The sequence below is a fragment of the Astatotilapia calliptera genome, chromosome 15 (genome assembly GCF_964374335.1).
Source record: "Astatotilapia calliptera chromosome 15, fAstCal68.1, whole genome shotgun sequence".
In the NCBI taxonomy this organism is placed as follows: domain Eukaryota; kingdom Metazoa; phylum Chordata; class Actinopteri; order Cichliformes; family Cichlidae; genus Astatotilapia; species Astatotilapia calliptera.
In genome coordinates, this window is record NC_137436.1 from 9,239,732 (window position 1) to 9,310,915 (window position 71,184).

At 40.7% G+C, this 71,184-nt stretch overlaps 3 protein-coding genes, 1 long non-coding RNA gene and 1 pseudogene across 8 annotated transcripts; 4 read left to right on the forward strand and 1 right to left on the reverse strand.

The window, feature by feature from the left end:
• The first annotated feature begins 18,029 nt into the window (after positions 1-18,029).
• On the forward strand, positions 18,030-24,719 carry zc3h14 (zinc finger CCCH-type containing 14). 2 transcript variants are annotated; one of them, XM_026142984.2, is made up of 17 exons: positions 18,030-18,186; positions 18,519-18,561; positions 18,658-18,772; positions 18,919-18,959; positions 19,080-19,224; positions 19,696-19,999; positions 20,090-20,253; positions 20,497-20,597; positions 20,700-20,858; positions 21,219-21,287; positions 21,442-21,580; positions 22,411-22,613; positions 22,710-22,872; positions 22,975-23,117; positions 24,102-24,184; positions 24,287-24,393; positions 24,503-24,719. In XM_026142984.2, the coding sequence occupies exons 1-17, from the start codon at positions 18,151-18,153 to the stop codon at positions 24,504-24,506; spliced, it is 2,019 nt and encodes a 672-aa protein (XP_025998769.2). In that variant the 5' UTR covers positions 18,030-18,150; the 3' UTR covers positions 24,507-24,719. The 2 variants fall into 2 exon arrangements, with proteins under 2 accessions (XP_025998769.2, XP_025998770.1); XM_026142985.2 differs by having other exon boundaries at positions 18,031-18,186; positions 22,734-22,872.
• Positions 24,720-30,557: 5,838 nt separating this feature from the next.
• On the forward strand, positions 30,558-35,821 carry batf (basic leucine zipper transcription factor, ATF-like). Its single transcript, XM_026194755.2, has 3 exons — positions 30,558-30,840; positions 31,833-31,934; positions 34,885-35,821. The coding sequence occupies exons 1-3, from the start codon at positions 30,778-30,780 to the stop codon at positions 35,089-35,091; spliced, it is 372 nt and encodes a 123-aa protein (XP_026050540.1). The 5' UTR covers positions 30,558-30,777; the 3' UTR covers positions 35,092-35,821.
• A 505-nt stretch (positions 35,822-36,326) lies between these two features.
• On the forward strand, positions 36,327-58,473 carry flvcr2b (FLVCR choline and putative heme transporter 2b). 3 transcript variants are annotated; one of them, XR_003274635.2, is made up of 11 exons: positions 36,327-37,461; positions 40,858-40,999; positions 45,801-45,941; positions 47,250-47,317; positions 47,718-47,821; positions 49,739-49,849; positions 51,337-51,442; positions 52,001-52,112; positions 53,296-53,351; positions 54,319-54,480; positions 57,895-58,473. XR_003274635.2 is itself a non-coding variant. In XM_026194752.2 (10 exons), exons 1-10 carry the CDS (start codon positions 36,868-36,870, stop codon positions 57,958-57,960), a joined length of 1,500 nt encoding a protein of 499 aa, XP_026050537.1. In that variant the 5' UTR covers positions 36,327-36,867; the 3' UTR covers positions 57,961-58,473. The 3 variants fall into 3 exon arrangements, 2 of the variants coding, with proteins under 2 accessions (XP_026050537.1, XP_026050536.1); XM_026194752.2 differs by lacking the exon at positions 54,319-54,480; XM_026194751.2 differs by lacking the exon at positions 57,895-58,473 and having other exon boundaries at positions 54,319-54,626.
• Positions 38,295-40,318, forward strand: LOC145420294 (choline/ethanolamine transporter flvcr2b pseudogene; annotated as a pseudogene). The gene has a single exon (XR_013901588.1). The product of XR_013901588.1 is annotated as a choline/ethanolamine transporter flvcr2b pseudogene (transcript).
• A 6,526-nt stretch (positions 58,474-64,999) lies between the features above and the next one.
• LOC113006802 (uncharacterized) lies at positions 65,000-70,133 on the reverse strand. The gene is made up of 3 exons (XR_003269806.2): positions 69,987-70,133; positions 69,521-69,715; positions 65,000-65,137 (listed from the first exon to the last, which is right to left on the reverse strand). It is a non-coding gene; the product is annotated as an uncharacterized LOC113006802 (long non-coding RNA).
• Positions 70,134-71,184: the final 1,051 nt, after the last annotated feature.

Genomic DNA, 71,184 nt, shown 5'->3' on the forward strand with positions numbered 1-71,184 from the left:
CAAACTCAATTGCACACATTTAGTTGGACTGTCTTTACCTTTGATGATAGATAAATTTCCTGTGCCATCATTTACTTCTGCCTAAGATCTTGTATTGATGATGGGAATGTCTGACCACTGTGTAAAGTCTTCTTCAGGACAATGGAGTTAAGGCCTGATAGCCAGTCCCTGTGTGCAAATGTTGTGCCATGCTTTTATGAACCATTCTTTCACAAGTTGAGTCTGGTGAATCCTGGCTTTGTCATGCTGGAAGATTAGGATTAGGATTCAACTTTATTGTCATTACACATGTATAAATACAGGATAACAAAATACAGTTTGCATCTAATCAGAAGATCAAGAGCAATAAGTGCAATAGGAGCAGATTATATACAGATAAGGGTAGCAAAAAAGGTAGGGATAGTTATGAACAGATTATGTACAAATAAGTTAAGTATACAGATGTTTATATTGCTATACAGAGACCAAATATACAGATGAACTACAGACAAATGTGCAGATGCACTGTGGTATACATATGTACAGATATATAGATGAACTGTACAGCATACAGATGCTCTATATTGCTAGATGGGCAGATATACAGATGTGCTATGAATAAAAATACAGGTGTGCTACATATATACAGATGTTAAATGCTTAGTATTTAGGTATAAACAGAAAGCTGACAGCACAAAGCAAAGATGCAAACCAGCACAAAGAGACTTCAAAAGCGATCGCTGCAGTGATTCTACTTTAGAAACATGAACAGGTAGAAAAGAAGGCTTCAACCTGACTGCACATCCATTTGTTACTGTACTGTAGCTCAGGTGGCAGAGCAGGTCAGCCACTAATCAGAAGGTCGGTCAGGTTTGATCCCAGGCTGCCTCCTGGCTGCATGCCAAATATCCTTGGGCAAGATACTAACCCCATGTTTGCCTACTGGTGGTGGTCAGAGGGCCCGGTGGCGCCTGTGTCCGGAAGCCTCGCCTCTGTCAGTGCGCCCCAGGGCAGCTGTGGCTACAATGTAGCTTGCTATCGCCAGTGTGGGAATGTGTGTGGGAATGGGTGAATGACTGAATGTAGTGTAAAGCGCTTTGGGGTCCTATGGACTAGTAAAGCGCTATACAAATGCATTTACCATTTACCTGTTGAAGTCCAGAGTCTGGCTGCTGGGTTGGGGTCAGACAACACTTAGCTTTAACAATACTCTGGGTTCTTGGCAAGCTCAGCATTAACATGCTGTCTGTGCAGATGCTTGCAAAGACACGAATACTTCTTGTAACAGTATAATACGGTTGTTGCTGTTTCTGTCAATGCCAAGGACAGTGGAAGTGGTGGTTTAGTATATAGGAAGTGGTGGAATTATCATACAATCCTCACAAATGATGTATGTAAATCAAATAGCCAATGACCTCATAAGCTTAAAGACCTTTCTGACAATAGATAAACTTTGTTTATTGGCCTCAACCCTGAAGTTAATGAGTTTCAGACTGAAACTGTGCATCATGTAATATGTTCAGTGTGAAAAAACTGAACTGAGGGCAACAACAATCTTTAACACAGGATTTTACCACATTACAACTACCAGCCATAAAATAGTTTTTGCTGCACAGTGACAACAACTGGCCACCGGTCCAAGGTTACTCTGCTAAATTTAGCACTAAAAGGAATTTAAGATAGAGGCATGTTAACAGTATTGATATTAACCCACATTCACAATATCATTCAAATTTCAAATAAAAAAAAACCCTTCCAGCCCTAGTTCATAGCTGTCACATATTTGAGTATTATTAACTTTAATGAGACCTTGAATGGCATGTATGTATATTCTCGTGTAAATGTAAATACTTCTAAGAGTCAAGCCTGGTAAGAAAAAATAAGTCATGTCTTATAAAGGGTTTCTCTTTTTTGCCCTTTTGTTCCTCTGAATGTCTGGCTGGGAGATTTCCAACTTTATGACTCATAAACATTCATGGTACCACAGGCACCAAAAACAGTGATTGATGTTCCCTTTTTACAAAGAGCATCAATTGCAAATTATGACTTTAGTATATAAAAATATAATAATGTGCTTTTAATTGACTTTTCATCCAGGTACTCAGCGGTGATTTATTCTGGGAAAACTTGGAACGAGATAATGAAGGAATTCCCCTTTGAAGTCCCATGAAATCGATTAGGCAAAGACTTTGCTGGGGCTGTCCCTGGAGGCTTTTCTATCAGAGCGAAAGACCAGGATAAAGGCATGAGGACAATATTAGGGACCTATGGCCTTAGTTGTCAGCTCTTGCTGCTTAGACGAAACCCTCTGCAAAAAAAGGTTTGACATCAAAATTGGGTCAGCAAGAGCTCAAAAGTTGCATTTGCAAAGGATAATATTCACAGTTGGTTTTATGAGGACGTCCTGAGCAGCTAATAAAATATGTAATCAAAAGAGAAGGTCCAGAGCAAAGAGCAGTTACAGTAGGGCAAAAAAGTATTTAGTCAGCCACCGATTGTGCAAGTTCCCCCACTTAAAATGATGACAGAGGTCAGTAATTTGCACCAGAGGTACACTTCAACTGTGAGAGACAGAATGTGAAAAAAAATCCATGAATTCACATGGTAGGATTTGTAAAGAATTTATTCATAAATCAGGGTGGAAAATAAGTATTTGGTCACCTCAAACAAGGAAAATCTCTGGCTCTCACAGACCTGTAACGTCTTCTGTAGGAAGCTTTTCTGTCCCCCACTCGTTACCTGTATGAATGGCACCTGTTTGAACTCATCATCTGTATAAAAGACACCTGTCCACAGCCTCAAACAGTCAGACTCCAAACTCCGCCATGGCCAAGACCAAAGAGCTTTCGAAGGACACCAGGAAAAGTATTGTAGACCTGCACCAGACTGGGAAGAGTGAATCTACAATAGGCAAGCAGCTTGGTGTGAAAAAATCAACTGTGGGAGCAATCATCAGAAAATGGAAGACATACAAGACCACTGATAATCTCCCTCGATCTGGGGCTCCACGCAAGATCTCATCCCGTGGGGTCAAAATGATCATGAGAACGGTGAGCAAAGATCCCAGAACCACACGGGGGGACCTGGTGAATGACCTGCAGAGAGCTGGGACCAAAGTAACAAAGGTCACCATCAGTAACACGCTACAACGGCAGGGAATCAAATCCCGCAGTGCCAGACGTGTTCCGCTGCTGAAGCCAGTGCATGTCCAGGCCCGTCTGAAGTTTGCCAGAGAGCACATGGATGATACAGCAGAGGATTGGGAGAATGTCATGTGGTCAGATGAAACCAAAGTAGAACTTTTTGGTATAAACTCAACTCGTCGTGTTTGGAGGAAGAAGAATACTGAGTTGCATCCCAAGAACACCATACCTACTGTGAAGCATGGGGGTGGAAACATCATGCTATGGGGCTGTTTTTCTGCCAAGGGGACAGGACGACTGATCCGTGTTAAGGACAGAATGAATGGGGCCATGTATCGTGAGATTTTGAGCCAAAACCTCCTTCCATCAGTGAGAACTTTGAAGATGAAACGAGGCTGGGTCTTCCAACATGACAATGATCCAAAACACACCGCCCGGGCAACAAAGGAGTGGCTCCGTAAGAAGCATTTGAAAGTCCTGGAGTGGCCTAGCCAGTCTCCAGACCTCAACCCCATAGAAAATCTGTGGCGGGAGTTGAAAGTCCGTGTTGCTCGGCGACAGCCCCAAAACATCACTGCTCTCGAGAAGATCTGCATGGAGGAATGGGCCAAAATACCAGCTACTGTGTGTCCAAACCTGGTAAAGACCTATAGTAAACGTTTGACCTCTGTTATTGCCAACAAAGGTTATGTTACAAAGTATTGAGTTGTATTTTTGTTATTGACCAAATACTTATTTTCCACCCTAATTTACGAATAAATTCTTTACAAATCCTACCATGTGGATTCATGGAATTTTTTTTCACATTCTGTCTCTCACAGTTGAAGTGTACCTCTGGTGCAAATTACTGACCTCTGTCATCATTTTAGGTGGGGGAACTTGCACAATCGGTGGCTGACTAAATACTTTTTTGCCCCACTGTATTCTGTGATTAGAAGTTATTTAAAGCCCAGACGGATTTGATGTTGTGTCCATTAATTTGCCTGCATAAAAAATGACTTTCCTGTGAAATTAGATTTTGGGCTGTTCAAAACAAACTATTTAAATAATCACCCATTATCACTGCCATGTTTGAAGCCTGACGTTCATCAGGAAGCCAGGCTCAATTAGAATTATTAACTGAACTCTCCCTATTTTGTCTATTAGGCAATGTGGAAAAAGCACAGAGTTAAATTACTATTTAGCACTACCCACAAAGTCTAGTTTAAGTATCTAGCTTCTCATTGTAAGCCTCTCCATCAGGTGCCATGCTAGAGATCTTTATTCATGCAGTGAAATTTACACAAAGGTAATTAATCTCGAAACCTAAGGTTACTCCCCATTCACGACAGACTAGATACATAATTATTGCTACAGGCTTTTTAGGTCTACAAGGGCAATGAATGCACTGAAAGACAGGATTAAATAAAAGACTGAACATTTGTATTTAATCTTTTTGAACCCTCTAGGTTCATCTTCTCTTCTCAGCTGCTCTTGTGAGAAAAGCATTTAACAAAAAAGGCTTTCATCTGTATTTTGTTAGAACATTTAGTGAAAAATTGGATTTTTAGATCACAAATTTAAGCAATTGCTTTCATCTATATTTCTCATGACAAAGGTCAGGGTAGGAACTCAGGGGTGGGGCAGGTGTGGAGCAGTGCTGATGAGGGTGCTGATAGATGAGGCTGACAGCACCAGGGCGCAGTTCAAGCCTCGAGGCCATGACCACAGAAATGGCCATTTTAAAGAGATTTGTTGCTTGGACAGTCCTCGAGATCTGTGGGATTACTTTATCAGCTCAAATCCATCAGCCAGACATTAAGATACTGAAAAGCCCAGGTGTCTTGTAAGTGCTGTTTGGATAAAGATAACTGCTTAAAAGACAGCTGTTGTAACACAACGAGTGCACAGGCATGTGGTATTATTGTGAGCCAGCAACTGATCTTAAACAGCATCCTACCCTGTGGATCAGACTCTGTTTGCTCGTGAACAAGTCTGACATAAGGCAGCTGCTATTAAACCACTGCTGTGAGGCTTATTGGCTATGAATATGAATATTAAACTCAGGTTTCTCTTCAAACGCTTCCTTTCCCCAGTTCTTTGTCTGTGTGATGCACCCATACAGATCATGCATGAAGCTTAACTCCAGTCATTCAAATGTGACACCAAGACTTCATAGCAAGTTATTCAAAAACCAGTGAGTGACTTCACGGTGGCAAAGTACTTTTATTTTAACTTTTTCCATCCCACTGTTGCCAAGTGCTTACTCACAATGGGTCATCCTTGGTCATGTTGGGGCTTCTCCTTAGAGTCATAGACAAAAAGGAATGAAACCGTGAAACTTTTCTATGACACAAAACCAAAACCAACTAATTTCAGGGTCAATGTAGGAGCAGGAGTGTTATTCAGTGCCCTACTTTTAACTATGTTTATTCCCAGTGACTATTTACCATCCTTAATATGCTCTTATAAATGCTTGACAATATGCATTTTAAATATGACTCAGTGACTTATTAAAGACTCACTTTCATATTCCATTCATCCACTTTCTTTTGCTTATCCGGTTCAATCAAAGCTATGAACGCCTTGGAGAAACAGGCAACCATTTACTCTTGCGGTCATTCTACAATTGCCAGTTAATCTAACCGTGCAAACCAGAGTGACTACACCTATGCAAGCACAGGGAGAACATGCAAACTCCAAACAGACATGCTCCACCTGAATGGCAGATTTGAACCTACTTTATGCTTTGGCTCAGCAGTGCAAGCTTTTCTATAGTCTTTAAAGACACATACATAATTTCACTCTGTAGTTAATTAGGCTGTTAGGTCATCAGCCTGCATGCAAAGCAAACAGGTTTTTATAGGATAAACCTATGAAAAGCTTTTAAGGCTAATGCACTGAGAGCTGTTTGGGAAGTGTGAAGAAACTTTCTAATGCATTCAAAGTGAGTGACTCACAGAGAGAAACTTCCCACCAGCCGATCTGTCTAAATGAATGTTTCCCGTTGCAAGTCTTCCATGTGGATGTAGGTAAATATCCAAGTAATGAAGTATTCACTAATATTTATTTTAAGGAAAACAATAAACTTGTTAATCAATGCATCAGAGAGGAAAAACTGCATTCATAGTCGTTAGTCTTTTCCAAATCAGAGACAAAGGTCAAATTGAACGCGCAGCCAGCCAAGAGACCACATACCCGCAACCATAAATGAAAAATAATTATCTGTCCTGCAGCATAATAGCATCTCCAAATATAATCAAAGGCACTGTGTTAATTATTGTAATATTTGCAGTGAATAATATGTCTGAACTCTGCAGGGTGTCTCCTTGTGAAACTTCTCTTCCTCCTTTGGTCCACTGATGAAAAGCACAGCTCGGCTTCCTGCTATTGCTCTAATTAAAGTCAAACAGGAACACAGCGTGGTCCACCACATAATCAGTCACCCCGCCCTTCACTGAGATTCAATTTCACAATAACTTGTATTATCTCCCTTATTCTGTCTTTATAGGACGATTATAATTAGAATAGCCTGCACCAAATGTGCTTTATGATGCAGGAGAGGTGGGAGAAGATTTGTTTTAAAAAGCCAAAGGAAACCTTAGGCACAGTATTAGCTTTAAAAAAAATCCTTATAGCTACACTCAGTGGTGATTTTACTGGACTACATATTCTTAAGTGTCATTTTAGACCCCTATTTTGTGTGGTTCTTTAAAATATTAAGAACCTCAGCACCTAATGTCAGCCCTCTCGGGGATTTAGCGTCTTTGCAAACAAAGAGATTTCACATATGCCGTCTATTCAAACGGGAAAATGCACTCGTTGAAGCCAACCAGCTGCAAATCAAATGAGCTGAGGTTGTTACACGACTCGATGAGGCGTGCCAAGCTGTGAAGCTTTTTAACAGGCTTCACTGCAAACTGAACCTCTCACTACCACTGATCCAACACATTCTCAACAAATGCTCTTGTAATTACACGCATGTCATGCATGCAGTCTTGTGAAAAAAAAACAAGGTTAAAACATGTCCCAGTGGTAAAGACAAATCATATTGAAAGTGAATGCAACATTTCAGAGGTGATCATCTGTGCCTGAATCTTCAGCATGCACACTATTAGATAGTTTTATGATGCAGTTAATCTCCTTTTTAAAATATAATGACAAAGTTAAATCAGAAAAGAAACGTTCTTCCCCCTAACTAAAGGAATGACAGCAATGCAATGCAAAGATCCAAATAGACAGAGCAAAAAAGAACTGAGAAAACCACATGGTTGACTATTTAACATCTCGGTTAGAGATGTTAAACTTGTTGTGATTATTTTTGCATTGCCAACCATTTCGTGCTGCTGTCATGGCTCAAATTACGTTTCATTTCAATAATTGTGTGACTGTATCTTTGGTAGGCAGGAGTACAAATGGGTGGTGGTGTCTCATTTAAATTTATACTTAAAATTACCAGAATGAACACATCAGTGCATTTCCATGTAAACATGTCAGGTGGAGCTAATATTATCTTTTTATTGGCTGTACCTGTAAACCATTAAATTTGTATGTGACAGGCACGATTGTGATATTCACTTCCTGTTGTGTATTCAGTAGTGCTTTCTCTTTATGTAAATACGGGCGATTGTGGCTCAAGAGTTAGGAGTTCGCCTTGTAATCGGAAGGTTGCCGCTTCGAGCCCCGGCTTGGACAGTCTCGGTCGTTGTGTCCTTGGGCAAGATACTTCACCTGTTGCCTACTGGTGGTGGTCAGAGGGCCAGGTGGCGCCAGTGTCCAGCAGCCTCGCCTCTGTCAGTGCGCCCCAGGGTGGCTGTGGCTACAATGTAGCTTGCCATCACCAGTGTGTGAATGTGTGTGAATGGGTGGATGACTGGATATGTAAAGTGCTTTGGGGTCCTTAGGGACTAGTAAAGCGCTATATAAATACAGGCCATTTACCATTTTATTTAAATATTTCCTACGCTTTGATGATATTTTAAACATTGCATTTCATTCTATTATTTTTCAGCTACATTCAGCTCTCAGCTTGTCCCTTCATTCATCTATCACTTTCTGATGACTTGAGGCATGAGGCAGTTTTATTACACAAAGAACCACTTAGATTCACGGCAGACGTGTTCGTCTCTGTGGTTTTACAAAACACAAACTGTGCAGTTTAATTTAGAACCATGAACGTCACCATATGCTGCATTTCCTCCCTTCAGGTGCTCTGCTAGGTCACTGCAGTCACAATCAGTTAATGCTTGTTTGTTGGTCTTTCTGAATTCATTTCTTTTTTGAAATTTAATAACTAAAAGGTTGCTCTTATAGTTGGAAAACACATGGCTGATCCCCCCAGCTATTTAATAATATTTGCATAACTATATTTTACACACCTTGGGTATAAAGGCCTTAGTTTCAGCCTTCCAAAGACTTTCCAGGACTTTGCAGGTTCTTTCAGGTATTTTCTGATAAAGTCTAATCTAGCCTACATGTTCCTCAGTATAACCAGTGTTTTGCACCTTCTTATAGCCTCCCTGTATATTTTGACCGTAATGCAATTACCTCCTCAACAGTGTTCTTGGTCCGGGCACCCAACATGTCCCTATATCACGAGATCGGAAAAACGAGGAACCATGAGAACCGTTTGGAATGAATCTACACATGTACGTTCGTTTTACTTAAATTGCTTTGGAAAACGCTATCTAACGTCATTAAAGTGCTGGTTAAGGTTAGGGATAAGGTTATGGTTAGAGCTGGAATACATGGCTGGAACGTGTATTACCACGGGAGCGTCATTCTACTGGATTTCATTCATAACCCGCCGCGTAGCATAATAACGCGGAAGGTCACCTATCGCGTTCCTCAGGAACGCCTTGGGCCTTGACAAATCGTCAGTATATTACGCCTCGGGAGTGAGAACGGGCTGTCTTGGTTGGATATTTAAGTTGTTTTTCTTAACCATGGAATTCTGTCATCACTTTAGCTGTCTTCTGTGGTTTTTCAGACTTTTTGATATTGCTGCGCAGACTATAGATTGGGACGCTCCTAAAGTTTTTCTTTCTCCATGATATTTTTTGTTTCCAGCCTAATTATGGCCTCTCAATTATAGTGCTTATATTTAATGCAATACGTTTGTTAAACCTATTGAGTTGAAGGCAAAAGTATGCACTTCAGTCTTGATTTTGCTCTTAACTTTACACTGAAAAGGTCAAAGGTCAACTTTACTATGACATCAGTCTGGACAGATATATGTATAAAGCGCAAAAGGATAGAACTGTGATGGGGCAATTTTCTAGTTTTAAACATGTGCTTGCATCTTCTGCAGGTAAAACTGTTGATGTTGAGGTTTACAGTTCTTCTTCTACAGTTGTTGGTGTAACACATTTTACTAGGCCTGCAGCATCAACACGAAGAGAACAGAAAACCAAAACCATAGATGAATCCTGTGGGGACATGAGTCAAATTAGAATCTAAATGTAATGCTTGGTAGCTTCATAAATAATGAGATCAGCTCAGCATTTCAGGGAATACATATTTGCTTTCTTGCCTAAAGGTAAAAGGGCTGATTCAAAATTCACACAACCAACTTATAAAAAATAGCACATTTCATCCATTCAGTCATTTTAGATTTTTGTAAGCATTACACATGGGGGGGGGGGCTTTACACGCACTGGTGTGCCAAGCTGTGTCTAGTTTTCTAATCAAAACTAAGCTAACTGGCTGCTTGCTGCTGTTTCAGTTTGCACTCAAGCGTAAGGGTGATATCACTCTTTGCATCAGAGTCTTTGCAAGAATATAAATGCATCATGCAGAATATGAGCTTATTTGCTTTTACTATTAGTCAGCCGATTGAACCCATGCTCACATGCATGTATTTCTACTTGCATGTGAGTGCATGCCACGGCTACAGCAGCCCAGAGTTCACAAAGTTCTTTAAACTAAAGTTTGGTCAGGAGAACACTTTCTAGGGTGCATCATTCTCCAAGTTCAACACAAAGTCAAGTCTTTGACCCGCTCTCTTACACAACATAAAGATGGATATTAGAAAATGTTTCCAGCTGCGTAACCCTGACTCATCCAGGCGTCAGTGACCCGCCAACTGCCTAAGCTGAACCTCCTGCAGCTTTGGCAGCAGTGATTAGAGCAGCTGTAAATATTAATGGGTTTGTTTCCTTGCCAGAGTGGTTGAGTGAAGGCTTCACCGTTGAATTTTTGTGAATCAAAAAATGGATTAACTGTTAAAACATCTGTGCGTACTCTTATTGTCATGGTCCTGGGCCATGTGGGCCCAGTATTCTTAGTTTTCATGTATTTTTGTATTTTGTTCTTTATTTAGGCCATGCTTCCTGGGTTGATCTGTTACGTTGTTCCTTATGTGTTTTCCCTTCGTGACTCTCACCCCCTGTGTGCCCCTCTGTGTATTTATGAGCCCTCGTCTCTCTTTGTGTTTTATTCTATGTTTTCCCCAGCCCGTTATGTCTGCGTTCTCCCCGTGCTCTCTCCCCTCCTGTTTGAACCTCTGTGTACTTCCTGTTTTACTTTGCCCATCTCCCATCAGTGTTACGTTCACTCCTGCCGTGTCTTGTTATGATTATCAGTGTCACATGTGTTCCCCGTGTGCATCCACTTCCCCTGATCATCCCTCATGTGTATTTAGTCTCTGTGTTTCATACAGTCTGTGTCGCGTCGTCTGTGTTACCACCTCTGTGTTCCGTATTCCAAGCCATAGCTTTTCCTTAGTTTATTTCCAGTTTAGGTTTTCGTTTGAACGGTTACTCTTATGCTGCCTTCACTCTGTTTTGTTCCTTTTCATCAGCCATAATAAACGGCTCGCTTTTGTTTAAATCCACTCCTGCATCCTCGCCTGTGTTCGCACCTGGGTCCACCACACACGTTTCCGCACGGTCTGCCTCCACAGACCCTGACACTTATGCTGTTTGTAGCAAAAGCTCTCTGGATTTGACGAGTTGCTCCAACACACAATAGAGTTTAAGGAAAGAGAGCCCGCACCGTTGCACATGTGGTTGCAAAAAAAGCTTAAACTGCAGTTTGTTTTTTTTGTTTTTCTGTCCTTGCAGCTAGCCACTAATTTCACTAGAACTCATGTGACATTAACTCTGTCTGTATCTGTCTGAGAATATATCGCTTCATCTACCCATGTGTGTGTGTGCACGCGCAGTGCAGTTGTGCACTGACACCCAGATGCCACAGCCTCATTCACACATGTGTCATCTCGTCTCGAGGAAAGGCAGTGTAGGGTTTCTGGACATTGTCAGAGCAGGTGCAATGAATTACTTCCCCTTTTTTGCTGTAACCTTCCACCTTTGGCTTTACTTTTACTCCTTTTTCAGTGTCAATTCAAGCTCTTGACTCATCTTTTCAGAGTCGCTGACAGCACTTTACTGTCAGGAAGAGCTAAGAGGTCTTGGCAGCAGTGCTATCGTCATCACCGCACTTGCGGTTTAAGAATTAGCGGAAGTTTATCAGCTGATTCATATCTGAATTGTCTTAGTTTATGATAACATTTCAGAGAAAAGGGAAGTACAATTACCTCTGTGTAGGTGTGAGAGGGAGGCCAATGACAGCCACAGAATAGCAGATTTGTGGTCACAGGCGTACTGCGTAGTGACTCGAAGCAGCTGCAGTTGGAATTAACATAGAATTTTCTCAGAAATGCTTTTCACACTCTTATCTTGTGTGGTACAACTGATTCGTTAGCAAATGTTTCATGCAGATGTATATAGGTTATACCCTGGAAATTTTAATAATATCACAAACTTAATTTAAGCAGAAGTACAAAAGATTAACATACATTTCTAAAAAAAAAAACAAATAAAAACCTGTATGTAGTAATCATGCTATAGGTAGTGAAAAGACAAACAAGATAAGAGATGAGGGAATTCACTGCAGTTTGTTTCTCACAGTCTTTCTGCTGCTCTTGGTATGTGTGCAATTGTTATTGCTTCAACTGATAATCTTTCAAAACGTTTGCAAAGCCACATTATATAAAAGTATACTACTTTTTTATGCATGCAGCACAGACAGACAAGGACATTAACACAAGAGTGTGAAACACACAACACGCAGCAGACAGGTTATGTGTGGTGGTGCAAGACAAGAACTGTTATGGCTCTGCTGATGGATGTTATTGCGCGGCTGTTGTTACAGGGGTCACTGCGGAGGTCCTGCCTCTCCCTTGATCTAATTAAGCAACAGTGAAAGGAACAACAGTGAAATAGAGCGCCTCTTTTTTTTTTCGCATTGAGTTGAATTTGTTGCAGACGTACTCCAGGGTTTCTCCTGAGCCCATTCAAGGTTCCCTTTCATTCCCATTGAAAATGGATAGAAAAGGCTGCCCTCACACCCTCAAACTCATCTACCTCTGTTTGCCCTTGAAGATGAATGGAATCTACACTCTGTTGTGATGTGTGCGACAAACTAGTGAAGTGACTGGTGAGTATCACAGCAACTTGCTTGATTAGCATATAAATGCAAATCACCACAGGCATATTTTTATAGAAGAAACCGTAGGACAAAAGCAACAATATTAAACATGTGTGCATCAGCTTGATTAAGCCAGACTGCGTAAACAGAGCGCGCAGAAAAGAAACAGACAGTCGCGGCTGAGAGTGTGTTAGGCGCTCGTCTAGACTGCAAGCGAGATCCTTCCCGTCATTGTTGGTTGGCATTGAGGGGCTGCAAAACAGGAAGCAATCTCCGAGGGAAAACATACAGCTAAGAACATTAGAAATTCAATGAGAAATGCAGTAAACAGCGCATTTGCGGTATTTATTTTGAAACTAAATTACATTTTTACTCTTTCTGAACATGCAAAGAGGTGCTTTTAACAATGCGGGGGTTGGTAATCTTTCTTCTTTTCTTTCTTTGTTTTGCTTCACCTGCACCCGCTGCATGAAAAACACCACACATTGTCCAAGATGAAGTGCAGCCAGGAGACGGAAACAAGACTGATAAAAAAGGATCGTAACCCTATACAGTTGTGGTCAAATGTTTGCATTCATTCATCTTTGCCACGAATATCAGAATGCTTTTTAATAATTTCTTTGAACTGCCCTTTTTCCAGGGTGGAATGATTGTACAGCATCTTTAATGACTTTAAAAACCAAGAATTAAGTGTACAAGTTTGAATTTATTTATATAAATACACTGACTTAAATATTTTAATAAGTGGTGTTGAAGGTTCTGTTAACGTGACATGGCCAAGGTCTATTAACTTAGTGACGAGCTAATGAAGAGAACAGCAGCGTCACTATCTATGGGGAAGTCAGTTTTACATTATTATGAAATAAGAAGCTGCCAACTGAGAAAGAAGTCTCTGCTCGAAAGTCGACAAGCTTGACTGAAATTTGTAACTGCCCACATGGACAAGGCGAATATCTTCTAGAGAAAAGTTTTATGGTCATACCAGACAAAGATTGAGGCATTGTTGGAGGCGTAAACGGGAGGCTTTCAAACCTAAAAACACAGCATGGTGGTTGCATCACGCTCTGGGTCTGTTTGGCTGCCAGTGGTACTGAAACAGGACAATGTTCGCAAACACACATCAAAACTGAGTTTGGAATGGATAAAGCAGGGTTACACTACCAGTTCTTCCAAGAGGAGTGGTCAAATATCCAGCCAGAATTATGCGAGAAGCTTGTTGATGGCTACCAAAAGTGCATGGAAAAATGTGAGGCTGTATGTATATTTTTGACACGTGTGGATTAGAAAAAATTCTAAAAATTGTGCACCTAGTTCTTGCTTTTTAAACTCATCCACCCTGGAAAAAGAACACTTCAAAGAAATCATTAAAAGACCAAAGTTTACATGACGTTCATGCCCATGATGACTCTTCATAAGCTTCTGACCACAACTGTAGGTATTTGCTTAGCTCAGTATTCAGTGTGTCAAACTGGTTGATTTTCCCTTCTCAGTGGGGTGTTTGTTCATAATGGTCTCTTGCACCATCTTGTGGATACAGATTTTTTGTTGTTGTTGTTGTTGTTGTTGTTGTTGGGGGAGGGTTATTTGTCTTAAGTGTTTGCCTTCACTTGAGCACACAACAAAATGTATGGCTTCTTTATCTGATCTAGCCAGACCAACCACAGATTCAAATATAATTACATTTTATTACATTATAAAAGCAAATAAGTAACGCCTGATTGTTATATTGTAAAGATTATATAAAGCAGTGGTTCCTAAACTTTTTTTTGCTAGCCCCCCCTTTGTTTAACAAGAAAATCCCCCACCCATACTTTCTTTTCAAACTCCATTGCAGTTTATTTCACACCTTAAACATTTTTGAAAACAATTAAACAAATAAAAGTAAACTGCAATAGATTACAGGTTGCAATAACATGAAATCCTACCTCTCTTACATAACAGAAAAACAAACCATCTTTATGCTGTAATTATTTTACGTGTAGTTGTTGTTGCTTTTTTACTGTAGCTGCGGGATACTGTTTGTCCGTGATTTGGACAGCCCAGCGCGTGCTCCCGACTCAGGGGAAATTCTGATGGGGATACCTACCTTGGCACCACCGTTGTGCAAGTGAAGCTAAAGGAGAGTTATCATTCATCATTCATTCATCACTTTTTCTACTCTTTGGCTTGGGAGGAAGTTGGTTTGGAAGCATATTTCACTATGCTTCATCTTCTGCTTTGCGTTTGTGTGGGAGCCCCGTCAAAAACTTGTCCATTATGCGCACAGTGTCCAAGCATTCTTTTTTTTTTTATTCATACCGTACCCCCACTGCAATAGCTTGGGGCGTGCCCCCCACCTTAGGAACCACTGAAGTAATGTGACAAAGATTTGACCCACTCCTCAGTTTACAGTTATTATTTTTAAGGTGATCTTGCTAACTTTTTCTTAGCAAAATGACTTCAGTTTATTTTCAGTCCAGTCCTTGTACATGAATACTTTTAGAGGAGTGTTTTTGTTGTTGTTTCTTTGTCAATAAAAGTGACATTTGAACATTTTGATCATAAAAAGGCACCAACTCAAGGAAAGAACTACAAACTAGCAAGAAGCAATTTTAAATTGTACCATTAGGCACTATGCTACTAGTAGCGTATTTAAAAAAACACATGATTTGTTCCAATTTCTTTAGTCGAATCTACGAAAAACGCCCTAAATAAGTCTAACAGGCATAAAATCTAATTTTTATACCTGTATTTTTGTGCATGATTTACTAAAAGCTGTTAGCTTAAAGCTTGGCGTATGGTGTGTGTCCTTAAAAGCTCTGAGTAAACTTGACAAGTGGACAAAAGAAGAAGTGGCACTCCTAAAATACATCTACAGCAAATCCAAAAGAAATGGGAATAAATCCAGCACAGAGCTGACATATGACCTAAGAGATGCAACCCAAACCCTTCAGTTGATCTATATTTATCTACTGTTCACTGAAACCTTGTCAGAAGCTTCTCGGTGGAAATTTGTCTGCCAAGAAGCCATTTATAAGGAAACAGAGAGGAAAGGCTCAAGTGTGCCAAATTATACAAGAACTGGACTGAAAATCAGTGACAACAGGTCTGATGAATCCAGATGTGACATTTTTTGTTCAAATCACCATTAGTATGTACGGAGGAGGTCGGGCGAGAAATACAACAGGGAGTGTCTGCAGCTACGTGTAAAACATGATGGAGGCTCTGTCATGGTTTCAGGCTGCATTTCAGCGAGTGGTGTTTGGGATTTTGTCAGACTTAAATAGGAATTATGAATGAGCAAAGCAGCAAGCAATGCAATACAACCTGTAAAGTTGGCATTGCAACTTATCGTTGTATGGTTGAGAAAGGCTTCATTTTTCAGCAAGACTGTGATCCCAAACACACTGCATATATATACCTGGATGGAAAAACACACACACTGTTCATAAGAAATATTGACCTTTGAGCTCATTAGAAGTATATAAACTAAACTAAGTTTTTAGATTGCCTTACTATATTTCCTTACAAGTTTGCCAATTTCAGTGAACCATTGCACCTATTTCCCAATTTTCAAACAACAAATAAAGACGAAATATTGCCTCTACTTTTGCACTGTACTGTAAGCATTGTATCTGGTCACTCCTGTGTACATAGAGTAAGGACCTTGTGCATACTGTTTATACTGTCTGTGTATCTGGGTACCATAACGTGTAAAAACTGAATAAACTAACCTTTGCAGAACACGCACTCCCTGGAAGAGTACTAAGATCTTTTTTCGTCTTAGAGTGGACTGATGACCAATGTTACCTCTAAGCTGCACGCGTGCGCAATTGCGCATGCTGGCATGGTCTCTGCGCACAGAAAATCTGCGTTGCGCACAAAAGAATCTAACCTGAATTGAAATTAAAACTTTAACAATTCTGCTTTGCAGTGTTAGTCAGTAAGTGACTGGCTGCTCCCGTATGGGATTAGAACGATGCCACCTTATCCCATAGTCCAGCCAATAATGCGATTCACATTCATATATACGCAGCTAGTCAACGTTGTTGACAGGCTATGACAGCGTCCTTATGTGCCGACACCAGTGTTTTAGCTAGCAAAGCGGTGTGGCTGATGTGGAGTGACGCCACGTTAATGACAACGTGTACAACCATTGGAGATGTGAGCAGGACAGACGGAACAATTGACGGAAAATGTGTGGACTTTATACCAGTTTTTAAATTGTGTTGATAGGCCACGTAAAACCAGAGTTATGATAAAAATATATGCAATGTTTGTTTGTTTTTCCCTGAATACTATGGTTGTTTATATTTACTGCGGGAAGAAATGGTAAAAACTGTGTTTTATAAGGAAAACACTTGAAAGCACTCTCTGACTGTGAGCAAAAACCAAAACCCCCACCCTTTCCTATTGGTCGAAAAATGTACCATGTCGACCAATCCAAAAAATGATATGGCAACATGACATTTAGTTGTTTAGAAAGGGGGGAATTTTTAGGAGTGACAGAGATTTGCAACGTTTAGCGCAAATCTTGTGTAGTTAGTGTGTAGTGTAGTCAGTAGTTTTATTGTGTGTGTCAGAACAATGAGGCGACTGCTAAATGTTACAGGTGTTACAGGAGTGATACATCTCCTGTTGTCAGGCCTGCAGGTATCAGGCTGTTGTTCTCCTTTATCTCATAGTGGACAGAAATAATTTTTTGGAGTGGCACAAATAATTTGTGTGCCATCAAATTTGACGCAGAACAGCTGATTGTTCTGTAAATAGTTTGAAGTTTATTTTAAAAACCGCCTTGGCTGCATTTTTAGGTAAACAGCTGCAAAAAACTTTGTTGTTTGCAAAGCTCAGTTACTTTTTTGAAGAAGTAACTATATAATTAATTGCCCAACATTGGTTATTATTTACTGTATTTTGCAGACAGAGATTTACATGACTCTCTCCCAGATCACAGACTCATACTCATAATACAAGTCAGAGCTTTATTTAAAAAAAGAAGAAAAAAAAAGAAAGTTGTATTTTCAAAATTGGAGTTCAAGTTATTTTTACTTCCAATAGTGTTAACATACTACACAGGTCATGAACAAGATTTTTTTTTTTTATTTCATTGTAAGTGGGCTAAAGCAGTTAATTAAAAGTAGTCTAACATAAATTTGATTATTTTAATAAACCATGTGACTTGGATGGATTCGATGCTGGCGTGACCACAGTGCACACGTCTGCTGTTGCTCACAGTGGTCCAAGGGACTGCTCAGGGAGTTTGTGTGTTCGCTCAGACACATGAAAAATTAGAGGGAACATTGCTGATGACCATCCAGGTCATCTGAGAGGTGTTGTGATTGAGGCATGGTTCACCCCAGCTTCAGTCACCCAGCGCTTTCAAACCCTTTCCTTTAATTGGAACATTTTACTAACAAGTTTACTTTTTCCAGCATCAACTTAAAGTGATTACTATAAATGCTGAACAAAGACAAAAAGACATCGCATACGATAGACAGATGTATGCTTTTTGTCCCTATTCGGTTGCCTTGATTTCATTTGTCACGTGATTCTACGTCACATTTGTCCCTGGTGTTTAGCGGTGCAGCTGGAAAAACAGTTGCCTCTTTTAGAACTAATTCGCTTGACTCAAACAACAATAATGGAAATCGGTACAGAAATTAGTAAGAAAATAAGGGTGAGTAACAGTGCGGGTTGAAGCTGAGTGGTCTGCGTGATTAATGTTTGCGTAACAAAGGAGCTACAAGCTAACACTGACTCGCTAGCTTAAATGTGTCAGCCTAGCCTAACTTATTGTTTTATTTTCAAGGCCGAGGGATTGGTACCTCACTCCGGCAGGCATCGTCATAGACTCAATAATTTCTTTTTGATTTGAACAGTTTCCACAGCATAAACTCAGTGCTACGTTAAGTTAATCCTTGGGTTGTTGAATGATAACAGCGCAGCTAGCTACGCTACCTAGAATTTGTTGAAATAACATCTTCCGGTTGTACTTTTAATCTCTTCCAGGCTGCTATCAAAGGAAAGCTTCAGGAGCTTGGTGCATATATTGGTACGTGAATGATATTCAGTGATTACCTCTGAGACAGCAGTTACCTGGTTGTGTAGTCTTACCATACACGATGTGCGTGTTTCTTTTTCTTCACAGATGAAGAACTCCCAGATTATATTATGGTGATGGTGGCAAACAAGAAAACCTCCCAACAGATGGCCGACGACCTCTCGCTCTTCCTCGGAAACAACACGATGAAATTCACAAGCTGGTGCGATTATATTGTTTATTTGTGGACTGGTTCTTATATGGCGCTTTTCTACTCTCCTGGAGTATTCAGAGCGCTCTGAATATGTAAAATATGAAAGAAAGTTGTACCTTTTTGCCTTAACTTTGTTTTTGTTTCTTCATTTTTAGGCTTCATGGTGTTCTGGAGAAATTAAGATCTGTTGCAGCAGGTAAGCCCGGCTGCGTTGAATACATCTCTGCACTTTTTAACCAGCAATGGGAAGTTTGTCTTTTTTATGAACATGTGAGGCTCAGGAGTTTAGCATTGCTCATGTTTCTGTTTTTCTCAGAGCCCGCATCCCTCAAGCAGCTGCAGTCAGACGGCGCTACTGTGAGCGGGAAGAGCCGATCGTCTGTAGGTGAAAACGGCCGAGCGGAGGAATTAAGAGGAGATAGGACAGAAGCCCGTGTATCCAGCTCTGCACATGAGAGCAGGTACCTGACGCAGTAGTTTCTCAGGTTGCCCCCTAATTTCCAAATTATGCTTCAGCAGGAAAATCTATGTAGTAACTTAAAGCAAATTGTGAATTGATTGCTCATTGTTTGGGATAATTTTGCTCATGCTGAGGTCTCCAACCACTATTTTTCCAAGTTTAACTGTGGTAATATCCATTTCCTCTTTGGAAGGTCTCATAAATGGTGGCTCAGTTCTTCTGTGTGTTTGTATTATTTGTACTGTTTAAGGTTTTTGTTATACTTTTTTATGATGCAAGTCAGTGATAATTCACACAAAACACAAAAGCATGTCCGGATTTCCCCCAGAAAGTATTATGATGTTAAAAATGACTATTTACTGGAACAAAGAAGTACTCATCAACAAAGAAAGTCTTTGGTCAGAGCAGACCAAGAAGTGTGTTTGAGTGTGGTTACATTTTTCTTGTATTTTGTTTGTTTGTTTGTTATCAGGAGGGGGACCTTGGAAAAGGGTTCCTCACAGCTCTCCTCCAGTGTTAGGCCCCTGGTGGAGCCGCTCCCATCGGAGGCAGTTCTTGACATCAAACCAGAGATGGACGACGACCTCATCGCTGACGAGCCTTTAGAAATCAGCACCAACCACAGTCGTACACACGGAGCAGCTAGCAGACACAGCGCTGATATCTATAGACCCGGTCAGGGCCAGTTCACATCAGTAAGCTCTGCGGAAGCGTCCTTTCATGCTAGACAGCAGGGCAGCAGAACCAGCAGAACCTCTAGAACTGGATCCAACAAGGTATTATCAGAGTGCTTATTTTGCTCACTTTCTGGTGACGGTGTGTTAGGTAGTTGGATATAGTAATAATGCCTTGCTTTCACCGTTCAGCAAGAAGAGTTTTCAAGGAAGCGGAAGGCACCGGTAGTGAGTTCTGTCGTAAGAGTGAACCGAGATGCAGACGAGGACAGCGACGATGTGGACGAGGACGAAAGCAGCTACAGTGGCAGAGGCCTCTCCAGTAGAGTGTCCCTCCCCTCCAAACCAGAACGGAAGTCAGTATGAACACTTGATGTCATATTAACCTCAGGGTTGGGTTTATACTGTGGAAAGAAAACGGTTAAGTAAGGTAATGTTTATCTGCCTCGTGGATGCTTTTATTCATGGGACTTTTGTAGGTCGTGTGTACCCAAACCACATGTGTGTTTTCTTGCAGTAAAGCTTAAGAAGTGAGTCACAGATGATCAATTTTGCGCTTTGCTGAGCTCTTAACAGTTTTGAGGTTTGTATTGTTTCAGACCTACTCTCCCACCAGCCAAGCAAGCCAACAGAAATCTGATACTGAAAGCCATCTCTGAGGCACAGGACTCAATCACCAAAACGACTACCTACCCAACAAGTGCGTTCCCACTGTCGTACATTTAACCACAAACATCCTGTAAGTTAAGCTGATTTTCCATTGTTGTTTGTGTCATTCTCTTACGTTGACCTTTCCCCGCAGTACCACAGAAACAGACTGTTCCTGTGGCGCCTCGTACTCGTCTCGCCAGCAATGAGGAGATGAGTGCAGCCATCCAGCTAGTCCAGGAGCACCTCCACAGCCTGGCGCCCCGGGTGCAGACCTACACCGCCACAGATCTACCTCCCTCCAGAACATCTGGTATATATAATAGAGTTTCATGCGCACAGATGATCACATAGTCTCATTAGCTCACAAGTATATGTCTGTTTGCAACCTATGTCTGATGTTTTGTAGCTGAAGGAGCAGATGACCATAATTATTTATGTCTATATATATATTTTATGTATGTCACAAGCCCGGATGGTTTTTATTTGGATGATTAGTGTATAGCAGAACTATGGATCATCATAACTGAACAGCATAGTAATGAAATAGTTGTATAATTAGATGTGTGTTGACTTCGGCAGGCAAGTAACAATTTTAAAAAACTTTGTGAGGTTCTCAAAGTGCTGTTTTGTTTGTTTTATTTATTTATTTATTTAATACATTTTATTCCAGCTCCAACAAGATCATTAGCATCGCGGCTTCAGTTGGAGAGCAGCGGTAGAGGAGAACCAAATGAATATGGTGAGTTTTAGTTTTAGACAAGCGATTTCCGAATGATATTCCATGCAACTTTAGAAAGTTTCAAAACTATTGAGAAGTAATGAGTCTTCCCAAAAACACTTGATAGCTCCCAAAATTCTATTTACATATTTTTTTCAATCTGTCATGCCTCTAGGGGTGGAGGTCACTGCAGGCGGTGAAGTGAAGACATTTGATACGCGTTCTTTCATAATGAGTCGACCACAAGTGGGAGAATCTCCAGTTGGAAATCAGCAGCAAGTCCTGTCTGCTGTACCACGCACCGTCCAGACCAGGTTTGTATGTTTGTATTTTTACTGAGGTGGCATACACAAGGTGTCTTTCCATTATGAGTGGAATGGACTGAGTAGTGGCACAAAGTTGGTTGTCAATGCAATGAGTTCTCATAAAACAGGTGCTGTTGACATCTGATCAATCGTTGTGTCCTGGCAGCAGAGCGACTGATTTTATAAATGATGATAAATCTATAACATTACAAAAATATGAAGATCTGAAACATACATTGCAGACAAAGCAGCAGCGTGTGTGTGTGTGCACGAGAGGAAAAGCACTTATAGAAGTGTGGTACTATCCATACTGTATAGATGTGTGAAGCAGGAAAGAAAAGCAGCAAAAATTCAAAAAAAATCATTAAGTTACAGGAGAATTTGGTGGATTATAATCAAGTATCTCATTGAATTAATGTTTAAAGGGCAGTTTTATTTTCTGTTCTTTCACCTGCAGTCTTGGTGGTGTTTAATGGTCTGAGAGTAATGAATGATAAATGAAAACAGAATTCAAATGTAGGCTCATGTAAGTGCGATGTAAGGTGAGCAGGAAGTGCAAATAAGTTTACTATTTAAGGATCACTTATTACAGTGTTATTTAATGGTGATGCTATTGATTGGCCAGTAGGTGGTGCCATTGTTTCTGTTGACGATGTTACGAGGATGTACCTCGAAAAGAAGTGAACCACCTTTGTAGTACAGAAAACCCAGAGTTAACCACGAAGATAAGACCATATCCTGTTTCATAGTACAGGCCTGTGTCTTTGTATAAATAAAGAGACATTTGTGCTATTACTGGATTGTCATTTCATCTGTTCTGCTTTTCTGACTTACCCTAGCAAGGAGAGAGGCGACTCTGCCAGCCCGAAGTTCATAGTGACATTAGATGGGGTACCGAGCCCGCTTGGTAACCTTGCAGACTGTGAAACTGACCTGGAAGATGTGAGACCACCTGCGAACGTACCTGACGCAGCGAGCCATGCCCACAGAGAGCCCAAAGTCAGCGTCCTTCAGAGGTTACAGGGAGGCATCACATCAGAAGGTGTGTGTGTGCTCTCAGCGGAGTTATTAAAGTGATATGATAATCAGCTATTTTATTTTTGTTTTGCATTTTAAAGCCAAGTTTTAGCCTCTTTAGTCCTGTCCTTTTACCTGTTGACAGATGAGATGATGGACATTGACATGGCAGAGGAGAATGCGGTCCCTTTGAAAAAACAAAAGGTCATGGAGCGATGCAAGTTCTGGCCGGTGTGCAAAAGTGGGGATGAGTGTCTGTATCATCACCCAACAACACAGTGCAAGTAAGTAGCTATGTTAAATGCAATAAGAATGATTGTTTAGGGTATTTTTTTTCACTTTCAGTCATAAGTCCTGATTACATGTGTTTTGCTTTTTTCCTTAAGGACTTTTCCAAACTGCAAATTTGGGGATAAATGCCTTTTTGTGCATCCAAATTGTAAATATGACGCCAGGTGTACAAAGCCAGACTGTCCCTTCACTCATGTGAGCCGCAGGAGCACGGCTGCACCTCCTCCACCCAGACCAGGTACTCTCTCGCCAGCTTGACCTATGCTGGGTTTTCTTCTAGCCTCCTGTTCACTGATGGGATTCTGGCTAAATTCTGTGAGAGCGATTAGTAGTTTAAACATTTTCAGCTATTGTGGATCCACTAAAAGTTTCCCTAAATTACCTCAAGCAAGTTCACATACGGTTACTTGATGAAAAACAAAACACAAAAAACTGGTGGTGTGCAGATAGAAAGTGAAGCTAATCTGTTTAAAGTTAGCAGAGGAAGAATGCGTTCCTACTATTACCTTTTACTCATGTAAAACACTTGAATCTTCAGCCAGTTTTGTTGCATTATTCTGAATAAAGTAGACCTAACCTAAATGATACAGATCTGAAGTCTTTGCCGGGCTAATCTACACCTGTGATATAGATTATCTATTCATCAGGTCAGTCTGTTGGTAAGGTTTAAAATAATCACGCAGAGTAGATCTTTGTCAAGTGCATTGACCCGACTCTCTATCAGGCATCTTGTGCTTGCGTCTGTGGAAACCCCCAGTGCTTTTATAAAAAAAAAAAATCTGATTAGAGAAGATAAGACAGGACCTTGCTGTTCCCTTTTAGACTAAAGGTGAAAGCGTGTGTTGGGCTTAGAAAGAGGGCAGAGAATTTAAATGCTCCTCCCTGTGGGAGGACGGCCCTGAGAACTGGGTGACAGTACATTCACTTCTGTTGTCCTTGGTGTTGAGCTGACTTGGCATCTGCTGAAGTTGTATTCCCGTGTGAATTTAAAACTGTCTCACAAAAACTGAACAGTGGCCCACGTCAGTATTCGAATGAATCATTGTTGATTTCCTCCCCAAAAAATTGTTTTTAATGATGTCAGTGTTACAACAAAGAAGTCCTTATTGTTTTCCCTCAAAGACATTTAATGTGACACTGTTTTTACGTATCCATAGCACTTCCATGTTTCTAAACTATCATAATCATCCTGATAGCTTATCCTTGACCCTTATGTTTGCAGCAGTGCAGCAGACCCAGCCTACCAGCATCTGTCGCTTCTTCCCAGAGTGCAAGAAGATGGACTGTCCATTTTATCATCCCAAGGTAAAAACGCTGCACAAGAGCTGTTTTTGTACAACGCAGACAGATCGCTTTCAGATTCACAGCGAATCTGATTTTTTTTTTCTTTTCCCTCCTTAACTACAGCCGTGTCGCTTTGCTGCGATGTGTAAACGAGCCGGGTGTACCTTCTACCACCCGACCACAACCGTGCCTCCAAGGCACGCCCTGAAGTGGACAAAAGCACAGAGCAGGTGAACAGATAATGCAACTCAGATAAAGACCATCATTTAATATTTAATTCAGCATTATGTGTTTAATTTGATGATGCACCTAATAAATACGGTCTTTCTCCCCTCGCAGCTAAAGTACAGAGACTACGGCAGAAGCCCGACGGTCAGCGTTTGAAGCTGTGGAAAGTCCTTGTGTCTGTGGGCTGTCAATATTTCATTTACCGAATGTTTCAGTTTATTTTAATGTATTGTTTGGAGTGATTTTAAAGGAAATAGTTTTTTAAGTTGAGGAGTCAAGTTTTTTTGTGGGTCATGCTGTCAAAATAATAAATACAGTTATATAAAAATCTGTTTCACATCATCATTTTGCTCATGCTATTCGTGTACTTTGGTGGGACACCGACCTTGATCGGTTTAACTGAAGGTAAGTAACATACACTGAAAAAGCATAAAACGCGAACATGTTTGACCTTTTTTGCTTATCAAAATTCTGCTGGAGTGACTTTATAAAGTCTGCAGTTGTTTTTATTAAATACACACGGATCCAACCAGACTGTAAAATCTATACATGCAGTCAGTGAGCTAAAGACGCCTTCAGCACTGCAGCTGTGTGCAATAACACCTGCATCCTTCTAAAGTGTGAAAGCCACTTATTACCAATCATTTAAATATAGAAATAGTCCCAAACCTGCTCTCATTCACCTGGTGACTATAGACCTATGATTGTGTCTTTTGGCCTGTGTTATAGCAGGATGGTGGAGGATATCCTGTGCAATTGGTTTATTTCTAAAGTTAAGTGTGTTTCTAGAGTGTTTCTAGAGTTCTTTCCAAAACTTGCATTACAGGTGCCACTGAGCAATCTTAGTTGTGCACATTCATATGCAGATACAATTACTAACAGATTACCCTGTTAGTAATTGTGCTTTGGGTGTTTCTTAAGGTTTAAACTAAATTTGGCAATGTCTCAAATTCAAAACGTCTGTATAGATGTACTGGTTGATTTATGATTGTGGAAAACAAGCTGACTAACCAGTAATAATGAGACATAATTTTTGTGACTCTGAAAAGTATAAACATCAATGTTTTTGATCATGATTCTCGATCAGAGATGTGGCACTCATGTGAATGACTTGTTGAATTATAATCTGTGAAACATACATCAAACATATCAATAAGGAATAATATGGCGTCACATTGAGCCTAAGACAACATTCCTTGCAGAAGGTATAACCTGGAATCAGTTTTTGGCTTTTGTGGCTTTGTTTCCTTTATTTATCAGCTAGAATGTGTCGTTGACATTAATGGGCAGCTGAAGTTGCATTAAAGTGACCAAAAAAGCGCTGGATTGAGTATAATGTAGGTTCCGTAACACAGTCATAAAGGAACTTGCAGAACAGGGATTTCTTCATTTTATGTGCAATCCCTTTATAAATACTATTGAATACAGTATAGTGACAATATAAACAAAGACATTCCACATATACATCTCTCTCTATATATAGAGAGAGAGAGATGAAAGAGACAGAGAGACACCGGAAATCACTTTATGGCAGACGATCACGTTTTGGTACAACACCGGCTCTGTCGCGGCTTCGTGATGACGTCACATGACTCACAGTTAAAAGCTCAGTGAGCGTGCGTATTTCTCGCCGGGTGCGGTGGCGCGTGCCTGTAATCCAAGCTACCGGGAGGCTGAGGTTGGAGGATCGTTTGAGGTCAGGAGCTCTGAGCTGCAGCGGACTATGCCGATCGGGTGTCCACACTAAGTTCGGCATCGATATGGTGATCCTGGGGGAGCCCGGGACCACCAGGTCGTCTAAAGAGGGGTGCACCGGCCCAGGTCGGAGACGGAGCAGGTCAAAGCCCCCGTGTCGCTCAGTAGTGGGATCGCGCCTGTGAATAGACGCTGCAGTTCAGCCTGAGCAATACAGCAAGACACAATCTTTATACACATCATTATACCTGTCTCTACCTCACACAGCAGCCTCATCAGCACTTCTTTGTCTTTTTCATTTACGTCAAAAACATTCACAAACCTGCTGCTCTGCTCGTCCTATACCACCTCCACCTGCAGCACAGCGGCAACTACAGCCTCCACCCTAAATACTCCTGCTGGCCCACAGGTGGAGACAAACTCAAAGTAGAAAATTTATTCTCACAACTTTTTGTCTGGAACATCTGTTCAATTGAGGAAACATAAAATGGGTCCGCTAGAAATGAAATTACTTGTACACAATTCTGCGATTTGCAGCCTTTAATCACAAGTTCAAAAGAAAGTCTTGAAATCAGGTGTAAAACCTAAGAAAGATCTCAGATGCTTGAGTTACCAAATCACAATCAAACAGTCGCATCAAAGCACTTGCTACTGTAAGGTGTAGATCCCACCTTATTGTGGAGAAAAAGCCAAATAATTTTTAAATGACCTTTTAGCAAGGACTTGGCGACAGTGGGAAGGAAAAACTTTCTTTGAACAGGAAGAAACCTCCAGCAGAACCCGGGTCAGGGACCCACAGCCATCTGTTGTGACCAGCTGGAGGGTGAGAGGAAAGAGCAAAGAAAGCATAGAGAGACAGACTAAATCAGAGAGAAGACAAAACTTTAAGTCCTGCAGTAGCATGAGCCTACAGCAGCATAAGTAATGGATGATTCAGGATCACTCGAAAAGTTCTTAGATGACACCTTACAGTTGTTCTTAGCTGGGCTTGGTGACTTCCCTCATAAACTACCAGAAAACATTAGTGCTGAGTCTCATCAGTGCTCTGGGGTCATTATTAATTAAGTAATCATTTTCTATAAACGCCTTCATTGTGTTTTATTCTGTTTCTGTCAGCGCACAAACATTTTTTTTTCAGAACAAAAAACCCTCACTGTCTGGTGAACTGCACTTTACTTACCCTTTAGGGTTTAACCCACTCATTGAACATTCAACATTTCAACTCCACTAAATAACAGTTACTTATAAATAACATTTAAACACCACTGACAGAGAAGATTTGGCATAATCTTCATGGGCACAACCCACATACCTTGGCATAACACACACATACACGCACGCAAGTAAGTTCCCTGACTTTTACCTGACCAGAAATCTTCCCATGAGGGACAAACAGCTTGTTTGACATTTATGTCAACTTCCAGTTGTGCTCGTTTGTTAGGAGAGGGACACTTTAAACCTTTAACACATCAAAAGCCCAGCGAGCCTCTGAAATCTCCTATGTGGGCGCGGTGTGGCCTTTGAGCTTCATTTTAAATATTTCGTTTTCAGCTGTATTTGTTGTATTTGAATAAAACATGGACTCTCAATGAGATCAGCACACAAACAAATTAATGACTTGGATGTTGCGACTGTTTTACCCTTTAGTTTTTTCTTCTCTGCGGGGTGCCGATGACATCACACAAGCAGCGTCAGCCTGAGCAAGATAGCAAAACCCGGTCTTTTTAAACCACTCACGCGACAAAAACCATCATTACACATCATTTTCCATCATTCATGAGTTTCATCAGCCTTTCTTTTATCTCACAAACAAGCTGCTCTGCCTGTCCTACACCACCTCCACCTGGAGGTTAGCCGCAAATATCAGTACTGCAACAAATCCATGTGAGACGATTCCAGTTAAAGAACTGTTCAACAAATTAAGTTAATTAAAAATAACGATGAGTGACAGTGATGGAAATAGAAGAACAAATTGTTATTTTTTTCTTCTTCTTTTTTTAATACCTACCTTAACTGACAGTATTGTTGTCCACACGTCTTTCATTTAAAACAACAGCGACTGACAGTCCTTGGTGTCAGTTCCCAGCAGGAGGAAGTGATCGCCTCATTTTATGATTTCACTTGTATTGCACAGTAGTTATGACAGATGGAAAATTACAATATTTGGGCATCAACTTTTAGGCAGTTCTTGATTTATAAGACTGACTCATGTCTCGAATGACCTAAAACAACTGCCCTACCCTTCCACCCCTTCAAAAAAATACAATATTACATAGTTCAGTCTTTTCGAAACAAAGAACAGCCTCAAGTATATGCAGTATTATCGCCATGTTTTTTTTATTTTTTCATGGCAAACAGGTGGAATATGTTTGAAACTCAAATCCTTGTAACATAACAGAAATCCAGTACAAAACTCACTTGTTTTTAGCCCTTTACTTTTCAAATGTCGAAAAAGTTACTAAGTAAGTAAACAACGAGTGGCTGATACAATTCACGCCTGCATAACAGTAAAACTCAGAAAGAGTGGGCCAAAGAACAAGAAAATAAGAGCAATATTTCTCTCAAACTGGACTTGACACATTCACTGAAATGACTCATAATCGGCCTTTATTCTGAATTAAATATTTAACCGTTATTTGTCACGTTTGTCGTTTGCCTAATTATCCCTTACATGTATTTCGTGATTATTAGAAACCTCCCACGGTCATTTCCAAGGAAGGTAGACCACAAATGAGGGTATCGCAGTTTGCATTTGAAATAAATGGCCTGTCTGGGGTTTTTCCAAGTAAGGGAGTCCCGATGAAGAGGAGGGAGTATTGTTTAGAGCAGTAATTAAAATTCATCAAAACTGTCCTTACGAGCTGTCACTTTTCTTTCTTTCTTTTTCTTTTTTACGAACTCTTACTCACACTGGATGTTATGTGATCAAGTGCAAAGCTTGAGTTTAATACAGGCGCCATCAAGCCTTCTGCTACTTCTGTGAGCCTCACCGAGCAGCAGAATTAGTGCAAGACATACAAACAACAGTTATAAAGATATTTCAAAAGCTTTTACACATTTTTTAAATCATTCACTCAATGTTTAAAAATTGATACGGCGGGATTTGGGGGTGGTTCTGAGCATCCCTACACTCCCAGCAACAGTGGGTCGTTGAGGGTTCGGGCATATTAAACTAATATGTGTTCACCCTGGTTTAAGCCTAATTTGACAAAGCAGCTTTCCTCCTTTCTCTCTTTCTCTCTCTCTCTTTTGCAGCCTCAACTCTTTTGGACAGCGTTAAATGCCAAGTATTAGAAATGTCTGCCCTTGCCCAAGCTCTTCAAAATTCCTGTGATGGTGGAACATGTTTTTGTGTGGGAGGACTGTTCTGCCAAGCAAAGCTGTTTTAGTCCTGATTCTCTTTTTTTTCCTCCTTTTTTTTTTCCTTCTTCTCACAAGAAAATCTTGTTCTTGCACGACCAAATGCTGTCTCGTGATGGGGGCAAACAAGAAAAGGACTAACGAGTAAAGGGCACCGCATGCCTTAAATGAGCCAAAAGCTCAGTTTTAAATGGATTGCGTTGGACACTTAAACAAAAGCGTGTGTGATTTTTTTTTCTTTTCTATTACAGTAATAGTGTGAGTAAAAAAACATTACTTCCAGTATGTTCCCCCTCCTCAAATTGTACATTTTCTCAAAGATCCCCCACTCTTTGCACATAAACATCTTCGTTTAGAGTAAAAGGCTGTGAGAGAATTCTGAGTGGGGCATTGGGGAGCCCCTTGGGCATTTCTCATTGCCAGTACACTTGACATCACCTTACCTATTTCGCAGCTGGTGAGCCGCAAGCCAGCAAGTGCTGCACAGTTCTGGAAATTACCATGAAGCATGTGTAAATACTCACAGCCCAGTCATCCATGTGGAGTTTTGGGATGCAGTCTCTTGAGGACTAAGTCGAAACTTCATATCTGTGACAGCTAAACAAAAAGAAATAAGAAGAAAAAAGAAAGAAAAAAAGAGGAAGCCCATAATGCCAGCTTAACACACATGTGCGCCCCCCCCCCCCCCCCCCACACACACACACACACAAACACACACATCCCCACTACCCAGACATAATCACACTTGTGTAAAGATTAATGTGTTATTTTTGTGATAACCTGACAATTGTGCTGCTTCCAAACAAACAAGTTTTTAGTTCTGTCAAACTGGGTAATTCATTTGTGAGGCTGTGAGCATCCACTGATAATGTATTCAAGGAGTGAGTTAAGCTCTGGTTGTGTTATTTTTTTGGACTTTACACAATTGCCTTGCTCGCCTTAACTTTCCAACAGACATGTGACTTCCAGTCTAGTGCAACTTACCAGAAACTACATCAGTACGTCTAATTAGGTAGACAGCTAGTATCAGAGAGAGAGAGAGAGAGAGAGAGAGAGCGAGAGAGTAAGAGAGTAAGAGAGAGAGAGAGAAAGAGAGAGCGAGGGAGGAGGGACAGAGAAGAAAAGAAAAGAGGGAAGAAAGCGACTCAGTGCTCGTGGTAAGCCAAGTTCTTCTTAGCGCTCGTACGGCTACAAAGGCTCTCACTCTCTCGTTCTGTCTCTCTCTCTTTCACACACACACAGACAGACACACACTTCACCAGATCACACACACTCAAAAACGCAAAGCAGAAGTGGACAAAGACACAAAGTTTCAGTCGCTACAGTCGGCTATGGCGCAGGGCTCTGACAGCAATGACACAAGTTACAAGTCCCCATCACCTGGAAGCAGACAGGTAAGTGTGCATGGTTCGTTTACTTTTACGAGGATGTGCCCGGTTTTGTCGGAGCGATTTTAGTTTAACATCTCTGGATGTACTCGTGTGGGTATGTTTTAAACACGCACCTTTGATTGGCTGCATTCTTTCATGCATATTTTTGTGGGCAGCAACCAAGGCCACCACTAGAGACACCCATCCTGTCTCTGCTGGCTCTTTTCACAGTTTCTCAGAGTGTCTCACATGCACACATGGGCTGGAGGCATGACTCGCTGCAAGTGTAGGCTTTTGTGAATTGCAAAAAAAAGAAAAAAACTCAGCACCACTTTGCCCAAGTAGTGGGACTCCATTGTTTTTGCAAGTCCTCAAACTGCGAATGAGAGCTGAGAGCTGTTGGGAACAGACATCGTGTTAAATACAGTATGTACTGTGCATTTCTGTGCATGGGAGAAGCTGTCCATTACCCTCGGTGCTGGCTGGTTTCACATGTGTCAGTCTCTAGTGTTCACTATTGCTCAAACCTGTTCTGGAAATAGAGCGCTCAAGCGACGTATTAACGCTACAAGGCATGGAAATAACTTTGATCATCTAAATTCAGTTATTTCTGTGAGCAACGCTGGTTGTCTGGGGGATTTTCAGAGAGGTGCTAACAGACGTTCAGACGAGGTTAGATACTACATTTCTTATCTCTTTGATGTCCAACCGACTCAGCATTTTGAAATTGATTAGTTATTATGATACCAAGAAAATCGAGTGTTCAGGACATGAAACAGGGTGTGCGTTATAGCTAACCGATGACTCAGCCACTCCCCGACCCTGCCCTTGCACATTAGGTGTGATGTTAGGCAAGTCTTCCCTGAACTATCATTTTCACACCCCGGCTAGAGCGTCCAGCACAAACTATTCACCGAGCTTCTCGCAGATTCACTCTTTCAGGCTCAGGAGACGTCTGGTGGCCTCTGTGTCATTTGCACAAACACACTAACTGAGGGCCTGCTGTTTTGTTTCAGAGCTCAGACGACCCAAAGAAGGTGATGCGCCGCGAGAAGAATCGAATCGCTGCCCAGAAGAGCAGGTTGAGGCAAACTCAAAAAGCTGACAGCCTTCACTTGGTAAGGACACCTTCCACCACACTTAACACCCTCAAAGCAACACAACGCGAACAGATGTCTCAGCAGGACATGCTGAAAACAAGTCTGCCATGCTGGTTTCAAATCAATAACTGCAGATTGACTGGATAAACTTAACACTCCTTGTATGTCAGAGCTGCTAATTCAGCCTATCTCTGTGAATAATGATGAAAGCATCAGGGGTGTTTTTTGCTATGCAATGCCCTGCCAACTGTTCAACCTCCAGTGTAACTCCATAGCACAAATGGAAAGAAATTTTGAGTACTGCAACAGACTGCAGCGCTTTCTAAGTGTCCGTGCAGCTCTTTGAAGCCTCTGGGAGTGGATTTGTACTATATTTACAAAATGCTACCTGACCATGTGGCGATGTGTCATGGCTTCTGTTGGGCTGCACACTTGGACGCTGTTCGGTGTGTTTTCAGAAGCTTAAGGAATAAATTAGCACGTGTGGGCAATCACTCCCTTTTCACAGCAGAAACGAGCATCAGAGACTGCAGCACAGTGTATGACGACAGGAGTGCGTTCACGCTCGACTCCTTTTGTTCACCGCTTTATTTGTTTGATCTTTTATAGTTCTTTTTCTTTTTAACGTTAGAGTGGGTAGTCAGCACATTTCTGCTGGATGCGCAGCTGGATGCTCTGTTATGTTAAAAGCAACCAGTGACCCATTGAACACTTCCACTAGCTCAACAAGGTGTCATTTCTTACATCAACCTATATTTCAAAACACTGATCACGTAACCACTCGCCATGTGACTTCCTCGTTCAAGAAAAGAAGATGCGTGCGGCACTGAGCTCTTTCACAGTAATGTGTCAAGAGCAGCTGTTTCAGTGAACTTTATCAGATGAGCAGAAGAGATTTTTGACCTTCAAAAAAAGCCACACCGTAGGCTGTAGTAGATCCAGTGTAGCTGATTTGAATATGTGAGAATCCTTCCTGTGAAGTACGGTACACATTATCAATCTCTTTAAACCCGTCAGTCACACAGAATATAGCCTGTGGTTTTACTTTCATCGTCTCGCTAGATAAACAGGAAGGTGAATTTTCCCTCTCTTTGACACTGTGGCTTATTTCCTGTTTCTTCAGTAGTATTTTTTTCTTCTTTGTAAATGAGCTCGAGTGCTACATGTCGTGGGCAGGAGGGGAGAAAAAGGCAGTCACTTCTTGTAAAACACTGATAGCAGTGGGCCGTATTTGGCTAAGTGACGCAAGTACAGGGGTTTGCCCAAGGGTTCTGTGACAGTAAGGACTCACAGCTCAGCTTTGTGATCTTTTGGCCATGGTGAGATGACCTTTTAATTAACCAAGTGGAAGATTTCTCTCCTACAATTCCCACACAAAGGTGAAAAAAAAGAACGAATGAAAAGAAAGAGAGAAAAAAGTATCAAGCAGTGACGTACCTTTTGCTCTACTTGCTAAAAACTGATCATCGGTTAGAAAGACACCTTCTTTCCACTTGTTTTGGAAAATGTGGCACCCAAAAATGTCAGAAATGTACCTTTTCACACTGTGGTGCAAGTTGCACACAGTTTCAATCAATAGTTGCAGGGCAATGTAACAGGGTAATGTGTATTTTTGTCTATTTTCCTTCTCCTTTTTGCAGTGTTGCCACCAATATTTCTACTTTTAGAACAAAGCAATGTAGATGTTGTAGATATTTCATGTTTTACTAACTCCTAAGTAACCAAAGCTATTCATTTCAGTACTGAAACAGAGACAACTTTATCTCAAGTGGCAACAACATGCTTTTACTTTTACACTTTTACTGACTGGCCCATTACAAATGATCACTGAAACAGGCAGGGATGCCACAGTTTTAGCATTTTTTATAATATAAAATTGTTTTCCTACTTGAACTGTGGACTCGTTGCTTCACTGTGCTCGCAGTCTTTGTGAAAGGTTGAAATAGTTTAATGATTCAACTACTCACCATATTTAATCCAGGCATCATTTCTTAACATAAAAGTTGATCATAAAGAAAAGAATTAAACAAATTCCAACTCTGACCTGATGATGGCGTAAGGCATCACTGTGATCTTAACCCTCTCTGTTAGTGGGAAGACATTTAACTACACATTTAATCCCTGAGATATCTTAAATATAGATAAAGAAGTGTAATTTTAACAGCACACTATGTGATAAATGTGTAAAGTTACAGAAATAGTTCTGGGCTCACTGCCCAGACTATCCAATATTTATATTTGTGTTTGTGACTGGATTTTCAAAAACATTTTTTTAAGAACTGTAATTTCTACAATAAACAGTGACAAACAGGAACTTTTCTACCATTTATTTATTTATTATTTAACTACTTTGGTGTAATTTGAGTCGCAGTGGGGAGGTCTTTGTAAGCAGAAAAAGGTGTAAAACCTATTTAAAAAAGGATTAAAAGTTTAAAAATGTATGCCCTCCTTAACATTTTCCAAAGCTGTCCAGTGGGCCGGATTGCAGTCTTTGCTGGGCCGATTCTGGCCCTTGGGCCTTGGGTTTGACACCCTTGGCCTAAGGGAATCAATAAGCTTATTCAATTTCCCTAAACTGAGCATGTATGAAAGTATGTCAGTTTAATGACAATCTAATCGTGGCTTAGATTTAAAGTCAGGCCATCCACTGTGGACAATGATTCTGCAAAGCTGTTGCGCTCGTCTGTTCTACATCGAATGGTAGACAAACCATCCAGCACATTCATACATGGACTATTAAAAATGGCCTGCATTATCCTTTTGAAATGTTTGGGGTTAAAATATACCGTGCACTAAAACATGCAAAAACACCAGCGCGGAAGCAGGATATGTGGTTGTGGCTTTTTCATGAACAAGTAGTAAAGACCATCACCTTTATGCTGTCCAACTTAACCTCACACAAAAAGCACGCACTTTTATAGTAAATAAAGCAGCTCTGCTCTAACATCCCCTCCCTTCGTGTTTCCAGGAGAGTGAGAACCTGGAGAAGGAAAATGCCGCCCTGAGGAAGGAGGTGAAGCAGCTGACAGAGGAGGCCAAGTATCTGTCGTCTGTGCTGAGCAGCCACGAACCTCTGTGCACCGGCCTGGCTCCTCAGACCCCGGACCTCCTCTATCCTCCTCATCACAGCAGCTACAGCACCAGCCAAAAGTTTGGGGTGTATCCAAACTTTTGACTGGCACTGCACCACCGCCAGCAAATCGCTGTACCACACTACCAGCGCTAACCCCCTCCCCCTCCCAACTGACTACTGAAGATGTACTGCGAAACAGACGACTGACCTCAATGGAGAGAGACTGACTGGAGATATTTCAATCAGTGTTAAAAACCTGATCACAGAGTAACATGACAGACCAACGTGTCTGCCACACACGGCAGCCAAACTGTAATTATTTATTTCGCTTCTGCTCGTCTCTCTGCTTTTCTGATTTATTATCAGTAATCTATCTGTGAACTTAAATGGCTCATTGAGTAGAATTATCAGCCAGTCCATGTTTACACAGAGTGAAGAACCAACCTAGTATATAAATGTTGAAGTGACTCAGGCGATATTTTTGTAAATTGCATACTTTTAGTGTGAAGGAGAGCCACCTTTATCATCTCACCCACCTTGTTTTGTTTTTGTTTTTTCGTTTTGTTTTTTGTGTTGTTCACTGTTTTAGTGTGTTACTGTTGATTGCTAATTCTCAGGACCTTTTGACAGATTTGATTGTGGACAAAGAGAATGTAAAGTCAAGATCCTAAGAAAAGAGGTTTTTCAGACTGTGTACCAAAAAAAAAGAAGCAATTGTTGATGATGAAGAATTGGAACCTGGCGTTCAAAAGGTCTTGACTTCTGTTGATAAAGCTGATATGTGAGAAGAGCCAGCTGATCTATTTATTAAATGTAATGCCTTTTAGGATGATCACTGTGACCTCTTTTTTTCTTTAAGACAGCAGAGTGTGTGACACCACCAGTGGTGCTGTGGTGTCACAGGAGCTTGTGACAGCATCCTGGAGGTCCCTAGATGGCACTGTTTACCAGAATGAGATGCACGATTAAAGTAGCTTATATTAAGGAGAACATAGTATTTTGAAACCTTCCCTGTATAACTTTACTTTTTAAAAACTTTGTGAGTGTGTGTGTGTGTGAGTGTGTGTCCTGGAGCACAGCTGAGCCTCTCGTGTCACCTCTCAGCCAGTTATTTCATAACTGCCTGCCCAAAATAAATGATGTTATCTGCAATGCTTTTAGAGTAAACAACTGCAATAAAAGTGATGATTACCAGCATGTTTTATAGTTCACACACTACTAAGATACCAGAGAACAAATGACGCGCAATTATGCGCGTTAGTGTCTATAATCTCGATGTTACAGCGTGTTCAGATACCACGGAGGGAGAGAAGAGTTTTATCTAAAACTCCGCCCTTGTGCATGAGCTTACCGAGTTCGTTTCAAGATCCCAACGCGGTCTTTTAAGTCCGGGTGGAGGGTTATAGTAGCCGGCTCTCCGACACGTGGTACCGATCGGGAAACTAAACTTCAGATAACTATTAAACTGGCATTAAATCATCTGCAGCTCAAAGTTTGTTAACTTTCCCAGGATCTGGGTGAAAGTTCGGGTACCAAAAATATCTTCAGTGCTCAGCCGGGAGGAAATGAACCGATAGATTTTGGAGACAGCCGCAAAAACATTGGAAGCTCGCCTCTTTTAAAAACTTTTTCTCTTTCTAAGCATATATATTTATGTAAAACAGAGTGGAAAGGGAGCTTCTGCTGCTGAATACATATCGTGTTAGGCCTGATTTTCTTTTACGGTAGGTTAGACTTTCCTAAAGCGCTGAATGTTCCTCAATGAAAAAAGAGCGAATTCAGGTTCTTTCACTTTTGTTGAGTGTGGGTTAACAAAACCACAGCAGCTGAGTGCCAAGTTTATTCCCGATGAGTATTACTGAGGAGACCTAGAGGAACATGAGTGAGAAACAAGCGCTGGAAGACACTAAACCAAACGAGGATCAGAGTGTGTGGAAGGCGGACTCTGACAACCATGTCAAGCTGGAGGGGGGCGACGCTGCGAAGCCCAGCGACGTCTCAAGTGAAGGGAACGGCAGCGAAGGACTGCAAGCTACCCGTCTTTACCACCGACGATGGGTGATCGTCTTCTTGTTCAGCTTATATTCGCTGAGCAACTCTTACCAATGGATACAGTACAGCATTATCAGCAACATTTTCACCAAGTTCTACAGCGTCGATGATTTCACCATAGACTGGATGTCTATGATCTACATGCTCACATACATTCCCTTCATCTTCCCGGTAACCTGGCTGCTGGACAAAAAAGGGCTCCGGGTCATCGCCCTCGTCGCCACGGCGCTCAACTGCGCGGGGACGTGGATCAAAGTGGCCAGCGTCAGACCCAACCTGTTCTACGTGACATTCCTGGGACAGTTTTGCTGCTCTTTCGCGCAGGTCTTCATCCTCGGGATGCCATCTAGAATCGCGTCGGTGTGGTTTGGTTCAGAGGAAGTGTCCACTGCATGCTCCATCGGAGTCTTCGGGAATCAGGTAGGGTGTTCGATGCAAAGGCCGTCCTATAGTTGGAAAGTAGGTTAAATTAACGTTTAACCTACTTGAGAATGTATGGATCCTATGTTTAGGCTAATAATGCTTATAACTTGGACCCTGCCATATCTCCAAGCACGTTTGCGTAATTACGCACGTTTAAGTGACCATAGTGCATCACCAAGCAACAGTACTGGATGCTGGGGATGTGGGACAGCAACAATGCACACAGCGTGGACTGACATGCAAGACAAAACAAAGAGCTACAACAACAAAAACTATGTGTCCTAATTTATATGTAACTTTTTAATGAGCGACAAAAAGTTTCCCAGACTCTTCCACTTTCAGGAGAGTAATAGTAATAGTAATCCCCATCCCAAAAGACAACAACTATATATATATATATATATATATATATATATATATATATATATATATATATATATATATATATATATATATATATATATATATATATATATATATATATGTACACCTTTATCTGCCTTTATGTGTCCAATGGCATGACTTAGGGGAGACATGAATTACAAGCTCCGTTGAATCTACTATTACCCTCAGACAGCAGTGCATTATGTAATAGATAAACCTAGGGCAAAAGTCTGGTCAGAAAGTACTGTACTCAGCGGCATGAACGCATGCATAGATAGATAGCACTGCATTGGACTAAAGATGAGCTAAAAATCCATTAGTGTAGAAAACAAATTCAGAGGTGTAGAAGCATTCACGAGGAGACTGTTTTGAATGTGAATGTACATATGAAATAATAAATATTGAGCACTTCATGTAAGCAAGAGTTAACCAACTATATATATTTTTTCCATTTTGTTTTAATGTTGTTTTGCTTTTTTACAAAAAATATACCCCCTCATAAAAGAGTTCATGAGCTGCCGATGTACCGCTATAAATTAGGAGCAACAGGGCAGTTGAAAATCACGTGAGCTGTCAAATCAGCACAAAGGAGTGCAAAGATCAGCAGTGTGCCTTTGGTATCATGAAATACCAAAGTATCAGACTTAACACTAAAAGTTTCTGAACAAGCAACGCTTGAGTCACATTAACATCAACTCCAAGCAAATATCACTGAAATGTCATCATTTCTTACTGGGAAACAGTTGGATACAGTCTGAATAACTAAGAACAAACTGTTGTTCGCAATCTGGGAATCTGCAAACACCTCCCAAATAAACTCAATTTACTTTTTTTGTCTCTTTTATAAAACACAAACATAACAGATGCTTAAAAACCTGATTAGACCACTGTCTAACCCTCCAATACTTTTAATTGGATTCATTCTAAACTGCCTGGATATCAGTGCTTTTCATCCTATCACAGTAGTATAATCATATTCATAATCATCATAATCATCATAATATCATAATCATCTAAATGGTTTGTTACATAAGGTTACACATTTAGTGCCCGCAATGCTGGATGAGCAGTTTGTTTCTCCAAGTCTGTTCTGCAGTATAAATTTTAAACAGTTTGCATGCAAAAAAACCTGAAAGATTGGAGAATTCTTGGTATTTTCCCCAACAGAAAACAGATACTTCAGAGTGAACAATAACTAAGACTTTGAAATATTAACCGAAAAACTGAAATGGGTGAACTTTAACAAGAAAAATGGTTAAAGTTCAACAGAGGAACATGTTTTTCTCAGTTATTAGTTAGTTAATGGAAGATATTAACATCCTATATTAACATCACATGACAGGACTGGGTGTAATAAATATGTGGACATGGGGTAAAGGAGCACAGTGTCATCACATGCGAAGGGACCTGGGACACCAGTAAGGCAACACTAATTCCAGCTGCTCTCGCTCTCTGGCATCTCTCTACTGCAGGCAGTTTGAACAGAGGACAGTAAGCTGTTAGGACACAAGCTCTTGAATCTTGAGACCTCTGGTCTCGAACATTTCGGGGGGCCCGTTTCAGGACAGTTGAAATGCCGCAAAACAATACTTTGAAAGGGGACCGTGCAAATTCGGAGCTCAGCGGTGAAGAATGGCTGTGTTCCAAGGCTGCAAAGAATCTTGCTCCAGGCTTTTCATCACTGCAATGGAGTCCAGAGCCTTTTGGCAGAGCGGTCTCCACAGGGTCCTGCTTACACATGGAGACTTTGGGTGACCAGTCGGATTTGGCCCCAAAAGTTGAGACCAAGCTGTATCACCGTCGTTGGTTCATGCTGTTTCTCTTCAGTTTTGTCTCAGCAAGCAATGCCTTCATGTGGCTACAGTATGGCATTATTAGCAACATATTCATGCGTTTCTACAACATTGATGCTCTGGCTATTGATTGGTTGGCCATGATTTATCTGCTCACTTACATTCCACTTATTCTGCCCATCCTCTGGTTCTTGGACAACAGGGGCATCCGGGATGTTGTCCTCGTCGGGTCAGCCTTTAACTGCATTGGCGCTTGGATAAAAATCGGTAGTGCCAGTCCAGATACTTTCCCAGTGACCTTTTTTGGCCAGTTTGTGTGCTCAGTAGCCACAGTGTTTATCCTCGGTATTCCTTCATACCTTGCCTCTGTGTGGTTTGGAGAGAAAGAAGTTTCCACCGCTTGCTCCATAGGAGTTCTGGGAAACCAGGTTTGTGTGAACTCTGTCAGTATTCAGCATCTCTTTTTTTTTTTTTGCCACAGGAGGGTCTGTATAGTGAGGTCAGAGCTGTCTGACAGCTGCCTGTAAATTATGCAGGGCAGACTGGATGTCAGGGTCACATACGACTGCTAATCGCTGCACCAATTCACTTTTAAAGGTCGTCCAAATCTTCAAGTTGTGTGCTCTAAATCTGATTTTAAACTAAGTTATAATGTAACTAGTTAAATAAAATTCTAGGCTCAAATGTCTTCTTCGGATTTATTGGAGCTTTGATATCAATGTCATAAGTGATGTCATCCAGCTCTGTGTACAATTACTTCAGTCTACTTTTGCTTCTCAAGAAGGCGACTGAAACTCTTTCGCCTTCGGTCTAAAATGAAACAGCGAGGCCTTATCTTATTTTCCTAAATCACACAAAAAGAAAACCCAAGAAGTCCTCTACAGACACAAATAGAAAACATCTGAGCAGGAGGTCTGAGGTCAGTTGCAGACTCAGGTCATCAGGTTCAGCAAAGCGGGGTATACCATATGTGACATTTTGCAAACTCAGCAAAAAACCTCCCTGGAATAGAGGAGCCTGTTCTAAATAGAATCATTCAAGGCAAATAACAAGTATTAAAACTTTTTAATACGCACTGTGTAAAGTTACAAGGCATGTAGAAGACATGGAAATAATGGGCTAAAAAAGCTAAGATTTTCAGTGTTTTAATTTAGTGAAAACTGTTTGTGGCACTTGTTTTCTTCTAATTCTGTTAAATTCTTCCATCGTCCTGCAGCTGGGTATTGCAATCGGGTTCCTTGTGCCTCCTATCCTGGTGCCTAATGTGGACGACATGGATGAGCTGGCTCACCACATCCGAATCATGTTCTACATAACGGCAGGAGTGGCTACTTTACTCTTCGTCCTTGTTGTCTTCGGTAAGGTAATCACGAAAAAATAACAAAAATCACAAAGATGGTACTTTCTTATTTCGTTCCGGTGGTTTCTAGCTACACAGACAGCTTGGGTTATATGTGTAATCTCTTGGTGTCTTCACAGCAAAACCAAATTATTGGGTATATTATGTTGGTTGCACTGAAACCCTTAATACTCATCTTCCGGTGGGGGTCAGGGTTTTCGATACAATGCATTTTCAAAGAAAAGAGTTGAAGCCTGTGGTTCATTATTATTTCAAACACGATTTCTAGCTGCTTTGTGCAGCACGAAAGAAACTCTACACAACCTCCACCGTAGTAAAAACTGTGTCCTCAACGCCTCTGCATATAAAATGAAACTTTCCGCATGGCTAGACATCATGAAGCACAGAAGCGTTTTTTTCCCGTCAGGTTTTCGAATTTACATAAAATTGCATGAAAATGATGTTACTGTACCGTGTAACCGAGGATTTTTTGTGAATGGTTAAAGAGTGACATTCGGTGGTGCTTTCGCTCCTGTCTGCTATAAAAGGCTCGGGCATTTTGACATGTATTGTATGAGGTTTTTTCCTACTTCATGCCCGTGGGAATTTCTTATTGAGTAGGCTGACCTCATGAAGGTTTTAATTTACACCAAACTTACACTCTTGACAAGAAGCACCATTCAGTGGACCAAAAAAAGTGCTGACATGGATGCACGTACAACACAAAACCTTAGTTAAAAGGGGACTTTCATAAAAAAAGATATTATTGTAGCACAAGTAAGGTCGTCAGAAGTGTACTGAAATCCATCATAAGTCATTTGAGCTATGGACATAAGAAAAAGAGAACTCAGCACTTTGTGGCAGAAGGAAGTGACATGACAAACAGCATGTGATTGATGAGGAAAAAATGCTTTGCTGTGTCTTTATATATGATTCCCCTTCAAATGTGGCATTTGTTGTGAAACCCAGAATCATGTGCTGTGCCATTTATGGATAAGATAAAATAACAGTACGAGTGTTTAATCAAAATGCAATAAATATCTTTTACTTTTAAAAACACTGACTTGCTATAAGGAGCATGTATGAATATGCTGTTTTCCTGCAGCGGGGTAGGGAGGGGCGGGGGGCAACGACGGAGGCTGGCGTTCCTCATAAGCATTCTGCATTCCTAAACACAAAAGGATGCTTGTGAAGGAATTTCCTAGTAGTACCATGCACAGCATTTAGACTGACTATACAGTCAGTGTTAGTGCTTTGGCTATAGTCTGCTGTTGTTAATGAAGCACTATGAAATGCAAACCTCAGCTTATTCAGTGCTTATGTGACTGTTCGGTCAGTCACATGGTGTTTGTGTTCATAAGTACGCTACATAATTGACTCTCGCTGTGTCAAATTTGCCTGTGACCCACTAAACAGTTATTTATGGTTCCTAGAGTAAGGTAGGAGGACTCACAATGCCTCTGTTTATGGTAAATACGAGGCTGGAGGTAGATAGTTTAGGTTAATCACTGGGTGAATGTGTAGCTGCAAGATGGCTGCAAGTTGAGTAAATTCCCCTACCAGCACTTTTGTTAATTTATACATTATTATTTGCCCAAATAATGTCATCTGACGTTTCAGAGGGATTTTTGTGTTTAATGTGCTTGAACTGGCTCAGTTGAGGTCAGTAATTGCAGTTTTATTTATTTTTTTTAACATTTCTTACAGGTACTTGTGTTTGGTTGTTTTCTTGCTTCAGCTACATACAGACACAAGTGACACTGATCATCTCATCTTCTCAAAGTGTATTCTCAAAATATCCAACCATTATTAGTGTAGCTTATTAAGTTTTCCAGTCACATGACCGCAAACTACGTGACATGTGCAACAGTGTAGGGTCAAGTGAATTAGACACTAGTCATACAGGCCTAGGAACTGGCCTGTGACCACCTGACAAACTCTGATCGCTAGGGAGAAATATGTATTTCCTGACTGGCTGAAGAAAACCTTCTTGCAATTGCTTTGGTCACTAGAAAAATGCTTCAGTGGGCCGTAGTTTGCACGAAACACATCAACTTGTCTGTAAACACTCTCCAGCTACTCTCCAAGGAAAGAAAACGGTGCAAGACAAACTGGAAAGAGAGACTGCTTCCCTTCAAAGGACAAGTTACTCCTTTTAAAACATAAAGCCCAGAGGCACAACTTCTGCATATAAAGCAAAGATTTCCTATTTCTTGTTTGTGTTGCACTTTGTAAAATAGTGCTACTGCTTAACTAGTAGTTAGCGTGTAATTTGTCAGACAAGTTGACATCTTCCTTGTAACTAATGGAACCCAAATCACTGCCAAGGAGGATTTGTTGCAGCACTGTCTTTGTGATCGATTTCATCCACCATGAACCAGCAACCTTAAGGAACCAGTCACCAACCACATGCAATTTATTCTTTGTGACCAGTGGTTGTATCACATTCAATATAGCACACAGCCCTCAAGCAATGTGGGCACATTCCTCATGACCAGTGGTTAAATCATTTTCAATATGAAGACAACTGTCAAGTATTATGTGTATGATAACACACAATAAATCTCTTGTATATATATAAAAAAAAAAAATAGCTTGTTTGCGGGCTAGCATTTACATTTTTTTAAAGCGAGCTATTGTGAAAAACTTTATATTTGCAGCTTTTTTATTTTGGCATTATTACTGTGACATTGTAGTTTTGTTTTTGGTTCTGAAGATGAATATGGCCATATTTGGATAAGAGGACATGCATATTTTTGAGCTAGCACTAGCTAGCTTGCAAGCTTGCTTCATAAGGTGTTGATGAAAATTTTGACTTACTGTCTACCTATCTAGAAAATTTGACTCAATAACCCAAAGTTACATATCTCAAAAAGTTCCACTTGCGTACCTTGAAATTTAAACGTACTTAGAAATAACTTTTTTCTGTGGCAGAAGTAAGCTAACTTTAAAAGTTATTATGATATAATAATGGATTGGATTTATATAGCCCTTTTTCAAGGCACCCAAAGCCCTTTACAATGCCACTATTCATTCACACACTTGTGTAGGCAAGCTATGATTGTAGCCACAGCTGCCCTGCGGCAGACTTACAGAAGCGAGGCTGCCGTACCGTGCCATCAGCCCCTCTGGCCAACACCAGTAGGCGGTAGGGTAAAGTGTCTTGCCCAAGGACACAATGCCCAGGACAGAGAGCCCAGGGATTGAACCGGCGACCTTCCGGTTACAGATACGCTTCCCAACCCCCTGAGCCCCTACCTTTGGCTATCAAAAAACAGACTTAAAACAAATATTCTTCCCGGAAAAACTCAGCTAAGCTCCATGCAGTGCCTTTTAGTTTCAAAGGCCTAGACACAAGCAGTACAGCTTGGCAGACATGTTGCCTCAAATCCAGACTTATCTACTTGAATGTGGAAAGTGCCATAATTCTAATTTCAGTGGCCACCAGAACATAAAAACTGCATACTTTGAATAACTGTTAATATTTAATAAAAATGCTTCAAAAGTTTGGCAACTTTACACCCAAATGGGGTCATTTTTTTCTGCTACAAGTTACCCATTACCCACAATTTCACAACATTATAACTTGTGAAGTGCTTGTGATTTGGCACTTCTGTACTGGCTCAATTTTTGAGTCACAAATGTTGCTATGTGATTTCAACACATATAACTCATCCCAGGGTGGCAGAGGAGGTTTTTTTTCCCATTATATATATATTTTTGGAGGCCTGAAGTGGCAACACTGTGCACAGTTATAAAAAAGGAAAATGTTTTATTGTAGGGCCTTGATTTTTGGATCTGCTGACATTTTAGCAAGCAAGGGATGTGACTTATGCTGTTCCTGGTTACTCTAGTGTGAAACTTGACACCAGGTGGCTGCAGTAGTTTAATGACACATATATACTAGCTCACCCTCATGCATATATGCAAGATGCCATGTGTGAGGGTTGTCCTGCTGGCAGGACCATCTGTAGTCCTGCAAAAGGGCTGTGAGTCAGCAGGGCAGACAGAGTCCCAGGATTGAGAAATTTGCATAAACTGTGAGGTGAGAGAAGATGCTTAGCTTCTGCCTTTCTTTAAAACAATCGTATAAGTTAAACTTGGAGACCGTCTGCTTTGACATATGACTACTTACTGTTCACTGAAAAAGGAGAATTACCATGACGATGAAATCCAAGCCATATAGGAAATTTTACCTGTGATCAGTCTGAGAACTCCAAAGGTTATTTGAATAGAAATTTGCATTCTTCCATGTGCAGTGATGACTACGCATACAGCAGTTGAGATCACGGTATAATTTCAGTCTCATCACCACCATTGGCAGATCAACTGTGTAAAAGAGTAGGACACTTTTGGAGGATTAGTGAAAATAGCTTACTGTACACAGACCCTCATGTGAGATTTGCCAGAAGGAAAAAAGGTGTCCCTGGTTCAGTTACAAGAAATACAAAAACACACATCTGTTTATCCCTACAAGGCCGGGGGCACGTAGCTCCACCAAGATGTCTTCAACACCAGACAGTAGCTGATTTTCACTGGAGCAAATGAGAGTATAGTGGGTTACATAGAGGCGTTAGAGCCTGTCCAGTCTTGCCTGAATGTGTCACTGGCTCCTTCCAGGAAGAAGCCTGTGGCCCTAGGGAGGAAATATAACCCTGAACTTATTTCTACCACTTAGCATTGATTGATCCTTTGAATATTACAGGTGGACATATCCACCAGTAGAGTTGCTTCTTATTGCTTTCCAGTTTTCATTGTAAGTGTGCAGACTGCTGCTGTTTACTGTGTTTCACACTGTTGTCGATCTTTCCACATGTCAGTTTTCCAGGAGCGTCCTAAAATTCCACCGACTCAGGCCCAGGCCACAGCTCGCAGCATTCCACCAGAGCAGTACTCCTACATAGCCTCCATCCGAAACCTGCTGCGCAACAAGCCCTTCATGCTCCTCGTCGTCACCTATGGTTTGTCATTACTGTTCTCCAAATTTTTGTTAAATTATGTTGTCATTAACCTTTTAGAACGGGCTAAAAGACATTAAATCGTACGTTGCATAATTCAACATTAGAAATTCATGAAAATATGTTAAATGTTTTTAGAAGGCGGATTTTTACTAAGGTAGTATAAATTCCCATAACCATGGTTGAACAAGCCATCCCAAGTGAAAATGATGTCATCTGTGGTGATTCCTCCACAGATATCGGGTAGAATCACACCTGAAAATTCCCTTCGTAGTGCAATGGTGTTTATCTTATCGCAGATTACGTAGTCCTCAGTCATCAGCTATGACAGTATTCCTCGAGAAGATAAATTGGATTTACCCTAAGAGCTCCAAAGTTCATTTATAACCTGACAATTTTTAACACGTGCGTTCGGTCAATGTGACCTTAAGATCCCGAAGATCAAAGATTTGATGAAGTGGAAGGAGTCTGAGATAGGAATTCATTTATTTTTGGGAGCTCTTGGTTACTTGAGCAAACAAAAAACGGAATGATAAAGTGTATTTTTGAAGAGATAAAGAAAAAAAATATAATCTAGGTTTTATGTTGCTGGAAATTGAATGTAGTTGCATTTTGGCACACAGTTTAACCAGTAACTCAGTAATCTTGAGATTGGATAAACTGGGAGGGATATGTTTCATTATTTTATACTAGTAACAAAAATAATACAAAAATTAAAAAAAAAAAAAAAGTACAAATATTATCCCAAGGTGCATTCTTTGTTGGGGTTTTCTTGTCATGTGTCTAATCTTTCTACTAATATGTTTCTGACTCTCTGATTATCACACCTGTCCCTGTCACTTTAACTGAGCTGTAGCTGTAGTGCAGGGGTGGGGAACTCCAGGCCTCAAGGGCCGGTGTCCTGCAGGTTTTAGATATCACCTCGGGTCAACACACCTAATCAGATGATTAGTTCATTACCAGGCCTCTGGAGAATGAATCATGTTGATGAGGTCATTTAGACATTTAAATCAGCTGTGTTGGATCAAGGACACGTCTAAAATCTGCAGGACACCGGCCCTTGAGGCCTGGAGTTCCCCCAAGCCTGCTGTAGTGTTTTATTTTTTAGGTGGGGACGCATTCAGTACACATTTATCCTCGTTTTAGAAACTACTCCGATCAGGTTTATTAGAAACAACTACTAAACTTTTTCATCATTCAGTTAATGATGTTAGTTTCATGATTCCTGAAAAGTGGGAAGGTGAAAGATATTTTTGTCCTGTGTTTTTTTCTGATTTCAGATTTTATTTGATGTTATTCCCTATTTTGCAGGTCTGAACGTTGGTTGTTTTTATGCTGTCGGGACCCTGCTGAACCGCATGATCATCGTGCATTACCCTGTATGTCCGTTTCCTCTGCACTCATCTCAAATCATTTCTATTGCCTGTAACTCTAGTGACTCTTCAACAAATGAATAGTTAGACTTAAATAGTCAAGTATAAGGTTTAATATTATAAACTAATGTAACTTAAGTTCAATAAACAACACTGTAATAACAGATTTATCACAGCTAAACCAAGTTTGGAAGTTTGTTCGCTTACAAGCTCAAACCAATGCTATATTTAAGGCATAGGTGCCATTTCTCTTAAATCATTTTATAAGTTAAACAACAGGAAAAGGGAGCGATCTTCTCTGTTTGTAGTACTAAAAAGGTGTGTGCAACCTCCTTGTGTGGATCTCTAGTTAATGCTTGTAGATATACAGTTTTTGGGCGCTGCTCATTGTTCTCGGCTTTTTTAGGGAGAAGAAGTGAACGCCGGGAGGATTGGCCTCACCATCGTCATCGCAGGGATGGTCGGCTCCCTCATCTGCGGCGTTTGGTTGGACAGAACGAAAACGTACAAGTAAGGCGAACATCGAAAAGGGAAAGTACATTAGCAGCAGTTCTTCCACAGGGGGTGTTGTGTTTTGGGAAAAAGAAGACAAAGGGACGTGCAGAGCAGGAGATAAAAATCAAACGTTATTTGTAACGAAACTGAAAAAAAAAAACAAAGCGATGGGCTGATAATCTAAAAACTTACCACTTTTTCCGTGCCACCAGAAAGCAGCCAAATGAGTGCTGTTTTTTTGGGCCTTTTTCACCTTTTTTGACAGACATGGTGAAGAAAGGACAGGAAAGCAGAGGGAGAGAGAGATGGGGGAGGACATGTGGCAAAGGGCTGCAGGTCAGATTCGAACCTGGGCTCGCCGCTCGCAGTCGTATGGAATGTGGTCGCCCGCTCAACGCACTTTGCGGCACCTGATTGTTTATTGTCTTCTCCCTTCTGAACTTGGCGTCCTGCATATCTTGTGTTGCGTCTCTATATCTGTTTATTCAGGTGCAGCATCCTGCTACGGCAGCGACCTCTGCACTCTTCCTCCGGCCCCATGTGCTCTCAGGCTGTGTGGTGACAGCAGTGTCCACCCAGTCGACTCCCTTCTGTTGTAGCTACAACAGCTTTGTATTGCAAATGAGGGGGAAAGCAATAATGTTTAGCTTTATTGTATAATTCCCCACATTGTAATTATGCTATTACATTGTAATATTTATGAATGGTGTTCATTCATAAGTTTATGTCAGTTTATATTTGAATATTATTACCAGTTCTACAGGACTGCATTTTTCATGCTTTAGTATTTATTTGTTATGAAGCTTTGGATGTATAAAATAAGCTTTCTTTGAGACTGTGTGTTTAGGGGAAGCAAACAGAGGTGGTGTTTACCTTCAGTGTTTGTCGCCCATTGTATTGAACTGTGAGATGTGGGCTCACACGAGGTGTGGAATCCACTTCCTTCCTCTCAATACATTTACAAAGGCCTTATTTTGTGTGACAAACAGTAAGGCAAACAGAAAAGGGTACCTGCTATTGAAAAGATTACTCCACAGCACACCTAGTGGCAAAATATTGACATTGACGCCCATGCAGGCAGCAATCTTTTGCTGTCAATGGACAAAAAAAAATGATAACAGCCGTTCAGCCTTAATACAGGTTGTCTGAGGTAGGGTTGAGCTACACCTTTGCACCTCCTCTTTTCTCAGGCATTAAAAATGTTATCCCTCGACATTTGCCCGTTAGACTTTGCTCCGTTTTTCTTTGTTTGTTTGATTTATGTCAGATTTCTGATTAATAAATGTGGCATACATGAAACAGGATAGGAAGCAGTCTTGCCCACACATAAAAGATTTTGGAGACACAGATTAAATGAAATGCAGGGAAAAAGTATACCCTCGTGCTACAAACATAAGCTGAGGGATTTCCCTCCTGGAAAAGCAAGTTAGCCAGCCCACATGAAGCTAAAAGCCAAAAATGACTTGTGGTTAGCTGTGTAGGGTAGGTAGGAGCATTCGTTTTGTCTGGTGGGTGGAGCACAGAGGAAAAAGTGAAGGAGAGAGAGCTGGTTTCGAACCCTCCAGCTGACTGGGGCCTCTCTGTGTGGTGTCTTTTTTTCTTTGCATGTTCTGCGTGCAAAGGTTTCCTTCCACAGTCCAAAGACATGCATGTTTGTTAATTGGTGACTGTACACTGGTTGCCTGTCTCTTATGTAATAGGCTGGTGCCTCTCGCCAGATGACACCTGGGATACACTCTAGCCCCCATCCCCCCCACCCCCAGAGACCCGAAATTCTCTAAATTTCTGGCAAATACTTGCTGCAGCTTTACGTTTTGTTTCTTTTACTTGCAAAACTGCCGCACTACGTACTGTTACATATGTGTGTGCAGTCATAATGATCACTGCTGTGCTCACAGTGACATGTATTACTCATGCTCTTCTTTTCCCCAGGCAGACGACCCTTGCAGTCTACCTCTTGTCTCTGGTGGGGATGATCGTTTATGCTGCTACACTCAGCCTGGGACACCTCTGGGTGGTTTTCATCACTGCTGGAGTACTTGGGTATTCTTTTATTGTTTCTTCTAACATTTTGGTTTTTTGTTGTTGTTTTTTTACACAAGTAATGTCATTAAAGGACTTTATTTCTACTCATTTACTACTTTGATTCTACTTCAGAACACCTTTATTTCTGTGAATCGAGAGAGAACAAACGCCCCTCATGAATATAAAAATTTTGATACATACTGTGGATCTGTAAAAAAAACAAAAAACCCAAAAATAACAAAATATGGAATGTATCCGTAGTAGGCAAGTGAGTGGGCTATTGTATTTGTACATTTTAAAAGTATGTATAAAAGTATGTGTGCACACTTTCGATTCAGCCGTTAAACCATACAGAAATCTTCCGTCATGTCCTAAATTCTGCTTCTGGTCATTTCCCTTGGCCCGGTACCTCTGTTGACATTTGCAATAATAATTTACAGCCCTGGTTGTTTCAGCTTCTACAAACATGTAGACCCTACAAAGTTTAGACAAAGGCCTGCATTTGCACCTAAACTCATGAGAAAAGGAAAAATGTCCTTATGTAAATACATAAATATGTGCATATATGTGCATTAGTTTAACTTAACTGAAATGTGTTTTATCAAGAAAACCCCCTCGCAGTGATGTTTTCCTGGAAGCCCATGCTGCAGAGCAAAACAAAGCAAAACAAAAAAATAGAGACAGCGAGAGTATGTCATATAGTAATAATGGTGCAGGATTATTTCAGATCACAAAAATAAAAATACATAACCTCTATGAACTGGGAAAACCAAACCATTTAAATGTTTATGGGGGAAATCATCTACTAGGTTTCCTCTGGGTTGCCTCTCTCTTCTTGGAATTAAAAAACAATCTTGTTCATCCAGTTTAACCTTTATGTGGCTGTGAAATGATTACACCCTCAGCAGCACACAGTGATCTTCCAAATTGGAATTCCTTTCCTCTGGAAGTGCATCTGCATGATCTATGGCAGACATAACTTTAGCCTTGTTTATTTTAAACAGGATTTTTTTAAAGAAATGTGTTTGACATTAAAGGTCAGCGCGTCTGCTGCTTTGTAGTCTCCGTATCATATTGACAGAAGAGAAGAAATGTGTCTGTCTACTGACTCAGACTGATGTGTTTTGCTATTGCAGCCATGTCAGAGGCTTTTGATTTGAGTTTCACTTGCTGTCACTTTAGTGGAAGAACAACACCCTGCTGTTGAATGAGAAAAAGAATCTGATGTGACTGGACTGCTTTGAAAAACCTGCTGTTCCTGTATAAATTCTCCAGTGTTATTAACTTGAGGCAACATGAGTGTTGATTTCCTGGAAGAACAATCAAATGTTGTAGGTACAAAGTGTCCATGCACTTGTCAGCTAACATGATAAGGGGCATTTTATTGAACGGAGCAGGTGTCCTGTTTACGCATTTACACGTATAAAACTGTAGCAAAAAAGCGAGCAGCAATTAAATAAACTCACAAATTCTTTTTTATCCCTTTTGTGGATCCTTGTGTCCAGGTTCTTCATGACGGGCTACCTGCCACTGGGCTTTGAATTTGCAGTCGAACTGACATACCCAGAGTCAGAGGGAACGTCTTCTGGCCTCCTCAACTGCTCAGCACAGGTACAGATCAATGTTTTCAGTGTGATAGCAAAAAAGAAGAAAAGAACCAATGAAATGATGGATGTAAGCTGTGTTCCCTCCATGGAAAAAGTGAGTCATTCAGCCTGTTGCTCTGGAGGAATTGACTCACTATACTGTAAATGCAGGTTTTCACGGGAATTTTGGATATAAACAATAAAATGGGATTTTGTTGACGGCTGGCGTTGCTTTGGAATAACGTGCTTTTGTGGGGGGGTTTGGCATTATGAGGCAATTTTGACTTCCTTGTTTATATATTTATTTCGTAGTTTTGTTTATGCATTTGTAATGCCTGTTCATAAGCAGGCAAGACAGATTCTCTCAACATCACGGCAACTGTGCGTGATATATTTGCAAAAACTCAGTGTGTAGTTGAGCTTCCTTCATCTGGTGCATAAACATATTCGCCAGCTGCAGAAGATCCAAGATGCATGAAAATAAAAACCGAGTTCAAGGACGGGGTTTGCTCTTTATCCTTCCCGGGTGCGTGCAAGCGCTAGCTTTAATCCTAACTACCCCATGTTCTGCACCCACACACAGGTGTTCGGAATTATATTCACCATTTGCCAAGGCAAGATCATTGACAATTACGGCACGCTGGCAGGAAACATCTTCTTGTGTGTCTTTCTTCTGATAGGCACAATAATGACAGGTAAGACCTCCGTGACTGTGAAAAATACACAGTTTTGAGTCATAATAGAGTACTGATTTAATGTCACACATACAGAAATGCACAAGAATTGTCTTTGCTGTCACTTTATCCTGTTACGAGTTTACTAATACTCCTATGTAAGAATGTCACGTTCCTAGAAAGCAGGACTTAGTTATGGTGTAATTTGGAGGAATACTTGAGAACATAATGCTATTTTTTATTGCACTTTACACATAACAGACAAATTTGTCACCCCTTTACAAGAAGGCTGTCTGCAGCTCAGATAAAACAGAGTCTGCGGCTTGAGGTGGCATTCTGCGTCATTCTTCATCATCGCTAGGAAGAGATTTTCTTTGAAATTAGAGAACAACAAAGCTGTATACAACTAAACTGTTCAGAGGGAGGAGTGGTGAACATTTTCTTAAGCCCTGGAACCATTTAGTAAAGACAGTGCATAGCTCTACAGACACGCACTCGGCAGGGGTGTGTTTTCAGGTAATAAAGGTGATTTCAAAACCACTTAGGAGATTTTTCATGACCCATCGATGGGTTTAGCAGCAATGTTTAACTTTTTAAAAATGCCTTAACCTTTAATGACACTTCTTAAAGGTCAACAGACTGACTCACTAACTGCTTTTTGTTCATATGAGTAAACTTCTTGTTGTGGTCATGAAGTTTTAAAAGAAAAACAAAATGTTTGTAAAAAAACAAACAAACAAAAAAAAATCCGCCCTGCTCTCCGATTGGTGATAAACCTTTGTATGAACGTACATGAAGGCACCATTAGAAGGCAAGGCTGTGATTGTTTTTGTGAAATAGTCTCCTCCTTCCATGAAAATTGAAGTTAATTATTAAATTACAATCACGCTGTTTTTTTTAATAATTGCTTTTGACCGGAGTTTCTCAGCAGGCTTAGTTGTTTTTAGATTTGCATTGGTAGCCACACACTCTTTGAAAATAGTTAACAAGGTGTCTTAACTTGAATGCCACTATTAAGACTTGAACGTGTCTGTGCATAGGAGCCACCTACTGGATAGTCACTGTTATTACTTTGTTTCAATAAACTGTTTAACTTGTGTGAAGTAATACGATCCTGTTTTGCTTGTGTTCGTCTCTGTGTTTGCAGTGGAGGATCCATCAGCTAATGCAGACTTACCCTCTCTCTGTCTTTCTTTTTTTACAGCTTTAATCAAGTCTGATCTCAGGAGGCAAAATGCTAACCTGCAGGCCAAAGCAGCCGTAAGTTTTGAAGCAAGCCAAGGGTGTAGCGCTTTGTTTGTTTGTTGGGGATATGAAACAAAAGCGGTGGTACTATGAAGTCAAATAGGCCTTTTCACGGAAGACATTTTGACATGTCAGTGTAGGAAAAGCATTTTATTCTTCATCCTTTGGCTAGTACCATGTACTGCAACAGATGCCATAAATAAAATATTTTAATAGTGTGTCAAAATGTCTACTGTGAAAATGATCCATGTGTTAAGTGTTTGTCTGTCGTGAGCGATAAGTCACCTGTGCATCCCGGGCTCCACAGAGGAGGACTGTTTTTTGCCTTTGTCTTCTGTGATCCTGCATGTCTGCATCAGTTTAGCTAAAAGACGCTGTTGAATATTCACTGACTCTGTTGGCACTCTGCACATTTAAATATTCTTATGTGAACTTTTATGGAACTTGTCAGCCGTTATGACTTTATGGTTGCGATTTTCTTCTGTTCTTAAGTCATTCTGTCACCATACATTTCTTTCTCTTTCTGGGTGGGTCTCCAAGATCTGTGGTGAAGTTGCTGATAAGTGCTTAAAGTTTAATTCCTCACATATATATAAATGTGTTTCAGTCTCTCAAGCCATCTTAAAAGGAGTCAAATTAAACAAATTTTTAGCTCAAGATTTTTATACTTGGACTCTACTAAGACTTCTTCTGATTGGCTGCCCCTCACAAATGGAGCATTTAAATAGCAGGTGTCTGTTTAAGATGACTATGTTATTATTAATATGAACACAGAGCCAAGCTTTGTGAAAACTGAGCACTTAGAACACAGTGAAGCCTGAGCTTTTTGTGTACATACTCCGGCCTCACTATTTGAAGCTGATTAGCACGAGCAACCACTAAACATATATGTGTGATCAGATTCTGGTGAACTTCACTCCAGACTGGAGCCCCACTCCTCTATAAACACTGAATGAGAAGTGATCAAAAGCATTTGTTTTAGGCGGAGAGGCACAAGTCAGGACAAGACTACGGAGCCACATCGCTAATCTCCGAGCAGCAGACTTCTTCTCAAGCCTGATCAATAAAACTTTTCTGCTTCCACAAAAAAAATAAAAAATGAAAAAAAATCTCAAATCTTAGCTCATCATAAAGGTGCACAAAGGTAGGAGCACAAAGCAATCACCACACACTGCCACTGATCAAGAGCACCTGCTGTACACCCTTTTCACTGTTACACCTGTTTTACTGTCTCTATGTGTTTCTGAGGATCGTGCAAAAGAAATCATAATTACACAATCATGAAAATCATGTGATTTTTGATTCTTCCCCATGAAGCCCTGCTACTGATTTTCTCAGTAGCAGTTCTACTAAAATCAGCTAAAGTCACTTAAGGACAATTAAGTCAGCTGGGGGTAATCATTAACCCCTGCATGAACCTGTTGATTCCAAAACACTTCCTCACATTGGATTACAGCTACTTCTAACTATCCTATTTTTGAACAGCTGACTGGCTTAAACTTTCCTCATAAATGCGAATGGCACTTCCATATAGAAATAAAACAGCGCGGCTTATCACAGTAGGAAATCAAGAACGAGATCATACAGCTCATCATGCTGTGTGATTCACTTTAGTGTTCTTGTGTTTTAGGAGGCCAGTGTGTGAAGTTGCTGCCCGCGGCATGGCTTTGATTGGATTTGAATCACAGCGTAGTGTTTGTGATTTTTCAGATGAAGTCAGCGCAGTACTGCTAATTTTCCTGTTCTTGCCTGTTGTTGCCTTTGCTTGCTTACAGCGCTGTCCTATATCCTACTAATACCACCAGAGATTTCATCTAGTTAAAAGTATGGACGCTCAACATGAATGGAATAAAGTCCTTGCTAGTTGGATCTTTACTTAATCCTTTTTTTCACTCCATCTTTGCTTTAGTTATTTAAAACGATGAACATGTAATGTATGTGAAAAGAAATTAAAAATGACATTATAGCAATAACCAACATTAAGCTGATTACAGTCTTTAACAATAAGAAAATGTTGTTAACTACTACAGGGAGTGCAGAATTATTAGGCAAGTTGTATTTTTGAGGAATAATTTTATTATTGAACAACAACCATGTTCTCAATGAACCCAAAAAACTCATTAATATCAAAGCTGAATGTTTTTGGAAGTCGTTTTTTGTTTGTTTTTAGTTTTAGCTATTTTAGGGGGATATCTATGTGTGCAGGTGACTATTACTGTGCATAATTATTAGGCAACGTAACAAAAAACAAATATATACCCATTTCAATTATTTATTTTTACCAGTGAAACCAATATAACATCTCCACATTCACAAATATACATTTCTGACATTCAAAAACAAAACAAAAACAAATCAGCGACCAATATAGCCACCTTTCTTTGCAAGGACACTCAAAAGCCTGCCATCCATGGATTCTGTCAGTGTTTTGATCTGTTCACCATCAACATTGCGTGCAGCAGCAACCACAGCCTCCCAGACACTGTTCAGAGAGGTGTACTGTTTTCCCTCCTTGTAAATCTCACATTTGATGATGGACCAAAGTGAACAAGGAGGCCATGTCATTAGTTTTTCTTCTTTTATACCCTTTCTTGCAGCCACGCTGTGGAGTACTTGGACGCGTGTGATGGAGCATTGTCCTGCATGGAAATCATGTTTTTCTTGAAGGATGCAGACTTCTTCCTGTACCACTGCTTGAAGAAGGTGTCTTCCAGAAACTGGCAGTAGGACTGGGAGTTGAGCTTGACTCCATCCTCAACCCGAAAAGGCCCCACAAGCTCATCTTTGATGATACCAGCCCAAACCAGTACTCCACCTCCACCTTGCTGGCGTCTGAGTCGGACTGGAGCTCTCTGCCCTTTACCAATCCAGCCACGGGCCCATCCATCTGGCCCATCAAGACTCACTCTCATTTCATCAGTCCATAAAACCTTAGAAAAACCAGTCTTGAGATATTTCTTGGCCCAGTCTTGACGTTTCAGCTTGTGTGTCTTGTTCAGTGGTGGTCGTCTTTCAGCCTTTCTTACCTTGGCCATGTCTCTGAGTATTGCACACCTTGTGCTTTTGGGCACTCCAGTGATGTTGCAGCTCTGAAATATGGCCAAACTGGTGGCAAGTGGCATCTTGGCAGCTGCACGCTTGACTTTTCTCAGTTCATGGGCAGTTATTTTGCGCCTTGGTTTTTCCACACGCTTCTGGCGACCTTGTTGACTATTTTGAATGAAACGCTTGATTGTTCGATGATCACGCTTCAGAAGCTTTGCACTCACTATTTTTGACTTTTCTGAGCCTGTCAAGTCCTTCTTTTGACCCATTTTGTCAAAGGAAAGGACGTGGCCTAATAATTATGCACACCTGATATAGGGTGTTGATGTCATTAGACCACACCCCTTCTCATTACAGAGATGCACATCACCTAATATGCTTAATTGGTAGTAGGCTTTCGAGCCTATACAGCTTGGAGTAAGACAACATGCATGAAGAGGATGATGTGGACTAAATACTCATTTGCCTAATAATTCTGCACTCCCTGTATCTTCCATCTTCATAACTGATCTTCTGCCTTTCTTTAAGAGAAAATCAAACCTGTGAAGGTTTTTTTTTTTTGTATGAAATCTTTTCTACTGATTTAACAGTTGCATCGTTTTTGCCTCCCAGTACGTTGTGATTGTGGCGAAAAACTTTCAGACATTGATTTTTGCAGTTGCATGTAAAGTGTACACTGGATTGAGGCGCACTTTCTGCTGCTGTTTGTGCAGTGCCATGAGGATTTTCTTTCCCTTTTTTGCCCTGCAGACACATAATTTTATCTTTAAGTTTTCTTGATCTTTGAGAGTATTTCTTGATTTCCACAGCTGGTTTTTTACTGTTGGTTTCCGGTGAAATTTGCTCTCATTTATGATAATAGTGTTCAGTCAGCTTCATCTTTGACTCGAGTGTCACAAAGGTTTTGAAGAGTCAGATGGTTTACGGCTCTTGAACCTATCTTATCTGTTAATTAAGGTTCATTTTACAAGTAAGGAATGTGATAAAACCTTTGCACGTGGCCCAATCATAGATTGTTTTCTACAGTACATATAAGGGTAAACAAAAAAGAAAATTAACACTTGAAGCGTCTCATCTTTTGCCTTTCTGTCCTTTGTTGTGTATTAACACAACAAAGGACAGAAAGGTGAAACATTTATATTTATTTATATTCACTGACATTTTTGCAGTGCTTAGATATGCTCTAACACATAGCACAACTCTTTTCTTTCACATTTAACAAATTCAGCTATATATAGGCTAATTTATCTGGCTTAGGGTGTTTCTTTACATAGTGTGTATGAATATGCGCATAAGCTATCATTACGTTTAGCTGAGCTTCAAGACACTACCGTGACCTGGATGACTGAGAATGTACACAGATGTGTCAGGCTAAAGTTTGTCATGACTCCAGAGACTCTTTTGGTGGAAGCTAGCCCAAACAGACTAAAGTCTACAGAGACAAACTGTGTTTTTTGTGTTGAAGGCATTAAAAAAAAAACTACTGATCTGACCCATCTCTTTTGATTTCCAGGATTCTTCCGAGTGGCACAATGGAAGCCTGAGTGCATCTTCTGTTATCATCGAAGCCAAGCTTTAGACACAAACACACTAACAAGCCTCAAAAATGACCGTGATCTCATCCCTGTTATAGTGCAAAGGAAGCCTTTAGATCAACTTGATGGCTAAAAAAAGCTCTTTGATCTGTATAATTACATGAATGAAAATAATGTCACTAATCAGAAATATTTTTGTAATATTTAAATATAAATGTTATGAATGAATCTGCGAGACAAATCTGAGAAACTTTTGTGCATCAACAGTTTTATTGGTATAGTGCACTGCTGATTATGTATACGATGAAAAATCTTTTTTTCACTGTATGCAATATGTAAATACAGTGTAGGATTTCTAGAAATTTTAGGGAGAGATTTTTTTTTATGAAATTAGGGAACTATTTATTTAGAATTCAGGGAAAGATTTAGAAAGGTTCTCTAATCCATAGCTTCTACTGTGAGGGAAGAACAGGAAAAATATGATGAATTAAGGTTGTGTAGTATTTTTGTAACAATCTTGTTTTACTTTAACATGAAATAAAAGCATTGCATAAACATTTTGATTCATTTGTTTTTTCCTCATGCTTGTTGCATGCAGAAACACAGTGTGCTCACCGTTACAGCATAACTCAAACACAAATGCACCACACCCATCACAGGCCTGAGAGTAGAGACATGCAGTATTGTTACTGTTACACAGTTTTAGTGTTTAAATCATTTTTAAATGGAGGCATCTGACTAGACCCAAATTCGTTCTGCAGTTTCACAAAGATCTCATCAAAATACAGCAGGAGCCAGAAGTAAAGTACTCGTCTAAATGACAAGAATGACCCAAGAAGACTTTTTGTCGTAGCCTTTATCTCCACATTGTGACATCAGTCTGGCATTACAATAACGGGAATAAGACACGGAGATAGCCTAAGTTGATAGAGGAGCTGGTGCCATTCATGTGAAACTAACTGCCACGTAAAAACTGATAGTAATGAATCTGCTATTGAAATGTGTCATTCTGTTATCTGGATCCTGTGAACTGATAACACGGTACTGAGTTGTGTTTAAAGATAAACACATTACTGTCTTACAGTACACAAATCTACACGCACACGCTGGGACTATGGTTCCCCAGGAACTATAGTCTAAGTTGCTGACGAGAAGATGAAGTCATATGTGGGTTTTAACTTATCTTGGATAAATCAAACAGCACATGGCAGAGCCCAGCATTCTTCCTGGTCTGATCTAAACCGAGACACTGTTTGAAAATTGCAATTCAAACGTAAAAGGCTGCTATGATAAAAGGTGGCAGGTACAAATGATTCCAAATGCAAAATGTCTGTGAAGGTTCTCAGTCATCCAGGTCATCGTAGTCAAAGGAGCTTGCAAAGAAAAACGTCTGGACTTCTTTAAGTTACTTGAAGACGTTTCACCTCTCATCCGAGAAGCTTCTTCAGTTCTAAGGTCAAATGGTGGGGAGTCCCAGATTTAAATTCCTTTTGCATTTAAATTCCAAATGCAAAAGCATGATGTTTTTCTGTCCTTCAGTGAAACAGGGAAGCACATCATACCCATCTGTTTGCTCTGATGAATATAGGATTCAACTGGATCACAGATTGCCATTGTTTATCCAAATTCCACTTTACAAATATACATGCAAGGCTTTGTGTACCTCATTCGACCACACGGTGGTAGCAGTGTTACATAAAGACAGGCACAGGATCGTCTGGGGGGGAGCAAAAAGAGAATTCATTTACATTTTGGGGGCTTACTGATTGCAATGTAATTAACTTTAAAAGTGTCTGGTGCAGATTAACCTGACAATATTTATCTTATGCATAAAGCAAGATGACAATGGTGAACTTCTCATTGGCATGAAGAGATAACTGGCCTCTGAGCAGTTTTGTTATGAGATCATCCTGACTTAAGGCCAGTACTGAGAGAGCCGTTCTTGGATGATCTCATTGTTCTCTAGTTAGCCTGTGACTGATCCTTTGGCACAGACATGTTTCTAGATTTTGAGTCATGGGTTTTTCATGGTGCTACAGGTTCATCAGCTTATAAATATGTGGAAATACTACTGAGCAGTAGTATATCAGTTCTGCTGTCACTCACTCCCCAGCAAGGCTGCTTTTAAGATTTTATCAAATTTGTCAAGAAGAGAAGCTGTAGAGAGAATTTCTGGGGCTCATATTTTTGCCATGTACCACACAGTAGACACACAACTAGGAGTTTTATTAATGTGGAATACATGAACCGCATGCAGAAAGGTCACAAAAGCATGAGGACAGGCAGGGTGTGACCTCTGTCTCACTAGGGAAACTCCTGCCCACCCACGTGTAGAAATGGATGTTTGAATAAGGCCCCTTGTACCAGTATGACATTTCAGAGCTGCTTGGAAGAACTTACTGTACATGCAGGAGGAAGGTTGGGTCACTTGTTTCTTACCGAGTGCTTCTGCTTGTCTTTTGTCACTTCTTTAGTTGCTTTAGTTTTCTCCTCTAAATACCAACAAGTGTGTGTCTCAGTGGATTGAAGTTGCATGGAGGTAGAAACATTTTTTCTTCTTACCAGTTCATAAAACAGGGCCTGTCACAGTTGGAAAACCGCAACACTGTATTGGGTGAGCTAAGATATGTAATTTTATACTGGGTTATAAATAACAGGTGTGACATTGCGGAGCTGAAATAAACCAGGTGAACATTTTTTAGGTTCCTGGGGCTCAGTATCATAGAGACGGTTGTTAGACATCTCCACTCTGGCACAGAAAACTTCTGAAAGAATCTATACAAGGCTGAATTTCCAGGCCTTTCTGACTGGTAAATAGGTGCAACAGACAAATATCTGAAGAGTCTGTAGTGGGAGATTAAAACCACCCTGATCACCATTGGCACCCATCTACCAAGCAGTGTAGATGCAGTTTATATGTATTTGCGTAAATGCATTTTTGTTATACAACAGTATATTGCATAGTGGTAAATGCTCTCCTGGATCTCTCTAAATGTTATTTAAAAATAAGCCTGAAAAAAGAAGCCAACTGGACTTTTTTAAATTTGTAAAGACATTTCACCTCTCATCCATGAGGCTATTTCAATTCTAAAAACAAACGGTGGAGAGTCTCAGATACCTTGACCTGGATGAATGAGAATGTAGGAAATTGCTCAGAACAACCCAACAGACCAACACTTTTGTGCAGCACCCAGCCTCTTATCCAGTTCAGGACCACTGGAGGCTAGAGTGCTGGAGCCTATTCCAGCTGTCACAAGGTCTGAACAGGGTGCACCTTGGACAGGTCACCATCTATGAAAGGGCACAGAGAGAAAGACAACCGTTCAAACTCATGGCCAATTTAGAATCAAACATTAACTAAACACGCCTGTGAGGGGATGCCAAAGTACTCGGAGAGAACCCACGCAGGCATACGGAGAATTTGCAATAACTCCATACAGAAAGGACCCAGCCAGCCATTGGCTTCAAACCCAAAGACCTTCTTTGCCGTGGGGCAACCATGGCAACGAGCGACCAAATTTAGAAGTCACAATCACAGTCGACATTCCTTTTTTTCTAACAACAGATATCTTGTAATCTTATAGCTTTTAGAGATGCCAGCAGGCATTTCTCTTTTCAATAGAACTCATGCTAAATTAAGCTTACCGCTTTAGCTAGGCCTATACTTAAAACACACACACACATAAACACACACACACACAGAGCATGGGCCAGGTTAGTGCTGGCCTCACACACGAGTGCTAGATCATGCTATCAAAGTCTCAACAAGGAAGTAAATCATATCATCCAACAGCAATACTCATTTAAAACAGAGCCAACTCAAGATAAATGGCACCTTCCTGTTTTTCCCCCCTTGAGCCGTTGTTGTAACACACCTCATGGTGCATACCGTCATATGGCCCGCTCCTAGACATGCTGAAGTATGGCCTTGTGGAACTACAAAACTGCCAGTATTACCAGCATTACCACAGGATGGGTGATGGTGTACCTCACTCTGTGGCAAGATGATTTGTTTTGCAGTGCATGATGGTAAAGTGCGTCATTACCCCGAGAGTGCTAGCTCACAGATATTATCAGCTATCCACACCATGATCCATCCTGCACCCACAAAACCAAAAATACACAGTTTAAATTCTACACTATATTTAGCTTGTGCAGGAGAGGTAGCAGGAGGCAAGCATTCTGTAAGCAGTTGTTTATTTCAAATGAGGTTTAGGGACTAGATTGTAGGCCTGATCACAGCCGGTTAGAAACTTGAAATAAGCCATCAGTTTGCCAGTAACACGGCCGGTTAGCGTAAGAGTGCAGATAACCATCAGACTCACAAAGCATGGATCGGACAGAGAGATGTGGAGAGAGGAAGCCGCGGCGATCACGGCATGACACAGTGCCTCCTATTTGTCTTACCTTTTCAAACAGCAGCGGAGATTGATGTTGCTGGCCACATTTGACACACAGTAGTAAAGAGGGAGCGGTGTGGAGCCGAGCGCTGACACACGGGTGGAAAAAAGAAGGATAGACAAAAGTCAGAAAAAGAGAAATGAGAAAAACAGAGACAGGCCACTAAAACACAAGAAGGTCTAGCTGACAACAGGGATATCAAAACAATGGCAACAAAAAGACCTTGAGGAATCTTGAAACTTGGGAGATGAAAGTATTACCAGTACTGAAAGTGAAATTCAAGCAAGTGTGCTAAAGACTTTGTCATTCACAGATGGCCACTCTGCGTGTTTTGGAGAGGCTGCTCAGCGAGCACCTCATCCCTGCACATTCTGGAGAAATGTAACTCGCTCGCAGATGGACTGCAGAGAAGGGAGGTGCTGCTGTGAAGTCAAACTGTAAACTGAGTCCTGATATTTAACACTGGCCTGGCGCCAGCAAAGCAGCGCTTGGTACCACTGTTTTCTTCTTCTTCACTCCACAGAGAAGATAAAAAACAGTCTTGTTTGTCTTTGTTCAGTCATTTTTTTTACCCAATGTGAGCGTGTATGTGTGTGGCCTCCTCTAGTTGTTTAAAAACACGAGTGAGATTTTGTCTGTTTGAATGCTAATGAGTGTTGCTCACAGTAATATCCAAAACGTCTTGAGTGACTCAGACTTTCTTACAATTTTTTAAAGTGGTCTTGAGCAATAGTTCTATAGGCTTTCTGGTCTCCAGCCATGAGTGCAACACGGTGGAGGCTCTGTTGTGGTTTAGAGCTGCATTTCAGCCAGTGATTTTAGAGATCTTGTCAAAACTGATAAAATTATGAACACACAAAAGCATCACTGGATTTTGATTAAACACGCAGTACCACGTGGAAAGAGTCTGATTGCCAACAACTTCATTTTTCAGTGTGACAATGATGCCAATGCAGTAAAAGCACACCTGAACAGAAAAAGACAAAGCGAAACACAATCAGTCATGGATTGGCCTCCCCAGAACCCAGACCCCAGCCAAAATCCAAAGAAGACCTTTAAATGCCCATCAAGAAGCCTGAAGAACTATTCCTGAAGTCTATTTAAAAAAAGGGCAAGGAAATCTGCCAAAGATAGTTCAGGCCACATAGAAGAATTAAGCCAGTCCTATCAAATACGAAAGTCTGTTTGCCTTAAGTACGATATTTCCATTCATTTCAATAAATGAACCTAAATCTAATGAAGTAGTTTATGCTCAGAAGTTGCCTCTGAAGGTATTCAGACTGGTATAGATGATTATTTTAGATGAAGACGACTTAAATTTCAGGCATACAGCCTTTATCAACACGGTCATTTTTTCCAGTAGACCTAGAACATTTACACAATCTTATTAAACATCCCTACTCTATAATTATCTGCAATTTTTCAATAACATCACATCATGGCGAGTTTTGTGTGGTCTGCTAAAGCACAAAAAACACTTGCCTTAAAAATTTCTGTCATGCAAAAAAGAAAAAAAATGGGCGTTTACACAGTGTGTTGTGGCTGTGTTGATTAGCTACTGCAGTTGGGGACTAATTTCTTCCAGTATTCCCCAAGGCTTATGTGTTGTTTTAATTTTATTGTACATGGGAGAAATGGCTCAGTGGATATAAAAATGGAAAAATCACTTAATTTTCCTCCACAACTCAGCTACTGTTTTGGCTTTTAGAGCTCACCCCTCCGCCTACACAGTCGTTCGCAGACTTGGTCGCCATTAAACGCTTTATGTTTGTGGGCATGTAGAGGTGACGGTCCCACCAAATCCTGTCACTGACACATTGACAAACAGTCTTGTTAGACACGTGGAACATTTTCTACTGTAAAGCACACATTTTGTGACAAGCGGGGTATTCATGCAAAGGCTTGCAGCAAACGCTCTTTGATTTACCTTTAACGTTTCCTCTAAGGGGCCTGGGTCATAACTCTGAGAAGAGGTTGCTCTGGCGCTTCAGGTTTCAAAGCTGGCAGGCTGATTAGAGCGTGCAAGGTTTGTGAGCATTGGCACTAACGCACAGCACCAGGCTTTGAGGCTCAAGATTAACCTGCACAGTAGTTAAATAAACACACATCCACGCATGGCCGCATGAATGGACGTTTCATCACCGCTCGCTACGTTTCCGTGATAGTACTGGACTCGACTGCACTCCATGATGCAATTAAAAATAACAGTCAAGCGCAAAACCATATGTGAAATACTGACCTGCAGAGAGGTATATGGGTGCAATGTACCTTCACTTTTTCACTTTTGGAGGGTTTCCATACCTTTTTTCAACCGTGTGATTTGGTTTAGATGGTGAGGTTGTTTGCTGCTTCCTCTGATCAAGTCCAGGATTGAGAACCATGGTCCAAGTAAAATTACCTCAAGACCAAAATGGCTTGACCCCAGCATGTCTGCGTGTGTGTGTGTGTGTGTGTGTGTGTGTGTGTGTGTGTGTATGAGAGAGAGAGTTAGAAAATCAGGGATAGAGTGGGGGTTGGCTTTCAGACAACTGCAGGACAGGGGCTTAGTGGGGGTGTAAGGTAAACCCCTGTGGCAGCAGGTCATGTTAAAACAGCATAGACAAGGGGGGTGGAGGGGCAGGGGACTTGTGTTTGTATACAGGGAACCCCGGGCAGCTCAGTAAAAAGAGCTTTATTATTTAGGCCTCTGCCAAGCAGAGATCAGGGTGGAAAATGCACAGGATCCCCGGCGCCAAGTCCCTTGCTCTCGGAAAATCCGCCCCAGAAGCGTCTAAGCGTAGGGCCTGGATTTAATCACCCAATGCAGCATTTGTCCTCAGTCTGGAGGGGAAAAAAGTTACAATCAGTCTACATCTATATGACCCTCAACCTTTTCTCTTAAAAGACACATTTACTGCCATGTGTAGTTTTAATTTGGGGTCCAAAGAGGGAAATAAACTGCTGAAATAACTTAATGTAACATGTTCTGCAACTCCATGCTTGTTGATAAGGTATATAGCTTGATAAGGCACTTTTTAAAGTGGCAAATAATATTATTTTCCTGACATCTGTAATTATACTTTCCAGAAACAACAGCACTGCAAAAAACAGAGTTATTAGTTAGGTCTGAATTCAACAGATAAGCCTCAAGCTAAACATTCTGGTTGTTGCTGTCTTTGCACTGGGAGTGAGATCTGACTGTAAATTGTGCACACTCATACCCACAAATCCTCTCCTGCTTATCATTTTATTCATTCTAAATGGGACCATGATTTATGAAATGAAATTAATGTTTGTACTGAAGAAAAATTCAATTAAGCAAATAAGTCCATATCGTCATTAGGTAGGTGTTTTCTGAGGTCATAAATTGAGTGAAAACTCAGTCATAAACTTCTATTCAAGTAGCCTCCTTTCCAGCCATACAGGTTTAAGGCATTTCGTTTAATATGCAGGCTAGGGTTTGAATCCAGTAAATCAGAAGGTAGTGCAATACTGGAAATGGGCAAAAAGCTCTGTCATAATGAAACGGTCACTGTTCCCGTTTACTCGTGGGCAAATCCAATAGTGCAGAGCTCCAGAGCCAAAGTGCTCATCACTGCAGAGATCCTGGACAGTTCACGCCATAAAATTCAATAAAAGCGATAAAACACACTGATAACACAGTCGGCAAATGGCTTTAGGTCTTAGCTCTTGTGGCTTGTTTGTCGATGGAAACTTCTGCACCCGTAATTTGGAGCTGTTATCAGAAAAACACAGTCTTTGGTTTATTATCTGGCATGTTTTTATAATTTTTTCCACATCTAAGTAGTTCGATTTTAAAGCTGAAAAAGTGTGGAAAAATAATATCTAAAAGCTCATTAAAGCCATTTCAAAGGTAGCAGTCAAGCACTGCGTCTGATTTCTGTGCTTGCTTCATAACACCACCATTTATTAGTGTTTTTAGCAGAAAAACCATCAGGACAAATGTGAGGATTGTTGAAGGAAATATTTTTCACCCACCCTGCCTACAGGCAAAGTTCTATCTGCTTCGAATCACCCACCTTGCATTTTCTGCCCAGAAAGGACAAGCTTGCTTGCTTTCCTTCCTATAAGCCAGCGGCAATGACCTCAGTTTTAATGAAGACCAGCAGGTGCCTGTTTTCTTCCCCTTCACCAAACAGTGCCACACACCCATAATTACTTCACTTTGCCTGCATGAAAACTGAAATTATCAGAACTGGACCAGTAATGCCTGAATATGTCCGAGGTGAATGTTGAAGATTCTGTGACAAACTCATTCAAGTTTACCTTTGCTCTGATTTGTAAGGTACGTGGATTGTATTACATCACATTTTTAGAGAGAATGGACTGTTGGAAAAGTTTGACATATTGTCCAGTCCTTGTTTCAACCTGTTGTATGCAACACATTGGATTTAATCACTGACATGTACAAGAAAGCAACAAGATAGTGATGGCCATGAAGCTCAAGAGGAGGTGGAATCCCCGGGGGGTTACAGTGGGTGACCCACCGTGGTGTTCTGGTATCTTTAGTTAATGTGTAATTAAGTGACAGTTTAATACAACACAAGCAGTTTAACACAAAATGATATCAAGTGAATTAATTTGTCATGCGCCCCAGTGTTTTTGAGTTTCATGTTATTTTGTTATTTCATCTGTATTCCAGTTTCTTTTCAGTTATCTAGTTATTCGGTCAGGCCTAGTTTGCAGCTTAGTTCATGGTTTATCAGGTTCCCCTTGTGTCATGTCTAGTTTCCTGTTTTATTTTGTAAAAGGTCTTGTGTTCTGTGTTCATGTTCTTAGTTGTACTCTCCCCTGTCCTGCCATTAGGTTCATGTATGTCAGCTGTTTGCCCTCGTGTGTTTCCTCTTCCCCTAATCACCTCCTGTGTACTTAAGTCCTCTGTTTTCAGTGTGTCATTGTCAGGTCGTCTGTTTTCCTCGCCACAGTCACGGTTACTGTCATAGTTAGCTTTCATAGTTTGTTCCCAGTTTAGGTTTCTGTTTAGTTATTGCTCTTGTGCTGCTCTCGTTCTCGTTTGTTTTATTCATGTTCATCAGCAACAATAAAAGGCTCGCTTTTTGTTTAAGTTCCCTCCCGTCTCCTCACTTGTGTTCGCACCTGGGTCCACCACACACACACCTCCGCACGGTCTGTCTCCACAAACCGTGACACAACTTTGAAGACGAATGTTGGCTATTTACAGTCTGCATCGCACTTTTTCCAAGTTTAGTAATTAGCAAGCGTCTGCATATAGGTCTGCATCTTTTATGCATACTATGGGCAATCATGTTAATTTGCTTGCTACCAAAGCAATCACAGATAAAGTTTTTGTATTTTTCAGTCTCTAATAACTTCAGTCTCAGATATAAGAAAGAGAGGACAGGAGAGGAAGACAAGATAATATCTTAAGCTATGATATGGAATGTAAATATGGTAAAATGCAATGTCCTAATCTCTGTTTACTATTTGGATCTGCACATGAAGTACACTTGATATTATCTTGTTTTAAAATCTCTGACAATAAAATGAAATAAGAATTTTTCCACTGGTGCAAACTCAGTCACCATTAGGAAAGGTCCTGAGTAGCAGCAGAAACATGAGGGAGACACCATTAAGTAATATATACATCTCTATATAAATATTCATATTAATATACACAATAGGAATATATACTAACTACCTCCATGATGTGAAAAAGTGCTTGTACCGAATGCAGTTTTTATCTTTTGCCCTCTATTGAAATTAAAGGTTGTTTTTGTTTTTTTTATAATGCTTCAAAATAACTCTACAAATACACGCCCAGATCAGGTGTCAATACTGCTTCTGTGAAACAGGCTTCTAGAAGAAGTTCAATTTGTAAAACGTGCCAATTCCACCTTTACACTAGCCTTATACTGGTTACCGGTTTGGACTGAAGTCATGATGGCTCATGTAACATCTGCTTATATATTGTAGTGTGCAGCTGTCCAAATCCACAAAGAGCGGTAAGGCTCTGAACCAGCAGCAGCACAGGTCAGCCGACCACAGCTTGTCCACAAGGAAAACAAATCTACTGGAGCTCACAATAGACAATATTATCCGACTTATTTCTAAGTGAGTCATTTAACCTCACTGCACTGCTGCAGCAAAACTTAGGGTTCCCCCACTTGCCAAATCCCACTCCCATCTTTTACATACAGTCTTTGGTTCCATAGTGTCTTTATATCTATAAGACCTGCTTCACAGCTCTCATTCTCCTCACAACCCATTGAGCTGAAGCATTTAACATTTAATCAGCTGCATGCACTTATATCTCCCGTTCCTTAAAAACCTGAATGTTTTCATAGGTATAAACAAAAAATAATCAATTGTGCTTTGGCATTTTTGTTTCTGATGAGTGAATGAAACCCTCAATTAAGAGTTCAGCTTTGGAGAAAGGTTTTAACCTGTCTACACTGGTGAATTTAGTGGGAGGTCACCTGCCAGGACCTTTGCTTTAAAATGCAATCATAAAAATCTTGCTTTCGCTCTCTTCCTCTGACTCCCGCACTAGCCTGAGAAAACACAGAGCCAAACACATTGTAGGTCTCTTTTTATACAACTACATCATGCTTCGCTGTTCCAATGCACTGCTGGCCACCACCGCCCATCGGCACGTGTTCAAAGAGAACATCTTACGCAAATATCACCTGCCATTAAAAAGAAATATATCGCCTCCACGTTAACTTTGATCCATCAAACAGATTGTGAGATCCCAAGCAAACTCATTGTCATTGAACTGACAGTCGTCATCGTGGATGAAGATGTTCAAAAGTTAAGGCACAGAGAGTTATATTCCCAACACACCCTGTTTGTGATTCACCAAACAAACACAGCTGCTGTTGGCTGATCGCATACAGGCACCGATCCAGCCTTTACACTCTTGCACAGTACAGTAAGTACACAACTGAAAAAGCTCAGGGTAGCATTTTAGGATCTTTCAGGCCACTTTGCTTTGCTGTTTTACTGTCACAGATATCACTGAGCATCAATTGGCAGTGTTACTCTGAGTCTGCTGGATCTAAAAAATGCATTCATGGCAAAGAGAAAGTAGATCCTCAGGACATAATAAAAAATAATGTGGTCTTTAAAATTAGATCTTAAAATTGGGTAAATGCAACCTCAGATGAGTAACAACACATGTGATATTATACTGTGTCATTATTTATCAACAAAAATTAAGCCAAAATGTGGAAAATTTCTTACTGTATCCACAGGAATTGGGAAGAAGGAAAGAAGCAGCAAAGTCATACGAGTACACGTAGACACAATGTACTCGATTCATTGATAAACAGCAAGTGCTTGCACCTCTATACAAGCAGATCTTTTGGAAGTTTGCTGGTTTGGAGCGTTCAGGTGTGTGTTAATCCAGTGCCAAGCAGGAAAGACACCAGCAATGACCTTAATGAGAAAGAACATTCAAGACAGCTGCCGATCTTCACATGAATGGACACAGCACAGCAAATTCACCCCAAAGGTCAAAAAATGCAATTCTCAGAGAAACTGCAACGTGTAGCTAAAAGCTAACGTAAATGTGTCTTTAAGCTATGTGTCTGTGCACAGTGTAGTAAGAATGTGAGAATCTGCTCCAAATTTATTCTGCCTTTGGATAACATGTATGTAAATCAACTAAAAAAAAAACAGAAGATTTATTCATATGTCTTTAAGGAACCTGTTATTCTGCTGCTCCACGGTGCACACTCTTTCTAGTCTTTGATTTACTCCGTGTCAAAATCCTGCTGTTCAGTCATTCTCTGCCTCCCTCGGATCCTCTGTCTGCTTCTCATTTGTCCAGCTCACTACTGGACGAAACAGGTGTGTGAATCAGCATGCAGATCCCTGATTTGCTGGATCAGCTGTCTGTCTGTTTCCCTTATTGCCCTGCTGGCTGCACATTATGTAAACCCCTCATGTTTGAATTTTAATATGTTTGAAGAAGAAAATAAGTCATTTCTCTGGAAACAATTCCTTGGCAAGAAAAGGTCAACTGCAAATGTGATCATTGAGCGTGAAAAGGGAAGTTACATCACTGCTACAAAAAGCCAGCTGGGTGAATTATGAATTATGATCAATCATACTCAAAGACTTTCACAAAGCCTAGTGAATATGTAGCAGCAGCAGCAAGAGCTGGCTTCAGCAAAGTTAAGTCAACTACTGAACCCAGCACCTCTAAAGCTTCTGATTTGCTCAAAAGAAATATTCCCAGCAACCTTGTGTCTGGCTAGCATGCAAGGGGACCAAGTGTATTTCGGTTTGCTGCATTATATTTTTGGAAAGTGGGGGATGCATGTGTGCCTTCTTCTATCACTAAACACAACATAGGAGCTTAAAGGGTCAAACAAGCCCCTGGCAGCTCAGGTTTTATGGATAGACATACACTTTCCCTCAGTGCCAGTGAAGCTTTTATTCCCATCCCACACAGAAAATAGTCTTTGCTTGTGTCTGAGCCTTTTGTATTCCTTTCAAAACAGAAGTCATCATGCAAAAATGTGAAGTGATGCAACAAATGTTGTTCTTGGGGCAATACAAGCTGATAATGCATTGCATGCAGTTGGCTGCCCCCCCTTTGTGTTGCTGAGTTTGCTACAAGCGAAACTTAATCACAAGCTAAACGTGAGACTTTGTTAGTCCACGAGGGGAAGTTTGGTTACTTCATTAGTAAGAATCAAGAAGTGTGGTAGATAAAACATTTAGATAATGTGCACGGGCTACACGACATAGGTTTTCTAGCAGGCCAAAGGTCTCTCAGAGCCACTCTTTCACACACGAGCTGTGGTAAGCCATGCAGTGAGGAATTAGATGCTGAATGTCTTACTCAGGGAGACTTTGACATGTGGTGGCCAAGCTTTCAACCCTGCAATCAACAAATC

Excerpts from the sequence above, each read along its gene's own strand:
- batf (XM_026194755.2), top strand. The coding sequence starts at position 30,778 with ATGGCGCAGGGCTCTGACAGCAATGACACAAGTTACAAGTCCCCATCA. Across the intron at positions 30,841-31,832 it reads CATCACCTGGAAGCAGACAG|AGCTCAGACGACCCAAAGAA; the intron begins GTAAGTGTGCAT and ends GTTTTGTTTCAG. Across the intron at positions 31,935-34,884 it reads AAGCTGACAGCCTTCACTTG|GAGAGTGAGAACCTGGAGAA; the intron begins GTAAGGACACCT and ends TCGTGTTTCCAG.
- flvcr2b (XM_026194751.2), top strand. The coding sequence starts at position 36,868 with ATGAGTGAGAAACAAGCGCTGGAAGACACTAAACCAAACGAGGATCAG. Across the intron at positions 47,318-47,717 it reads TGATCATCGTGCATTACCCT|GGAGAAGAAGTGAACGCCGG; the intron begins GTATGTCCGTTT and ends CGGCTTTTTTAG. Across the intron at positions 49,850-51,336 it reads ATCACTGCTGGAGTACTTGG|GTTCTTCATGACGGGCTACC; the intron begins GTATTCTTTTAT and ends CCTTGTGTCCAG.
- zc3h14 (XM_026142984.2), top strand. The coding sequence starts at position 18,151 with ATGGAAATCGGTACAGAAATTAGTAAGAAAATAAGG. Across the intron at positions 18,562-18,657 it reads GGAGCTTGGTGCATATATTG|ATGAAGAACTCCCAGATTAT; the intron begins GTACGTGAATGA and ends TTTTCTTCACAG. Across the intron at positions 22,614-22,709 it reads GGGAGGCATCACATCAGAAG|TCCTGTCCTTTTACCTGTTG; the intron begins GTGTGTGTGTGC and ends TAGCCTCTTTAG.